Source organism: Rhipicephalus microplus, unplaced genomic scaffold (genome assembly GCF_043290135.1).
Source record: "Rhipicephalus microplus isolate Deutch F79 unplaced genomic scaffold, USDA_Rmic scaffold_18, whole genome shotgun sequence".
Taxonomy (NCBI): domain Eukaryota; kingdom Metazoa; phylum Arthropoda; class Arachnida; order Ixodida; family Ixodidae; genus Rhipicephalus; species Rhipicephalus microplus.
In genome coordinates, this window is record NW_027464591.1 from 3278519 (window position 1) to 3350607 (window position 72089).

Consider the following 72089-nt stretch of genomic DNA (forward strand, 5'->3'; position numbering starts at 1 on the left):
CAAGGCTTGTGTGCATCCACCTGAGAAAAAAAAATTGCCGTGGTCCGTATCCGACTGCTGCTTCGTACGTCTTCACCTTCACACATCCCGCCTTCACTTCGTGGCCCAATGCTTCACTGTAGATGAGTGCAATCAACGAGATTATCATTAGGATCATCATCATCATCCCCGGGTGTTTTCCGCGCGCGATTAAGAACAAGGACGATTAAGAAGAAGGAGAAGCGATTCCTCCCGGCTCGGTTGTATGCGGCGGTCTCGTCTCCTGTTGAGTCATGGGGCTGGACAAGCTGGAGGCGCTGTTTATCTCCGTGTACTTCTTCGTCATTCTCGCCGTCGGTGTGTGGGCGGGACGCAGACTGCACATCGATGTGCACCGGATGTTTTCGCTTCCCGTTCAGGCGGACGGCGCACATCCAGCAAACGATGGCGAGTACTTCCTGCTGCGATACTTCGTCTACAACCGGCTCATGCCCGTGCTACTGGGAGTATCTTCTATGACCGGTAAGTATAAGTGTGAAAATGTTTATTGGTGGTTTAACGATGATACCCTGGTCAGTGGCGATTGTGGTGACGATGCAGCGTGAGCACAGTCCAGTGAGACAGCAGGGATCAGAAGCACGTGCCGAGCAAGCCGATCGTTGACTGATTGCTCAATTGATTGATTGATTGATTGATTTATTGACATTGATTGATTGATATGGTGAGTCTAACGACTCAAAACCACCATATGATTATAAGAAACGCCGCATTGGAGGACTCCGGAAATTCTGACCACCGGGGATTCTTTAACGTGCACCCAAATTTGGGAACATGGGCGAACACCGTTTTCGCCTCCATCGAAAATGCAGCCGCCGCAGCCGCACGCCGAGCGTTGGCAATGCTGCTGCATAGTTGGAAGTACATCTTCAACACTATAACAATAAATCCTGTCCACTGAATTAGGGAGTACCCTTGCATTCCATTTTGTAACTTCACAATAAACACCGTGATGTTGTATAAATGTAACCCGTATTGAGGTATCAGTCAAACCAGTGTATTAATTGCCACAACGCAGTGTTAAGGCATTCGTTTTGTCGCTAGTGAAGTCTCCGTGAAAGGGAAACTTAAAAGCAACACAATTTTTTGCGTATTAGTAAAGTGCAGTTTCACAATCTCTAATACACCACTCTTAGCGCGACACGGCGCTTACTGATTGCGTATTCGGATGGGGTATTTCGAGCGCTCCAGAGCGCTCTGAAAAGCAACCGCGCCTTCGGTTGGTGAAATTGGAGCGCTCGGACTGCCTTCGGTTGGTTTTTTCGGAGCGTCAAACTTCGACTCAGAGCGCTCCCGACCGCTCTGACTTCGAAGTGAGAGCGTGGCGCGATCTGGCCGAGAGGACGGATCACGTGACACAAGCTCTTGGTTGCCGGCAGGTGACGGCGCGAGCACACATTCTGGAAGGGGCCATCGCCAGTGTTGTTCGCGGCGTGTATTTGCCTGGCGAGTTCGCGTCTACGAAGCCGTAAGGACACCATGTCAAAAATAAGGCGGCTAACGAAGGCAGAGGAAACGACAATGCTGTTGTTACAGCAGCTCGCAGACGAATGCCTTGACGTTAGCAGTTCGAACGACGATGACGACGATCGCCAGATTTATGCTAGCAAGTTTGCCGAGTTGTTCGCCAAGCCTATTGTTGTTCCAAAAGTCCAAGGATACGTTCGGAACGTTGTCAGCAATTATTCCGATAAACAGGTAAGGTAGGGCCGCATCCAGACTGCGTCCAGACATGTCGGTGATCGCCACTCAACTGACCGGCGCCATTTGTCGATGCAGCGCAGAAATGTTTACTTGGCGGCTTCCCGCGCTTGCTGCACGGTGGCGCTACAGGCGTGCTGCTCCGACATCGCCGATGTATTCGGTTGGTACGCTGCCTCTCGCACTCGGATTGCGAGTGGCCTCTGCATCTGGCAACTCTGAGCCAGAGGACCAGAGCGGCCAACAGAATACGCCATAAGTGAAAAAACACGCCAAAAGAAAAATTCAGGGAGTGACGCCATTTAGAGATTCCCACACCAAATCTCATGATCTCATAGATTTTGAAAGCCTCTGATGGGCCCTACGTAGCTTCTAATCTATAACAAGGAAATCATTTGACATATGTGGGCGCCGTAGACCTAGCATACGTTTCAAAGAATTTTGTTCAGCCAATATCATGAAAATACAAATTATACATTTTGAAATTTTCGACGTCACGTGCGCAAGCTTGTCTCGGTGACAAATTTAACAACGAAACTACAACCTTCCTTTTCTCCACTAGTGATGAACTTACTGTAGTGAAACATATGGATAGAGTTCTCATTGTTTCTCAATAGTTACCCATCAATTTTAACCTAAAGCTTGCTGGTTATAAAGGTGTCTTATGCGGGCAAGCTTTGCATCAGAGTTCGTCGCAAGGATGATAACCGCAGTATGTAGATTGAATTGCTACTAAGGCTAAAAGCTCGGATGCTCCTTCAGACATGTGAATTGACCGGCGGCGCCAGCGGCTAAACGAACGATGCTAATAAAATTATCTGATGATATCATTATAGGATTACCATCAGTTAATTTTAGTTACGCTATTTTTTATTTATTAATCACATAAACGCCACTGCCATCTCCCCCATCCACCACTCTTAGCGTTCAACCCCACTTGCGTCTGCAACGTGTACAATCCGCCATCTTCAGGCAGCCCAGTATACCATATTTTCTAGCTGGCAGCCCCAGTGACATCGCAGTGTCATCAAAGACTGTATTCTAATGTATTCTAAAGCCAGGCACGGCCTGACCACAATTCTTCTGTGAATTTGTTTTCGCTTGAATAAAGTTGTTCTTCTCTTTGTCAACTCGTCTGTAATTGTACTATAGGTTGTGATCGTGTGCTATACTACATTCTGGTGCTTTGAAGTTTTCCTTGTTTTGCTGTCGAAACACAGCGACCTGGGTTGGTGGTGGATTCCTGATCGGCGCGGCAGAAGCAGTCTACAAGTACGGCATTATCCGATGCCAAGCTCCTTTCGGCTACGCTCTAAGCCTTGTTCTTGGTGAGTACGGCATGGCAGCGTCTCATGTGTTCTCGCACCCTTGTTTAGTGGGCGAAACGAACAGTTAGGCCTGGCATTGAGCGGGCACTGACAAACATCTGTCATCCGCGTTAGGTATATGCATCGAAATTTTCAAGTTATGCGAGCAAATATTCACGCGTATTTCAGCTCGTTTTCAAGAACATTGCAGGACAGGGTTAACCCTGTCATACGTACCATATATTGTGCTCTACGCCGAGTTTGATACATCACTTTTGAAACTTAAGTACGAGTAAGTATAGACTAAAGTAACATTTGTTATGCAATTCAGAATATTTTTATATATGAGAGCCTCGAAAACACATTATTACCGTACTTGTGCGATGGCACTCAAATTGCAATTGATTCTTCGGTTTCGTACATATGGGCCTTACGCGAGTGCAGATCGCTGCTGGGAACTTTGAATACAAACCGCTATATATGTTCACTGCCTGAAACGTTTCTGCTCCAATTGCGGTGTTACGATTATATACATTGTGGCTTAGTACTACTTATTCAACCGTCCAGCCTTCAAACCTTATATCTCTATGAGACAGCTGTGTTATCAGTGTTACGTCAGAGCACGGGAGCTTCCGTACGGGTAATTGGTGCAAATTAGTGTTTAATCTTTCGGCCAATCAACCAATTTTGATGATGATTACACGTAAAATTTAGTATTAGGAGCTCTTTGAACCTTAAGAACAAAACAAACAGGAATCGCCCACTAGCTAGAAGAGCCATGTACGGCATTTGAAGGTAGTTGCATAGTCGACATCTCCAGCGCGGTACAAACACGAAGAACAAACAACTGTGACAGTTCTTAGCTAGCGCTCGTCGTGGGTATACACGTGTGTTCTTTTCGTGCGTGCTTCTTTGTGTTTGAGCAGAGCCCTGCAAGTGTGAGCTGTGACATTTTTTAGTTCGCGCTTGTCCTGTGCGTATTCTTTTCATGCGTACTTTGCGATTGTGCCGCGCAATGCGAGTTTCTAACTGCTTTCCATTCTTGCAGCATTGCAACCTGTTGCTATCGCATTCATTGTTTCGCGTTTGCGGCGATACTGGCTTTATCACTTTCAATCTCGTTTTGTCCGTAAAATGTTTCTACACCATGTGTCCATGTGTTTGCCCAGGTGGCAGCTTGTTCGCATCCAAGATTCGCTCCACGAACGCGATGACCATGATGGACCCGTTCCAGCGCCGATACGGCCACCTGGTTTGCTTCTTGCTCATGTTGCCGGCGATTTGCGCCGAAATCGCCTGGTCGGCAGCCGTCCTGGCAGCACTTGGTCAGTAGCATTGGGTGGTGCAGTCGTGTCCATCGTGATGTATTTGTATACACCACTACTTGTTTCACGCCAGATGCCAATAGCTTCGCCTAAAGAACAGCCTAAAGCAGCGCATTGCTGTAAAACTATGAGCGTTTTCAGTAAACTAATGCGTTCGGTACTCCGTAACTGCGTCATTCTCTACCTAACTTAACCCTTAGGTGGCTCCAAAAGACTATGAAATTAAGGCTTTGAAGAATTCCCGTCTGGTTGGGAAGAATTATTGTATAAAAAGACGAAAGCGCCGACTACAACAGAATAAAAAATGTAGCATGACGTTTCAGCACCCAGAACAGGAGCCTTGTTCACAATCATTTGTGAAAGATTGTTAACAAGGGTCCCGTTCTGGGTGATGGAATGGGTTATTATATTTTGTATTCTGTTGTAGCCGGCACACTTTCGTCTTTTTATTCTATAGGCGTACAAAGGCCACATAAGAGAACTAGGAATAACACACTTCATCTACCGTCATTTAACAATAAGAGATGTGCACATACACAAGCACAAGAATGTCACAATACCTTAGCTTGTTATGCCTCCGCATGTCCATAAATCTGTCGCTGTGATACCGCAAATGAGTGACATCAGCATGCAACCTAATTAAATATCGTCTGCCCACCACGATCAAACTACGTCAGATCTTCACAGCGTGGTGCTGGCTAATGATTCTTCAAAACAGTGGTCGCAGAAACAGGATGGCCTCTCTGCATCTACCTTATAAAATCACTGACAGAAATGCTTCAACGGAACCTCATGTCCTCGTACCTTTAAAAGAGGGAATCCGGCAAAAAAAGAAAATGAGTATTCGCCCGGCTTTAAACGCTTTTCTGTTGCCGATAGCCCTTGAGGACTAGGCTATAGCGGGTGTCCGTCAATACTGAATTAAACTACCCCTCCTTCACCCCTCGATTTCTCTACAGTTAGGACACAATTAATGGCTACAGCCACTAAGCCAATGGATTTGGTGCTGCGAAGAAAAATTCGATAAAATGCTCCCTGTCCTTTCTGTATACTGCTTCAACGACCGATTACAGTATAGAAATCCATTCTGGCTATCAAAAAAAGCTTGTGTTCAAGATAACATGCTTTCCCTTCTAAACTAATAGTGAAAAAGAACACTTGTCACTTTTTTCTTGTGAGTCACGGCTTGCCACATATACCAGATAGCTCTCTTGAAAGATGAACATTGACTATCTTTTCAGCGTGAAATGCTTTTAGCTTCGCTTTCCAGTGGCCTCCAAGTGACGAGGTAAAAATCGGAGCCATCCTACGGGTGCATCCGGGCAATGAGCGGGAAGTAAAGGAAAGGTATTATTTGGCCCCAGAGCCATTGCACAAGACCACTTTATATAGTCGGGTAGCAGAGTGAAAAAAATTTAAAAATATCACTTTTGATTTTTTTTATGTTTGTTCAGAATTTAACCGAAGCAGTAATTACTAGACTGCTTAAGTTTCATGACGCTCATCACTAGCGCTACAAATAAGCGTCACCAGAATGACCACCACAAGTCGTGAATAAAGGCAGGTAATTTCTCCACAATCGTAATAGTAATTAGACCAAGGAATGTATAGGCACGGCCGTTGGATAAAAAAGAAGGTTCTGTTTATCCAGCGGCCTCGGTCTAGGGGTCGTTAATTGTACTTTATTACGCTCGTGGCCTTCTTCGGCAGCTAGATGGCGTGTAAACTTCTCAGGGTACTTCAGAAATTCTCTCATCGCTCGGCTGCATGAACACTTCAGAAGCCAAGGCAGCAGCACGGCAGGATCACTACGCAGCAGCAGCTAGCGTTCACCGCCCAGACCCTGCAATAACATTCGGGGAGGCCGAAGTAAAGAGGGCTCTTCCTCGAGCAAAGCAGGACGTTGGGGCCAGCGAAGCCCTGCAAAAGGGCTACCAGGTACAACAGTCCTGCATACCAGTCAAACCTCGCACGGTCCCGCTCACCCTCGACCACAAGGCGGGTGTTTCCTGCAGACGCAGGTAGTCACCCCTCGTGCAAGCCAGTGCCATAACGGTACACGAGTCTCAAGGGGAACGTACTCTTCGGTAGTATACGAGTACATGCAGCAATGCGCACCAGCAGACACTCGTTTACGCTGCACTCAGTCGATGTACCAACACCGACAACTTGTACGGGGACCACCGCAGGCTTCTGCCACAAGACCTCCGGCGAACACAAAAACATGCTCGGCTAGTTTCCAGCCGCACAGGTTGTGTACCCTAACGAAACGGTACCATCATGCTCTGCGAGAAGACGCCGACCGCTCGACCAAGTTTTCACGCTTGCTCTTCTCAACGTGCGGTCCCTCAACGCACAGGTCGATGACATCGAACATCATCCCGCCCTGACCGCAGTCCACGTACTCTGCCTCACGGAGACGTAAAACGCTAGAAACATGCACGTCAATGCATTCGTTCCGGCCGTCGGCACCAAAAAAGGCGAAGCATCCTGTGGGTGGTGTACTTTGTAAAATATCTCTTGTGTACATACAATATATATGGTTCGTGCGTCATAAACCAATCATCCTTAAAGAGTAATGAGGGCCTGAGCTCTTCGAAGGATACCCTTCTACTTAGCAAAAGAACACCTCGTAGGTATATATAACGTAAATAGTTCACTTAAATTTATATATAAGGCGTCCGAATGCAAATTGATGAACATTTTGTATGTAATGTATACATAACAACGTTGTCACGTCTGTATATAATGATACCAGATGTTTACGGAGAATTTTCGGGTTACCCGATCATCTCCGAGTAAGCTCCTCTGGCATCATTCACTTTGTGGACATGACGGTGATTTTGAGCGTATTGTAGTAATTGCGATATAGACTTTAAGAAAGTATATGTGGATGGAAAGACAACTGGAAAGACAATTCGCCATAGGCAGAGACCAAACCTGCGACTTTCTCTAGCGGTCGTATTTAACTATATCAGAAAAACCTTACAGTCAATTACGTTGGTCTTGCTTGACCAACGTAATCGTGATAGGCTGGGCTGCACTTGCTCTGTTCCATGCTCTCGTAAGCAACTTTCCTGTAAACATCAGTTATAAATTAGGCGTATTTCATGTCAACTGCTTTCCGTTCCTGCCACCACTAATACATTTACGATAACTTGATCTGCAGGTACGTCGGTGCGTGTTATTGTGGAGGTGAACGCGTCGATGTCCATCATCTTTTCGGCGATTCTCACTTTCATGTACACCGCCCTGGGAGGAATCTACTCAGTCGCCGCTACGGACATCCTGCATATTGCCGTCATGGTGGTTGGGCTGGTATGAGAAGTCGTATTTCTCATGCACACAAGTTCCACGAGAGCTCTGTAATTAAAAAAGAACTCTGAACATTTTGAACAAATATGTCGTATGTGCACAACTGCAGCTGAGAAAACAGGGTAGAAGTTTCAGCTAGTCTTTTTTTTTTTGCAACAACAACGGCATCTCTCATAATCATATGACGGTTTTGGAACATTAAACCCCAACAATTATAATTAGAATGTAAACATTTTGGTTGCTGAAGTAGGCGCACTTCTTCAAATCAGTGTTTTGTTGAATTACACGATACCATGTTCGACCATTAATGTTAGTTGGTAGACTTCGAAAAAGATTACATAATATTGCTGTCGCATATATTGCTTCAAGTTTAAGCGAAGCTTGGATGTATATTTTCATACTGGGACCCACCATTTGAAATTCATGTGAAGAATAAATAAAATACTATTCTTGAAAAATTGAATCTCGCAAAAAAGGATAGTGTTTTTCTGCGGACATTTGGCAGATATCAGTCCTGGGAAGCGGAATCTCTGCAGATTTTGTGATTATCTCCGGATATCATTTTCTCACCTGCCTGCACAGGAGCACATTTTTCTACTAAGACTATGCTCGCCTTTACTATCAAAATTAACATCTTTCTTTGTAATAATAGTAGTTTTAGGAATGGTTGGAGTTTTGCGTCCGAAAACTACGCTATATCTCACGCAGTTGTGGAGGGCTCCTATACGGTTACGACCGCCTTGCTGCTCTCTGACGTGCGCCAAAATGTAAGCGCAGGGAGCTCTAGAATTTCGCCTGTATAGAAATGGAACCACCGTGGCCGTGATTTGATCCCGTGACCGTCGTTTTACTGCAGTTCCTCACACTTTGTGCTTTACAAAATATCTAGAATATAATACGGAAACATCTTGAAGTCCTTAAACGGAAAAATGCGTCAGCTTGTGTTCTACAGACAGTCCACCAATATAATTTCTAGCATCAAAACTGCGGGTCGTGGAAAGAAAACAAAACTTCTGTGATTTTTTTAAATATTATAACGACAGAAAGCCAAGCAGGAAAAAAATAGTCACAATTTCGGTATACTGCCGAATCTTAGCGCACCTCTTTAGGTCAGAACGAATTGGCTGCGGCGTCTGCATTTGGTATGTGGTTTCTCTATTTGGTAAACAATTCTGTATATTGGTCTGTATATTGGTACACAGACGGCGTGACCGTAGGATGATTTCGGGCAGCGTATTTCACAACCACCGCCGCAGACGAAATAAGCACGACTGCCTCGCTAACCGGCAGACCGCGGAAGGTAGCGCGTGTGCGCGTTTCAGGACAGGTGCCACCGCGGACAATCTTCCGCTCATGCAGCACTTTGTTTGCGTAGATGGGTCATTCTACGCGAAACTTCCCAGCGATTCTGGCGACAACCTTAAATGTTTTCTAGAGAAATCGTGATTTTTTTGCATCGGAAACAGCGAAATGCTGGAATATTTCGGAGATTTAAAAAATTGTGGTCACGTGAGTGCTTTCCGAACTTTCCAGAATGTCATCTGGGAGTTTTTTTTTTCTGAAAACAATTTATTTTAAATGTCCCGCTCCACCTTCATATACCCCTTTTGATCTATATATTAAGATCAATGTGCTTGTGTAGGGTGCTTGAAGCTAAGTAATATTAGCGCATTTTTTCTGCCACATACGCCTCCAGGAGTTTGGCCAAAATGCGTTATCTTTGCGTTTTTTTTTCTCTGGCGATACGGCATTTTGTATGAATTTTTGAGCAATGAATGCTTACTTCGCTGAAAGCATACTTTGTGGAGAAAATGTTTTTAGACCCTTCAAGTAACTACACCATAAGTAAACTCGCCTTCAAGCACCCTGCACAAGCACATTTTCTTTATATATAAACCAAATTTACTATAAAAAATGACAATTACTTATTAATTTATATTTTTTGGAAGCTATACCCAGTCGACACTCTGGGATGTTCAGAAAGCACCCCCGTGACTAAAGATTTTTTTCTCTCTGAAATATTCTAGCAACTCACTTTGTCCAATGCGAAAAATTGCACGATTTTTTTTTCGTCGCGTACATCTGAGATGGTCGCCAGAATGGCTGGCACGTTTGGTGTGTAACGACCCATATGTTAGCGCTAGACACCTTCACTGCATACCTTATCGACGTCATGGGCTACCGCCGAACGAGGCGCACAACTCCGGCACCACGGGTCACTGCCACGCTACCTGTCATCTCGCCACCGTCATTCCCTCTTCCTTGCGTTCTCCCTTGCTAACGCCGTCTTTCAGAAAGCTCCTGCATTCGGGGGCTTAACCACCGTATTCAAAAACACTCCACGACTCGACTTTCACCATTCACTTGACAGAGTTGAGCACTGCGCCGCTGCTTGGCTGAAAATTATGCTGCGTTACTCAAGAATCGCAGCAGATTATCGCTGATATGCAGTGACTTGCCGTGTCTAGAGACGGCGCTCTCGTCGGCGTTCTCAGGTGAAGCTGAAGCGTTGAGTGAAGGGACGTTCTAAAATACGGGGGTCAGTCAGTCTTTCATCCTCCGCTGCGCTCTGGCGGTTACGAATATATGTCAACGTCGCTCAACGCACCAACGGGCGCCTGAAAGGTGCGCGCGCTCTCAAACAACAGGTTGAGGCGCGCTTTTTGCCGTGATATCGAAAATACGAAATTTCAACTGAACTCGCACTCGAGTAGAATCAGCACAAAATCCAGATACTGATTGAGTTGTGTTGTAACAGGCTATAGGAAAGCGTATGTCATGACAAGAGGCATAAAGTCATGACAAGGTGCTTGTCATTTTTGTTGTGGTATAAGGCCCGGTCCTGCATATCAGCACACCGCCGTAATCGAAAATGTTACGAAAGCTGAATGAAACAGTATGTTGATCACTTGATCACTTATGTATTTGCGCGTGCAAGTTGAGGCTTGCATATTTTTTGCATTATGTGCATAAATTCATTACATTCTCTTAGTTAAAATTGAGCTCTAAGTATCTTACGCTTTTTATGCGCAAAAGAAAACTAGCAAGAAAATGTCTGACACGTGATTCTCTCTTCTTGCTTGGTTTTTTGTGCCCCGCACATTTGCATCACCTGTGCAATTGAACTTCTTGCAGTGGTTGTGCGTTTCATACTGCGTGACAAACAAGGCTATCGACACCATTCCTTGGCCCGAGGGCAACTGGATCGGCACATTGACCATCGAATATGGGAACTCGATCATCGATGAATTTGCCACTACTGCGCTGGGAGGCATACCCTGGCAGGTTAATACACAATGATCCTGTTGCTCCCAAACGAGCTCTAAAATGAGTGTTTTCAATTCGTGACAATCCAACTTGCCCCTTTTTAGCATTCGTTTGGCTAAGAACTTAAGAACACCACATAACAAGGTATTGCAGTCACTATATGCTTGCAATCTTGCAAATCCTCATTGAACTTATTCGCCCCCTATCGTTCTTCACGTTAGTTTTTAAACTATGGAAGTGCTCATATTCTTAAAGATGTGCATACGAAAACATAAACAGATTAATATGAGAGAGTTTTTCATTAGTGGCCTCCAAAGTTTCGAGCCTCAAATAACTTTGCGGGTGTTAGCAATAGGGCATGCAGAGCGTAGACTTTTCGAAAAGGGTGTTGCGATGGCGCTCTGCCCAAAGACATCTTTTGCATAAAAAAATGTGCGTTCTTGCCTAGCTGAAGCATTTCCCCGCGGCTTCCATACGTATAAAAAGAAAATCGTGACCAACGGCGTCTAGTGAACCAGTATTCATTACACGCGTTAGTTGAGAAAAAGTGGCAGCTGCAGTCCTTATATCTTGCGAGCTTCACCTGTTACATTTCGAGCCCGATTCTGTGCACGCCAAGCGCCATTACAAGAGTGGTTGCAGCCATGTTTATTGGACGCAAAGGTTTTGAGGCTGGCTCTGGATTTTTCGCTAAAGTGCAAACGAAATAAAACATGATCGATCTGTCATAGGAATCAGTAAGTACGGATATGGAACGTGTCTTTGCAGAGGTAGTTGAGCGTTTATTGTGCATTCCTATGCGAGTTTGAAGGAATGAATGTTATAGCAACAAGTTGGAATGTCACGCGAAGAACGGCAAGCCACTCGGAACTTGCATCAGGTTTCTCAAGCAGCAAAAACACACAAAAAGAACATACACAGGATGAGCGCGAACCAACAACTGTGACAGGTCGACACTTAAAGCACTTTGCCTAAACGCAAAGATGGACGTGCTGAACGAACGCGCGTAAACAGGATGAGTGCGAACAACTTCCACAATTGTTACTTTGCGAGCAGCGTGCTATTTTCGCAAGCGCTGCCGCTGCAGCTCGCAAAGTGGCCTTGGCACTCTAACTTCAACGCTCACTTGCGGTGAAAGCCCAACACGTACATCACAAGTTAAGCGCGAGCGCACGAGCTTCAGTAAAAAGAGAAGAAAATGTCTGCTTCAGTCAAAGACCAGAAAGTTCAGAAGAAAATTATGTATGGAATATGAGAATATTCTTTTTAGACACTGTGAAAACGGCACCCCGAAATGACCAACAATTAATGGGGTGTACGGGGCCTACCTAGTACCCTGCAACACTTTTTGAGCAGTCATAACCGACTGCCGATCGCTATTTTAGAATCCCGAAAACACACGAGCAAAATATTATAGCGCAGCACGCGCCCTAACATTCACAATAAATGATTAATATTGCTAAAGATTGCTTTCTTTTCTCTCGACAAAGGACGATACAAGCTCACGAATTACTCGTCACAGTCATTGTATCAGCCATTGGCTGATTTCAGCGCACTCGGTCGTTACAGGGGCTGACGCGGGAGGCCGCAACTTTACACGCGTCCGCACGTGTTCACAATGAAAAGCCGTGTGTTCGAATAGAAAAATATCAAAAGTGGTCAAGGCCACGAGATGCGCGTGACGTATCTTCATTCCCCGTGTCATTCCTCTCTGCTTCCAGCCCTTTCGTCGGCAGGAGAAAAGAGAGATTGAAATTGCAGGGTGCGACAAATCTTTGTACCTCCGCTCGTACTGGACGGATTCTAAAAACTTTTGCGGCGCTGAAGTCGGGAGGCGTTTAGCTCCTTTAGCAAATCTATTCTATATGGCGAATTGAAGAAGTATTACATGGCCTTTTTAAGGCACGCGCGCAAAGACACGCGCGGGGCGACAAGTTTTGAAGCACACCCGGTGGACCCTTGGCTCCATCTCGCCAGTGATAACAAGAGTACGCTGTTCGCAACCTGAAGAACGTGCGCTTTGTGGTTGAGTTCGTTTGCGCCGCGCGCTTCAGAGCATGAGGTCGAACGTTGGATTCCCGGCGACAAAACTCTTAATTTTTTTTATCATATCTTAAAATATGTTTCACATCATCATATTCGTGACCGGAATACGTCAGTGCAGACATAGTGGACCTCAGTATAAAACAAAAATAACGTCCCCAACGAAATACCAAAAGCGGTTTCGGTTTCGTGCATGCTCAGTGTACTCGCCGCTATTTCTTTGGGGCCCCTACTCTAAGACTGCATATTAGCAGTGAAGAACATTTCCTCAGCTGCTTTGCACCACTTCGACCAAATGAGCGGGTTCCTTCACACCTGCAGGGCCGGGTGGGCACAACAATGTGCCACACGCGCACGGACGCAAACAAAGTTGGCGCCTTGAAGTATGTGCTTGCTGATTGCCTACACAAAACCGTAAGACAAAGACTCACGTCCCGTGCGACCTACATATACCCGTACGCCATAGGTGCATCAATCATACCGCAGAATGTTCCTTAGCAGAATGTTCATAAGGTAGAATGTGTAGGGTGCGCCAAAAGTTACCAAGCCCCACTGCTGCAGGTGACCAGGAAACTTTTGACTAACTCTGTACCTTTAGAAATGTACGTAAGAAGCTTATTAAGAGGCACGTTTTTATGACGCCTAAATAGCGTCACTGAGACGCTACTTAAAGAGACGTGGGTGCAAAGTATCACATAGAAACACTTTATTAAAAACAAAATGCGTCACTCTGACAAAAACCTACCAATTGTTCCGTAGTTTTGCTGTAACTTTCTTAGAAGGTAAACTCAACGCCTTCCAGCACTGTTTAGAAACATGCTCAAATGTAGGCTGCAGGTCGCATTACTCAGTCTGTATGCTCAAAAATGGAAAGCAATCACTCTCTGATCCACAGCGAGAGTTAAACAAATTATTAGAATATAGTCACGAATGCTTACTGCAATAAGATCATTTAAGCCCGAAGCTGTACTTTCTTGCGGTCGGTCAACATTACGCCATGCATTTATGAACCAGTCATCAAATGGGAAACTATGCTTTCATTTTTTTTGTTCACTAATCCAAGGTGTTCTTCAAGTTCATGCTGGCGTGCCGGAGCAATTTTGAGGCGCAAATGCTGTGCTTTCTGTCCGCCCTTGGCTGCCTCTTCTTAGCCTGCCCCTCCATGATCATCGGTGCGGTGGCCAAGACTACAAGTACGCACTCGTTCAGAGACATTTTGTGGCAGCGTTGTGTCAACCTAGCCTATGCACATAATGAGCCAACCGTCAATTATCCCATAGCCACGTGTAAAAGACACTTTTCTTTGTGCTGTCTGATGTAGGTAACTCTAGTAAGATCTTGGTCTTATATTTTTCTCATGAAGACTTATACAAGTTGGCCGCGGTGCAACTTTTGGTGAAATTCAATCGTATAGTTATGTTTTCTCATGCATGCGCGCATGTCCCTCTATGAACGTCTCTTGTGAGGTAACTAATAGATGATCAAGGATAGGGTCAGTTGTTTAGTTTAACAAAGAACCATGGCTTAACTTATAGCGTGCTACTGGGACACAAAATCAATGTAGAGAGACCGACATGGAACAATACAATCGTGAACTAACAACTATTTATTCTTTACAATTTCGCCCCGCCGCGGTGGTCTAGTGGCTAAGGTACTGGGCTGCTGACCCGCAGGGCGCGGGTTCAAATCCCGACTGCGGCGGCTGCATTTCCGATGGAGGCGGAAATGTTGTAGGCCCGTGTGCTCAGATTTGGGTGCACGTTAAATAACCCCATGTGGGGTTTAACGTCCCAAAGTTTACACGAGGCAACTGAAGGAGCTATGAGATGCGCATTCAACAGAAGCATGCATGGAGTAGCGACTTGTGTAATGGTAGCTTAGTACCTGTCAGTAAGTTTTAAGTTCGAAGTTTGATTGATATGTCGGGTTTAACGTCCCAAAACCACCATATGATTATGAGAGACGCCGTAGTGGAGGGCTCCGGAAATTTCGACCACCTGGTGTTCTTTTAACGTGCGCTCAAATCTGAGCACATGGGCCTACAACATTTCCGCCTCCATCGGAAATGCAGCCGCCGCAGCCGGGGAAGTTCGAAGTTTATTCAGTGTTTAAAACATATACAAAATATAAACATAATATTACAGAAAAAGGTCCCATAGTGTAAACACTGTAGGGGAACCTTATTATAATGATAAAACAAGGAAATACTACTAAAACGGATGAAGCATAATGTTCATAGTAAAGAGTATAAAAATCTAAACAATGACGATTCCAAGATTAATGCAATTTAAAGCACAAAAATATCGGGAGAAGGAACCATACTATAATAAAAGCAGATACTAATCACAACGATGTAATTATAGATGTGTTTGAAGAACATTTAACAAAGGATGCTATTCGTTAACGATTACTTCTATAAGCTGATGTTTGAATGACAAAACAGAAAATGCATGCTTAATGATATTTAGCAAAGAATTCTAGAGTGTTATTAAAATAAACGCTAACCATAAATGGTTCGTACCTTTGGAAGTAAAAAGTTGTTGTTTGAGGAAAGATGGGTAATGTTCGGATTAGAAAGGTCTCAATTGAGAAGAATTTTAGAAGGCTGGAGTTCTTAAATACTTGTTAAGTGAATGTGTTGGCAATAAATCTTTTTATGTTGTAAATATTTGTTATTATTAGTTCCCGATACAAATCAGTAACATGAGAGCGTCCGCAGCTGCAGGTGATGATGTGAATAGCTTGATTTTGTACGTGTTGGAAAGAAGAAAGATGATAATGACATGTTTGGCCCCATGAAGCAATGCAACAGTTAGGATGACTGTGAATCAATGCATACTATACAGTGATCAAACTTGTGAAAAGTTGTGTTACTCACTGTGGTTCTCTATGATTCACCTTCGTTTCCAACAGAACAATTATTAACATTAACTTGTCATACTTGTGTTGAGTGGTTATATTATTCATTCATATTTACTATTCATTGTTGTTTTCTGTGATTCGCCTTCGTTTCTTTTGAGCACAATTAATTATTAACATTAAAATGCCATACTTGTTGTTGAGTGGTTTTCTATTCGGCTCGGTCTTTCAACTTCATATGGAGAGGAAGGGACGAGCTCGTCCGTAACGAGTGGTAAAGTACACGGCGTGATATATATAATGCTAAAGTGTACCACAGATGGTCAAGTGATTGCTAAGATTTCCCAGTGGTTGTTACCGTTCGATACCACTTGATACCACGCTCTCTATTGCTATCTAACCGTTGGTTAACAATGGCTGTACGCGTGTAGTGTTTGATGCACTTTGTGCCTGAGCTTCTGAGTGTATTCGTGGATACTAGGAGCCATCCTGAACGTCTTCCTACTTGCGGATAGCAATAGACATCTGTCTGGGTTCTTAAATACGCGTCGGCTGTTATGTTTAGCAGACGGTGCAATAGCAGACGGTACCAAGTCTGCTGGTGTGGGCTATGTAGTGCTATAGTGCGGACGATCTACTTATTCACTCTTGATTGAAAAGTTCCCGGTTCTAAAATTTATCTAATGCTAAAAAGTATATGCTCTCAAGAGACTCCGACTAAAAAGTCCCAGTGCGATTGATCACCCGGGGACTTCTTAGCTTTCGGTCACGTATACTTTAACGCTGCTTCTACAATGCTTGGTCACCGATTTATTAATTCTCCGTTTCATTTGTCATTATTGTACTTTAATGAACAATTTAATAGCCTTTAAACAACCTTAATCCGCAATGCCTCAAATTGTGCATTTTTCAGGTTCACCTTAATTTTCGTTTGCTTCACATGCACTAATTATTGCTTCTGATCACTCGGTATATAAGTATGCTAAGTCACTCTCTTTCCTCACCCCTTCGATGTTTTCTCCGCTCCACCTGGTCCTTTCCTATCTACGCAACGGGCCTGCCCGATCTTTGTCTTCTTCTACCACATGTATCCTCGGCATAGGGCGCTAGATTCCTTCGCTAACGAGCCATAACAAACTTAGTTGTCAAACAGCATTTTTGTCGTCAAAAAAAAACTTACTTTTCAAAAAGCTCTGAACCACGCCTAGTACAGGAAGCAGAAATTGCCAACTATTTTTCTCGGATAACAACTTGCCTTGGTCAATAAAACAATCATTTTTCCTCTGATTCCTTAAGCGAATATTTGTTTACATTTAGATATTCGTCATTATATCTCTAAATGTAAGAAACGCTTTGGAAAGGCATCTTCCACTCTTGTCCAGCGTCGGCTAACTTTCCTCGATGGCGCAGACTTCACGGCTTTCGGCTACACCGGTGGACACGTGCTGCGAGACACGGACATGCACGACGTCCTGCCGTACAGCTTCCGCTACCTGGTGCCATCCTATGCGTCGTTCATAGGTCTAGGCGCCATCGCGTCCGCCGTCATGTCTTCGGCTGGGGCGTCGGCGCTTAGCGCAGCCTCGCTCTTCACCAGGAACGTCTACTTCAACGTCATGAGGCCGACCGTGAGTGAATCCACGCCAGTCGGCACTCTTAGTCCAGGACAGTAGGTGGCGTAGGTGTACTACAAGACAGGTGGTAATCTCCGCGATGCATAGCACCATTCGCTCTAGGTGAAATCAAGCTAATCAATGAGCATCTATTCCTAGTGCCCCGGGTTCGTCCAAAAGACGAGTGATTTATCGGAACACATCTAACACCGATAGGATAGATGGTTCTCGGTGAGTTTTTCTAAGATTACTCTTTAGTCAAGGTGTCTTCACCGGTAGTGGCGAACAGTATGAGAGTTTCATGACTGAGATAAAAAAAAGACACGTCCATGTCAGGTGAACGTGCATATATTGACACCATACGCAACCTTTCTTTCATGTCCACACTTCGTTCTCTTCTTCCTGCTATAGAGATTTCAACAAATACTCGGGGGTGAAATTTACTTCTTTTTCGCGAACTGCTTTAAATCCCCCCCTAATTGATTAGTTTACTGCATGCAACGTACTTGCACAATGACTAAAAAAAGTTGAGATCACTTGCGTATTCGAGTCGTCTTAGGTGGTTTCACGAGGGACCCCGCAAGTATTTCGGTGACAACCGATCAAAAACACACTCCCGCAGGCTAGTTCGGATGAGATGGCTGCGGCTGTTCGCATGAGCGTGTGCCTTTTCGGTGCCACGACCACTGCCATGGCGCTAGACGTGCGCTCCATCTACACCGTGTGGAACCTGAGCGCCGACATCGTCTACGTCCTCCTCTTCCCGCAACTCGTCTGCCTCTTTTACCTGGCGGAACTCACGAATACCTACGGTGTTCTTGCCGGTACGCTCGTTTTTCTGGCCTGCATAATGTCCATTACTTTTTTGCGGACTAGTTGTTTCATTCTCAAATGCAGATTTGCTGCGTCAGCAGAAAGCAGAAGGGAGACAGAGTGTAGTTCTAACCAGTCTGCGCTAAAGCCTGCCTTCTGTCGTCTTTCTTTCTGCTTGGACAGCAAGTCTAGATTTCTGCATAACATAATTTTGGGACCTTCGACCGTATCATCAAGCAAACACTTTCAGGAACACAAGACTTCGCGAAAGTGGTGCTTCACGTGTTGCCCGTCTGCCGACCACATTAATCTGGAAAGGTATTGATCTCCGTTACGACAGTGGGTCGAAACGTTATTGCTTATGTATACACGCCAACGGTTCGGTTGGTTATGGGGGGAGCTTAACACACTAAGGTGGCTCACCTTATGAGACACGCCATTGTTGAGTGCTCCGGTTAATTTCCACCATCTGTGGTTCCCTATTATGCAGTGATATTGCACTGTACAAGAGCTCTCACTATTTCGCCTCCATAAAAATGTGACCACCACAGGCTCAGTCTAACATGTGTCTTCCGGGTCAACAAGCGAGTGCCAACTGAGACAAGTTGGTATCATCGTATCGATGACACTGATCGCATGACAGCATCACTACTGGATACAGTCCGTGATCGTGATAGTTCGTGATAACCTAAATTTACGGCCAGCTTGAAAACAACGAAATGACGAGATCGAAGTACTGTCCCTGTCCTTAGAGGGACTCAGGATGGCGCGGTCTCTTATACATGCCTTATTTAATGGAGTAACGGTGACGTGCACAAGCGCGTGAGTACAGACATTCGGTTTATTTTTTTTTGCTGACTTATGACTACTTATGTTATTGTTATGGGTTAAAAGAACTACTGGACCAACATTATTGAACGGGACCATGGTATAGCATGCCTCAATACTATAGCGGTTTGGGCTTGACTAAACCCACCATTTACTTTTAAATGCGACCAGTAAGATCACCACAGGCTCCTGCAGGATTACCTCAGGCTTCTCACAACATTTCTTTTTTGTTTGTTCCCTTTTTGCTCCGGCAGGGTTTCTTGTCGGTCTTCTGTTGCGTACGTTCTGTGGTGAGCCACTTATCAACGCACCCACGCTTGTGAGGCTGCCGCTGTGCCGCACAATGTGCATGATCGCCAGCTTCAGCTGCACCGTGGGAGTGTCGTACGCTTCCAAAAACCTGTTCGCGCGCCGAGTGCTCCCCGACTTCTTGGGCTGTTTCGTCGTGGTCGGCGAGGACGATCAAGGCCGATATTTGGTGCGTAGTGGCCTCGGCTCAATCTCGGAGCCACTTGCGCATAAAGACGCAGCAGTCGCCGCCATGGCTGGCACGCCCGTTCCAACAACCAGCGCCGGATCCGACGACCCGGAGCTCAAACCCGTAAGATGCAATGAATTTGCAGACCTGGCGCGAATCACGTACAATGTAGTGTATGTACACATAGTGTGCTCAAAAACTATAGCCACCTCATGCTGTCAAAGGTGCTAAAACAGCAAAGCGCTTTTGTGACAACTCCCGCTTTTCCTGAAGCATGCGAGAAATCTTTCGCAACTTCAGAAATAAGGTACGCATGAACTTCCCCTCTCATAGCCGGTCACCGCGTCTCCATCGCACCTTTCCTCCTCGCGGCTTCGCATAGGCTACTGCCTCTCCGGTAAAAGCAACTTGAAAACACTGCTTCGTCCGCGGCCGATGCAACCTAGAAGTGTGGTAGCTTGGGCTAGTTGGTATGGCATGACGATAGTTATAGCGCGAGAACAAAACGACGACACAGAGACAAGAAGGACTTTTGTGTCCCTCTTGTCTCTGTGTCGTCGTTTTGTTCTCGCGCTATAACTATCGTCGACTGATGCAGTCGCACTATTTATGGTTGTATCTGGGAACCAGAGTTTCATAGCCACAGATATTGATCTGCCTTGACGCTCAGACCTGGAATAGCTCCGGTATTAAAAAATATCCAACCTTATTCGCTACCATGTGAGCCAACGTAACTTGGCAATTTTCCTTCCATAAAGACATTTGAAAGACAGTCATGCGCCTTCGTAAGTATTCTCCTCTCAGCAGCATGAGTCATTCACTGGAAAACGGTCTAGCAGGTATGACGTCTACTGAGCGTTTCTCCGACTCCAGCAAATTCTAATCAATGAAACAACATGAGTAGGGATATTGTACAAAATGTCGTCGAAAGCTAGGTGACACTCAAGCAGAAGCCACTTGCAAAACTTAACAGACTATTACGTGGTTGTGCTATGGTCAATTTTAGAATAAAGTTGTGATATAACGACTTCACTGATGACTGCTTATCAATGAACTACGAACCGCTTTCAGCCAGAACATCACTGAGCATGCATAGACTTCGGTCATGTCCCACAGTCACATCGCAGTCCTGGGAACTTGAGGGTAAGAAGTGGTTAATTTTTAGATTATTGCATTAAATCATGAATAAATCTTAATTCAATGTCACTTTCAATGTTTCTGCATGAAGAGTTTCCATGAACTTTGTACTAGAATAGCTAACAATTAGTGTAACGAACTGCGTCAGTAAAACAATCGTGTTATTCATCAGGCTCCCTACATCAGGCTGCATGCGACTTATAAATGTTTTTAAAGCGGAAACTTCTGCTGACGGGAACCTGACTTGAGTCGAAAGAAGATATTTGCAACGCGATGACGTGGCTTATCACCAGGTACCAATGGTAGTGCTTCCTACAATGGTGGGAGCGCCAGCAGTAAATGATTATGAGCTCCGACTTCAGCAAAGTGCATTTCAAGTCGCCTTATTATGACGTACTTGGCGATTGTATTGATTACTGCTTTTAGTCATGCATGGCACTTTTGGAACTACGTGTCGGCCAATGGTAATGTCGTCCGCGTGGATTTCATGGTCAACACCGAGGATCTGGACCAGCAGCCGAAAAGCCACGCAAGCACGAGGTTAAACAATGTTAAGGAACAGCTTGGCCATGTGATGTCCGAAGTAATATGAGATGCATCGCACAAGACCTTTGTGGTCCCAATATTGCAGTGCATTAGTGATCAAGTTATAGTTTCAAGTTACGCAGTAATATTCTGCACAATGGCGAGGGATAAGATTGTCCACAAAATTTACGATCGCCCAATGCAGACTTAGTCTTATGTGTGTTCCAGTTTAGAAGTTAGACGAAGGTTCCGACACGTCCTCTGGAGAGCTTTCTTTAGGTTGCGTTGAATGATGTTAAAATCGTTCGACGTATTGCGCACCGTTGTACGAAACCATTCTTCCTCTGGAGCAAAACCTGCCATTCTCCCAACTTTCGCAGCAGAAGTGTCGTTCATTTGTCTTACCACACGCACACAGTAATAAGGCGCACTGCACGACGCAAACCCGTTATCCCGCTAGCGGAAGCCTTTTGAGACGTCCAAAGCGTTGTTTGCCTGTTTTAGCCGTCATAGCGGCAGTTTGCCTTATTAGCGAGTAGGCAATAGTGCACTGTTTCAAACATATGTTCCGTATTCTATTTTGATCATACATGTGAACACATACGAAAATGCGTTACGTTAGCGAAACGAAGCAAAGAGAATCGGGTGGAGCGTGCCTCCTCCTGAGGCACACGCTCGGATCGTGGAACGCGACCAAGTCTTCTTTTTTTTTTTAGCTTACTCGTTCACTACAAGGCCTCGAGTGATGTGTATAAGCGAGACATCGTTTTCGTGCTTTCATCAGGATGCCGAGACGCCAGCGACGCCTGCAGCCAGCTCGACCATGCGCTCCGGCTCTAGGCCGCCTGCAAACAACCCCGCGTTGGCACAGGTTTGCACTACGAGCCTCTGGTCCCGGGACTCCATGGTGCCGTGGAAGCTGCCGGCGCAACAGCCATGCACCGCCCTCGAAGAATTCGCGGAGAACGCCATGCCGACCAGTAGCAGCGTCCCGACCACTGCCGAGGCATTGGCGGTGACAGGCGGTGGCCACCCGGCGAACGTCACCGCAGTGGCAGTTAGTCCCAAATCCAGCCAACCGAGATGCCTGCCGCTGGTCGAGGAAAAACCCGACGAGAGCAAGGGTGTGCCACTGACGCCGAAGAAGTCCAAAGCCCCCAAACGAGACGGCGCGTCGAAGAAGGGCGCGCAAATGCGAGCACCTTCGAGCGCGTCCACGCCATCGAGCGTGCCCAAACGCAGCGGCAGGAAACGCGGCGGCCAACCTCGGGAAACCGAATGATGGAACGTGATTGACAGAGACTCATTAAGGAAAGCATGTGCTTGTGTATGTGCGTCTGTCGTCGACTTTGACATCGCGTTGTAAACTGTCTTTATCTGTGATTTCGTATAGAGTTTTATTTATTTATTTATTTATTTATTTATTTATTAGAATACCCTCAGGGCCCGTAGGGCATTACAGAGGGGGTGGGTACAACATATATAACACACAAGAAAAAAAGACAAAATAAAGAAACAAGTATCAGATGCGCAAATCAGGAAGGCAACATAAGTCAACTAAAAATGTATAAGAATTCAAGCACATACAAGTCAAAGATAGATAATGGAAACTGCGTATAGTTACAAGATTGCTGAGAAATTGCAGTCTTGAATAACAAAGGGTCTGTTATTGATACAACGGAAGAGGGAAGGTGGTTCCAATCGGCGGCTGTTTTCGGTAAGAAGGCTGCTGAAAAGAATTTGGTGCGGCAAAACGGAATGGCAACCTTATGCTGATGATCAATGCGCGATGAGTGGTATGACGGTTGTGAAATGAGGTCTCGCTTCATTGATGGATTGTGAAAAAATATCTTATGAAAAAAATGCAGTCGCGCCAGTTTCCTCCGGACAGTTAAATTGGGTAGGTCAAGGTTAGATTTCATTTCTGATATGCTAGCAGTACGGGAATAATTAGAACAAATGAACCGAACTGAGCGGTTCTGAACAGATTCTAACGCGTTAATTAAATTTTGCTGCACGGGATCCCATATAGCGGACGCGTACTCAAGCTTTGGGCGAATTAGTGATCGGTATAATAGAATTTTGAGGGACAGCGGAGTGCGAGAAAAGTTGCGGCGTAAGTATCCTAGCGTTCGGTTAGCGTTATTACAGATGTAGGTAACATGCGTGTGCCAAGATAGATTGTTGGTAATGTAAACGCCGAGGTACTTATATGAAGAGACATGCTGGAGGGGAACGGCGTTAATTCTGTAGGTACAGGGGGGAGAAATAGATCGCCGGGTTATTGACATGCATTTAGATTTGTTAGAGTTGAGAGTCATAAGCCATTTATTGCACCAGGTTGAGACAGTGTCAAGGTCTGACTGTAGAAATTGGTTATCATATTCATTGTTTATTTCGCGGTAAATTACACAATCATCTGCAAATAAGCTTATAGCGGAGTTAATGCTGTCTGGGAGATCATTAATATATATAAGAAAGAGTAAAGGGCCTAATACGGAACCTTGGGGTACGCCGGATGTTACTTTAGAAAGAGGTGAGTTATAGCCATTAGTTGTTACAAACTGAGTGCGATTAGTCAGAAAGCATTCAATCCATTTAAGAATGTTCGGGTCAATGTTTAAGGCACTAATTTTAAGGAGGAGTAATTGGTGAGGTACTTTATCGAAAGCTTTTTGAAAGTCAAGAAAAATGCAATGCACAAGTGAGCCGCGATCTAAAGCCGATCCTATGTCATTAGTAAAATAAAGAAGTTGGGTTTCACATGAGTAACTTTTTCGGAATCCGTGCTGGTATGGAGTAAAAAAAGAATTTGATTCTAGGAATGAGACAAGGTTGGAGTAAATTATATGTTCTAACATTTTACAAGGAACACTGGTTAGGGAAATTGGTCTGTAATTGAGAGGAGACTGTGTGTTACCAGATTTGTGCAGAGGGACCACCTTCCAGTCAAGCGGCAAAGTGGAGGTCTGAATAGATTGCGAAAAGATTAAGGACAGGTAAATTGATGAATACAATGCAGTGTTTTTTAGAAACTTTGAGTTGATTTCATCTACGCCACAAGAAGAGGATAACTTAAGCTTGTGAATTAAATTTTGCACTCCAACGGCTTCAACGGTAACAGGATACATGGGTAAAAAATCACGACTACATTTGCGGCAACGCAGAAGCAGAACAACTTGAAAAAGAAGTAACAAAAAAAATCATTTAATGCAATGCAACACTCTTCACAGCGAACTGGCTGCCCATCTGAGTTCGTAAGCGAAATGTTTATCTTTTCCCTAGGTTTAACAGTTTTCCAAAACTTAGAAGGGTTGGTTACAAGAATTGAAGGAAGGGTATCATTAAGAAAAACGCGCTTGGCTTCCTTGATAGCTGCTCTGTATTCGGAAAGGATAGATTTGTACACGTGCCAACGGGCTAACGAATTAGTCTGCTTTGCCTGACGGAACAACCGTTTCTTTTTATTCCGCAATTTTTTTAAGTCAGTTGAGAACCAAGGGGGTGTTGGCGACCCTTGATAACGTATGTGGGAATGTATCGCGTGATTAAAGATTCAACTTTCATTTTGAACAAGTTCCAGTTTTGTTGAACGCTGCGATCAAAGAAGCCATCAGCAAAGCTCTCAAAATTCGATTCGAGTTCACTGTTGATTGAGTCATAATCGCCGCGTGAGTAGTCTCTTATTGTTTTGCAATTGTTTGACCGACGCCTTAAAGAACTTGTTAGATTGAAGTGCACGAAACAATGGTCACTTATGCCTGGGATATATGAAATAGAATGGACAAGGTCAGGTACAGTGGTGAGAATCAGATCAAGAACATTTGATGAATTGGGGCCCATTCTTGTTGGTTGCGTTACGAGTTGGGTAAGGTTAAAGTCTTCGCACAGTTTCACGAAATGTAAACTGTCGGCTGAAAGTGAGCTTAATGAACAGGAAGGAAGTGACCAGTTTATTTTCGGGTAGTTAAAATCGCCTAGAATAAAAACAGGTGTATGCGGGTGCCTTTTGACAATATCATTCAAAGCATCATGCAGTTGCTCGCAAAACTCTGGCGTCGCACTCGGAGGGCGGTAACAGCCACAAAATATGACATTTTAATAGTTGACATGGAGGGAAACACAGACAAATTCTAAAGGTGATGCTATTACTATATGGCTAGAAACTATATAATCAGCTACGGCTATAAGTACACCACCTCCTGGCGATTCTTCTCTATCACATCTGTAAATGGTATAATTATTTTCACAATCGAACAGCTCTACACTTGCAATGTTAGGGGTAAGCCAGGTTTCCGTTAACACTACAACATCGGCGGCGCAGTCATCAAAAATTGAAGATAATGCATCCCGTTTGTTAAGAACACTTCGTACGTTAGAATATAAAACTGAGTAATTACGATAAGTAGCCGAGGGGTGAACTTTGTTAGGATAAGAGCGTATCTTCGTCGGCATGCGTAGCGGAGGACGAAGCTTCTGATGAGTTCTGCGCATTTGTATGCAGCTCACAAACGCTGTCGGTCACCGGAGAGTACACAAAGCACTTTTTGTTGATGTAAAGCTTATTGTATTTGACGGTATACTTCTCGCCACTCGCCCTGCCGAATTCAAAAAGCTTCTTGCGCACGTTTCTTGTTGCGCGGCAGAAATCCTCGCTGATTGACACATGAGACTCGCGAAAACTACTTCTAGACTGCAGTATGCTTTCTCGGAACTTAAAAGAAGCAAATTTTACGATCACTGGTCGAGATTTGCCAACTACGAATCTGCCTAGCCTGTGCGCGCGGGATATGCGGTCGTCGCTACTTCCCAAGTTTAGCTTCAGAGTTTCATTGAGGATTTGGCAAATTTTTTCTTCTGATTGCGCCCACGTTTCCGAATCGCAATCTTCTACTCCATAAAAAATCAAGTTTTCTCGGCGAGAACGATCTTCAAGTTCGTCAAGACGCTTGTTAACCGAAAGTACATCCGGTACCCGTTGACGATTCGGCTCGCTGTCTGAGACCCGGACACATTCCTCAACTGCGCATAATCGGTTGTCTAATTCTGCCACTTTTTGTTCAAGAGACACTTGCGCTTCTCTAACTTCGTTAATGGATTTCATAAGTTCTTCGTGTTTTGCGTCTATCTTAGAGTGAGCCCCTTAATCAACGAGATTAACTCGTTGTATTGCTTCCCCGTATCTTCTTTTGGCGGGCCCGGGTTTTCCTCAACATCGCCGGACATAGCCAGAAGCCTAACGACATGAACGCACTCACAAATGGACATAAGCAAAACTTGTGGGCATGGAAGCATCAGCAAACAAATGTTGTTTGTTTTTTTCGCATAGAGGGAAACCGGTGAACTAACCTGCACAATATAACAGAAGGGTGTCAGATGCGTGTACATCTTTGCCGAAGTTCCATGCCCACTAAAGGGGCGGCCGAAGATCCAGCTCCTTATATAGCTGCCAGTTGATGCATCCGTCGATGCTGATAACTGTGGGCGGTCGAGCACCGGCATGCATTCACGAACGCGCAAACCGGAAGGCTGGCAAGCGGGAAAGTCAGGTGATCGCATGGTTTGATTGAAGCGCGTGTCCAAGAACGCTACCGGGTGCGCAGACGCGGCTCCGGGAAAAAGACTGGTAGATGAGGCAATGACGGTCGAAATCAGCACAACATAACAGAAGGGTGCCAGATGCGTGCACATCTTTGCCGAAGTCCCATGCCTACCAAAGGGGCGGCCGAAGATCCAGCTCCTTATACAGCTGCCAGTTGATGCGTCCGTCGAAGCTGACCGCTGTGGGGGGTCGAGCACCGGCAGGCATTCACGAACGCGCAATCCGCAGGGCCGGCAAGCGGGAAAGTCAGGTGATCGCATGGCTTGGCTGAAGCGCGCGTCCAGGAACGCCACCGGGTGCGCAGACGCGGCTCCGGGAAAAGGACCGGTAGATGAGGCTGTGACGGTCGAGATCTGCACAATATAACAGAAGGGTGTCAGATGCGTGTACATCTTTGCCGAAGTTCCATGCCCACTAAAGGGGCGGCCGAAGATCCAGCTCCTTATATAGCTGCCAGTTGATGCATCCGTCGATGCTGATAACTGTGGGGGGTCGAGCACCGGCATGCATTCACGAACGCGCAAACCGGAAGGCTGGCAAGCGGGAAAGTCAGGTGATCGCATGGTTTGATTGAAGCGCGTGTCCAAGAACGCTACCGGGTGCGCAGACGCGGCTCCGGGAAAAAGACTGGTAGATGAGGCAATGACGGTCGAAATCAGCACAGCATAACAGAAGGGTGCCAGATGCGTGCACATCTTTGCCGAAGTCCCATGCCTACCAAAGGGGCGGCCGAAGATCCAGCTCCTTATACAGCTGCCAGTTGATGCGTCCGTCGAAGCTGACCGCTGTGGGGGGTCGAGCACCGGCAGGCATTCACGAACGCGCAATCCGCAGGGCCGGCAAGCGAGAAAGTCAGGTGATCGCATGGCTTAGCTGAAGCGCGCGTCCAGGAACGCCACTGGGTGCGCAGACGCGGCTCCGGGAAAAGGACCGGTAGATGAGGCTGTGACGGTCGAAATCTGCACAATATAACAGAAGGGTGTCAGATGCGTGCACATCTTTGCCGAAGTTCCATGCCCACTAAAGGGGCGGCCGAAGATCCAGTTCCTTATATAGCTGCCAGTTGATGCATCCGTCGATGCTGATAACTGTGGGGGGTCGAGCACCGGCATGCATCCACGAACGCGCAAACCGGAAGGCTGGCAAGCGGGAAAGTCAGGTGATCGCATGTTTTGATTGAAGCGCGTGTCCAAGAACGCTACCGGGTGCGCAGACGCGGCTCCGGGAAAAAGACTGGTAGATGAGGCAATGACGGTCGAAATCAGCACAACATAACAGAAGGGTGCCAGATGCGTGCACATCTTTGCCGAAGTCCCATGCCTACCAAAGGGGCGGCCGAAGATCCAGCTCCTTATACAGCTGCCAGTTGATGCGTCCGTCGAAGCTGACCGCTGTGGGGGGTCGAGCACCGGCAGGCATTCACGAACGCGCAATCCGCAGGGCCGGCAAGCGGGAAAGTCAGGTGATCGCATGGCTTGGCTGAAGCGCGCGTCCAGGAACGCCACCGGGTGCGCAGACGCGGCTCCGGGAAAAGGACCGGTAGATGAGGCTGTGACGGTCGAGATCTGCACAATATAACAGAAGGGTGTCAGATGCGTGTACATCTTTGCCGAAGTTCCATGCCCACTAAAGGGGCGGCCGAAGATCCAGCTCCTTATATAGCTGCCAGTTGATGCATCCGTCGATGCTGATAACTGTGGGGGGTCGAGCACCGGAATGCATTCACGAACGCGCAAACCGGAAGGCTGGCAAGCGGGAAAGTCAGGTGATCGCATGGTTTGATTGAAGCGCGTGTCCAAGAACGCTACCGGGTGCGCAGACGCGGCTCCGGGAAAAAGACTGGTAGATGAGGCAATGACGGTCGAAATCAGCACAGCATAACAGAAGGGTGCCAGATGCGTGCACATCTTTGCCGAAGTCCCATGCCTACCAAAGGGGCGGCCGAAGATCCAGCTCCTTATACAGCTGCCAGTTGATGCGTCCGTCGAAGCTGACCGCTGTGGGGGGTCGAGCACCGGCAGGCATTCACGAACGCGCAATCCGCAGGGCCGGCAAGCGGGAAAGTCAGGTGATCGCATGGCTTGGCTGAAGCGCGCGTCCAGGAACGCCACCGGGTGCGCAGACGCGGCTCCGGGAAAAGGACCGGTAGATGAGGCTGTGACGGTCGAGATTTGCACAATATAACAGAAGGGTGTCAGATGCGTGTACATCTTTGCCGAAGTTCCATGCCCACTCTGTTTTCCCGCCTTGTACGAAACTGCGGGCACTTTCGCGAGGTTGAGCTTGTTTTAGCGTAGTGAACTGAAAGACACAAGCGTGACTGCCACGTTGTGCCATAAATTTCAATTTCTTTAATGTTAACGTGCTCAGTCTGCGCGGCTTAAAATAAAACTTATAAGGACAACCTATCGCTCTGCCTGAGTACATGCGCTACTGTGTATCGTTAATTATTTGTTCAGAGTCGAGCTGTGTTCATTACTTCTCGTCACAGTGTGCGCACGTTCCGTAGAAATTAGGACACTGTTTCAGCACTCGTGCTACACCATGCGCAGGATGAGAAGATAAAACTTTCACGGTGCGCTCGAAATCGAATTTTCGTGAAGGTGCCTACACACGCTTGTACGCACACGCACACACAATTCTATGAGAGTGACACACTGAGCACTTGATTTTTTTCCAATGTCTTTGCAAAGGGTAGCTGCTTTGCAATGATATCGTCGTTATGTGAATGCATTTGGTCTTTTATAAATGCTATGTTGGCATATTAAAAGAGCACGGAGCTAGAAATATTCAACCCAGAAAACGCTCTCAGCGGGCCCAAAAATATTTGAAGGTGATGGTGGCCCGTTGGTGCTTATTTCCATATTTCTCGATGTCACCGACAATCTTGACCGAAACTGTTAACGTTGGATCGGAAACTTTTGACGCGGAAGATTTTACGCCGGAGTTCAAGATTTTATTAACGTGTACGTGTCACGTAAATAACACCCAAACAATTGCATAGATCGGATATGAAAGTCAAAGGTCAGTCAACGGGCGTCAAACCCACGATCTCTCGGTCCATCACAACTTATCCCGTGGTCAGTTTGAACGGTTTGAAAAATACTCAAATGAGTTTTTTATGTGACAATTACCTACATGTTTAACCCAGACTTGATATAAATAATCAACATTGGATTGCTAAATAGATAGCAATGGATTTTCAGGTACTTGAAAAGGCAGTACATCTAGCACGACGCTTAGAAGACGCGTACAACATACAGGGGCAAGCAATTCACTTATATATACATAAAAAAGGAATGAGAACATCGTGATGCCTTTCCTACTTTTTTATTACTACAACACATCCACATCAAGCTCGTGTGACATCAGGCGGAAAAAACGCGTTAGTGCAAACGAGACCTTTGCGCATTCTATTCATAAATGTTATAGCACGGCTTCCATTTAGGTCGGATGCCGCAGTCACGCCGCAACGAAACGAACGTCTGTGCCTGGAACGTGGATCATTTCGAACTAGAGTAGAGGAGGACCTGAAAACTGTGGCTCACTCTATACGCCGGGGAAAACTGCCCTATAATGCCCACTGCGAGTGCCACTACTAGCTGCCCAATACGGCAGGATTATTTTTACCTACTAGCCAGAGAAGGGTGCAGCACTACGTGGCCGAAAAAGCAACGACATGCGCAGCTACTCAATTAGTTCATGCTTTTGCTGGTGATGGTGATCGCTTTGCCTAAGTGCGTTCCAACGTATGTGTTCTAAGAACACTCACTTGCGCAATTTATAAGTTGTGACGCCTGGCGCAATTCCATGCATCTGACACGTAATACTACACGTGTTGTAGAGACTTTTTATAAAGTGTTTATTTTGCAAAGGAGTATGAAGCAGTGGTGTGGCTCTGCGGTAGCACGCGTGCTCACCACGGGGATAGCCATCGACTTGAAATTTCGGCGAAACTAGTTATTAATCATTATTACGTTTAAACTGTGACCAACTGATACAGAATGAACTCTACATGAAAAATAAGTAAAGCTAACGAGTGCTTTTGCTAGTGCAACATGGCCCAAGCCCCTTTTAAGGTTAATCTTTTGCGTAGTCTTTTTATAGGTATCCCGCCGTTGAGGCTTGTCTGTACACTGATGGACAGTGGATCCGAGCTAGGTGCTCCAACGGGCTGCCAGATCCGATGATAGCTTTCGTGCCCTTGCTGAACCTGTTCCAAAGGTGGACACCGTAGCTGCCATTCACGTCCTCGAGCACCTTTTCGGTCATCGTTGGATCAAAGAACATCTTCCACTCGCCAAAAGAAACCTTGAAGAATGTTGACGAGCTAAGAAAGTTCACGAGCCGGGCATAAAATGGGGCATGGCGCAATTGAGTCAGCAACAATGGGCCGCACGATTGAAAGCTCCGTGGATCGTACTGGCGTGCACACGCCTTCATGAGCGCTCTCACAGCCGGATGCATCTTGCGGAAGAAAAGCACGCTGTTGGTCACATGCACTTCATCTTCCTCGAAAGCAACGGAGTTTTCTATTGGCTTAAGCGACTTCAGAACAATTATGTCTAAATCCAAGTAAACGCCACCACGCTTCCAGATAATCGCGTAGCGAAGAAAGTCGCTCAGATGTTCTACGAGAGAAGAGCTTTCACGTAGTGCACGGCGATTTGAATACAGCCGCGACAATGGAGTGCCTGCGAGTTCGGTGCGCGGCCTTAGCCGTGTGGACGAAAAATTCGGCAGCTTTGAGAGTATGCGACGGTAAGCGCAAGAGCGAAGGTGTCGTCCGGTGTGAAGTAGGTGCACGGTGAAGTCGCCGTTGTGCCGGCTGGCTGACTCGATGCTGCAGGCTTGTCGGGCTGTTAGCTTTCGCCGGCCAGATGTTTCGAGGAACCATATATCGTGAGCTTCCCTGGCCGCCGGTTCTGCGGAGAGAAGGAAGAGGGACTTGGTGACTACGATGCAACTAACCTCAGTGGCGGTAAAATAAAAACATTAATCTACCTCTGAATCCAAGACTTTCTTCTTTATGGCTTATCTTTGTTACTTTGCGGCACTATGCCATTTGGCATAAACTTTAAAAAAATAATTCGCACGAGCTTCACACCGCAAATATGTACAAACTATGCAGTACAGCTGAGCGTTCGCATGGCCTAAGAGTCATAGAGAAATAAACTATATAAGAGGGACCACTGGAGCCTTATTGTGGCCCAGCAAGAAACAGTCTGAACAAACACTAGATGGCGTACCCATCCTCGCTTTTACTCTTTTGTTAAGACATGTTTCCTCAGGAGGACATTGAATACCGAAGTTTGGCATAGATTTTATGCAAAGAAGAAAGTTTATTAATTTGTGCAATTTTCCATACCCGCTTTACATCATGTCTCACTGAGGACATTCAGTGAATTGCAACAAAAAACAGTAAAGTATGACAAGAAAGTGTTGTCTTTCTGCATTTATTTTGCACGAAGAGACACATTCATGTGGTTGAGATGTACTGTACATTTTCTCCCTTCGGGGAAGCATGGGTGTGAGGCCTAGTGTAAAAGACACTCGTTTTCGGAGCATGAGGGTGCGGGTTCCAGTCCCAGCGTCAGAAAGAAGAAAGTTATTTATTTATGCTGAAGACAATACCGGGTCTGACCAACCACTCGTGACGCTGAAAGCAGCGCGGTAGCTGGACCAGAGGGCCCTTCGGGAGTGTCCGCTCTTTATGTAAACATGTTTCTCTGTGTATAAGTTAGCTTCGGTGACGCGGGCGTTCTCGGACAAGCTGTAATATGATCTAGAGCTTCATGTCCCTAAACTACGATATAATCACAGACGCCTTGTGGAAGGCCCCGAAAATTGTGACCTGGTGTTCGTTAAAGTGCAGTGACATCGCACACAACGCAGGCCACTACATTTTGCCTCCATCGAAATGCAACCGCCACGGCCGGGATCGAACCTGCAACCTTCGAATCAGGGCCGAGCAGCGTAGCCACTACTCCACCGACGCGGACTTTTCGAACAAGCAAGCGTCGGTGTTCCAAACTTGCAGTCCGCACTACTGCCCTGCTGGGAACACCAACTCTTATTTGTAAGAAAGTGTGCCTTTACGTTGCCTGTTTTGGTACTGAGTTTACCTGTAGTGTCATTGCTCCAAGTGTAGCAGCCTCTTCTAACGCGACAGCTTTAAAGAGCTCGTTTCACAGAAAATCCGGCGTTGGCGTCGTTGGTTGAGCGAAAAATCATCGTCTTTGCATGACCGAATAATTAGCCATCTTTGCGTGACTGCAAATAATAATTAAAAAGTTCCGGGTCTGTGGTGTTGGAACGCGGATTGTTTGCTGGGCAAGCGGGTGTCCTGCCACGCAGCCATACCTCTGCTTGTGAATACCGTGAAAATTGCTTCCTCTGCTTGGAAATGCAGTGAAAGTAATTTTCGTGCTTTACCAAACACAATGTCCTGTATACATGCTTCACAATTCACAACATGCAATATTGTCATAATAATGCGTGATACAATTGTGCATTGCAATCGGCCGCCAGAAAAAGGGGTAACCGGAATGACTTCATCGGTTAAAGGCAGTCACCCACTAAAAAAGCACAGATGCTGCTGCTTGCTTAAGACCACGTAGTGGGTGCATAGCACGTTCGAAAAGATTTAATACACTAAGTGTTTGAAGTACGCACTAGGAACAGAGTATCGCTATCACGTACAACTTTCAAAGGCGATCGAAGCTTAAGGTCCCCCCCCCCCTTTTTTTTAGATGCGGAGCATCTAATACTCGAGGCTTGTAGTGCGGCGCCGTCCGCAAGCTTCCTCCTCCTTCTTCCACCATCTGTGCATCCCTTCCCCCTCTACACACCGCGCGCGCTTCACTCCTCCACCATCTGTGCACCCTTCCTCCTCTACACACCGCGTGCGCTTCTCCTCTTCACGAACATTCGCTAGCTGTATAATGTAGCGCGCATGCGCCGTCACGCTTCGAGAACATCGGCAGCTGACGCGCGCGCATGCGCCGTTGCACTTCTCCCCCTTCTCGAACATTCGACAGCTGGCAGTGCATGCGCCGTCGCGCTGTATATATACTCAAGGTCAGTGCTCGCTCGCTCAGTTGCCGCTCGTCGGTTGGTTTGTACGGCGCGTCGACGTCCGAGGTCGCAATGATCGACGTCCCTTCGACCAGCGCCGGCCAAAGTGTTGGCGGAACCGCAACCAAGTCGTCGTCCGAAGACAAGGCAGCGCGGAGAAGAGCTCGCGACGCCGAACGTAAACGTCGGCGTCGAGCGGAAGATTCTCAACTTAGAGAACGTGAAGCCGCTGAGAGACGTCAGCGTCGAGCAGCAGCACCGGATTCGGCCGCTTTGAAACGTAAGCGTCGACAAGAGGACCCGGACTTTCGAAAACGGGAAGCCGAGTGCAAGCGTCGTTTAACACCCCGTTAACCAATTATATGCTCCGCATCCTCCTCAGTGTTCCCCCGAGGGAAGCTGCGGCCAATTTTTTTACATAGTTTGCGATTTACTTGGCCTATATCACTCTACTTTTGACTATTTCGATCAGTATGTACTTGACGTGTAGCACTCTTTTTCTCCCATCTTAGACAAAGAGGACGCACAGCCTGTGTGTGTGCCTATAGTACGCAGGTATGCTGCCAGCGCGCGGCGTCTGCAAGTGTCACCGGCAGTGCTTATCGCCGACGCTATAAAGTCAGTGATTTTTCGCGTTCACGGAGCCCAACTGTTCTGTGTGCGCACACTGAGAGCCAGGATACATTTTCATGTGCAAGAAAGCGTGCTTTACAAAACAACGCATAATTTCGATCATTCACTCGATGTCAGTGTTAAGGTGTTTTACACACACACACACACACACACACACACACGCACACGCACACACACACACACGCACACGCACACACACACACACGTACACACTTCCTGTTTTCACATCGCACGCAAGACAACATGTATTGGCGGGACCAAAGATATTTTAAAACCAGTTCGCCCAAACACTCCCGTCAATCACCTGTTTTTCAGTTTGCTAAAATGGGAATCTACCGTGCATAGTCAGTTATCCTGCTTTCTGTAGGCATGTCATGTCATTTAATATTATTTTAACGATCATCGCAATAGTTCTGCTCATCGTGCCATGAGACCGACAACTCCACAACATCTTACTGTAAATTCTAGAACTATTTTTTGTAAGAACTTAAACGGATGCAGCCACAGGGCTTACGCAGGATTGGCTATTTCATACGAGGACTTGGAATGTTTTTTTTTTTCATGTTACCAATGACCCTCAGTAATTCTCTATGATTTGAGCCAATGAGGAAAAACAAACCAGTTTGTGTCTTTTAATGACAGGTAGAGTTACTGACTATAATGTTACATGATCTTGGTCACATCTGCTGAAATGACTGATACTCTTCGATACAATTGGCTAAATTGTGGCCAGTACAGGCTACAGCGCTAACTAATGCAAGTTCCAATGTACACTGCGAAAAGTGTTAGCACCAGCATGGTCTCCATGGAATGTCAATCTATTTATGCGCTTGCTTCTTTCACGCTTGAAGTACGTCCTTATGTCAATATGGGGCTTTTAAACACAGGTACCTTTTAGGTAAAAATAATTTATGAAAATAACTGTCACTTCAAGTTAAAAGCATACATCTCTTGCGTACTGTCAGTTTGAACATATGGGGCTGAAACAATGCAGCGTTACAAAGCAAAAAGTTGGATTACACAGAGCACATTGCATTGTAAACTCGTAGGAATAACATTAACAGATTAGAGGATGGCAGAATGAGTCAAAGAACCAAAGGGGTTGCCGATTTTTTAGTTGACAGCAAGTAAAAGCAATGGACCCAAGTTGGCCACGTAATACGTACAACATACATCCAGTGTACGAGAACAGACTGGTCACTAATTGATTTATTACACCTACCATTACACCTACCAAGCGCAGGTTAGTGAGGTATTCTTCTTTAACTCTTATCCCCAACTGTTCCCATTCTAAGCTTCTGAATACCTCCTGTCAGCACGCGGTAAATAGCATTGGGGAGATTGTGTCCCCCTGCCTTACACCCTTATTGATTGGTATTCTGTTGCTTTCTTTATGAAGCACTATGGTAGCAATTGATCCCCTGTAGATTTCTTCCAGAATGTTTATATATACTTCATCTACGCCCTGATTCGCAGTGTCTGCATGACGGCTGATATTTCTACTGAATCAAACGCCTTCTTGTAATCTATGAAGTCTATGTATAGTGGTTGGTTATACTCTGAGCATTTCTCTATTACCTGATAGATAGTATGAATGTGGTCAATTGTTGAGTAACCTGTTCAAAATCCTGCTTGTTCCTTTGGTTGATTGAATTCTAATGTTTTCTTTACTCTGTTAGCAATTACCTTTGTAAATAGCTTGTATACTACAGAGAGCAAGCTGATCGGCCTGTAATTCTTCAAGTCCTTGTCATCTCCTTTCTTATGTATTAAGATGACGTTAGCGTTCTTCCAAGACTCTGGTACTCTTCCCGTCAGGAGACACCTCGTAAACAGGGTGGCTAGTTTTTCTAACACAATCTGTCCTCCATCTTTCAGCAGATCTGATGTTACCTGATCCTCACCAGCAGTTTTGCCTCTTTGCATGCTCTCCAAAGCTTTTCTGACTACTTCTATCATTACTGATGGGGTGTCATCTGGGTTACTGCTAGTTCTTATAGTATTAAGGTCGTGGGTGTCTCGGCTACTGTACTGATCTCTGTAAACCTCCTCCGCTATTTTAACTATCCCATCCATATTGGTAGTTATTTTGCCTTCTTTGCCCTTAGTGCGTACATGTGATTTTTGCCTAAAGTTTGCTCTTGACTCCTTTGGTGCTTCCTCCGTTTTTCAGAGCGTGTTCAATTCTCTCCATGTTATACCTTCTTACATCGCATACCTTACGCCTATTAATCAACTTCGAAAGCTCTGCCAGTTCTATTTGGTCTGCTGTACTTGAGACTTTCATGATTTGACGCCTCTGAGATTCTTCGTTTCCTGGGAAAGCTTGCCAGTGTCCTGAGTGATACGCGGGGTTTAACGTCCCAAAACCACCGTATGATTATGAGAGACGCCATAGTGGACGGCTCCAGAAATTTTGACCACCTGTCGTTCTTTAACCTGCACCCAAATCTTAGCATCCGGGCCTACAGCGTTTCCGCCTCTATCGGAAATGCAGCCGCCACAGCCAGGATTCGATCCCGCGACCTGCGGGTCAGCAGCTGAGTACTTTAGCCACTAGACCACCGCGGCGGGGATAGTAAAAGGTCTTCGTCCAGCAGCTCGCTAAAACAGGCTGACGATGGTGTTGAGCTTTACAGACGTTTTACAAAAATACTATGAAGGTAGAGCTGCTGTCTCTGCACTGCACTTCTTCGTCGAGGCGTCCGTACTTTGCCTCAAATGAAACGACCTGTTGCGACTAATTAATATATTCTGTGATTTACCATTTCAGTTATTGACCTGAGGGCAGCTAGTGATTGAAAGTAGTAGCGCATGAAAATAAAAGATATGTGCATTTTTTCTTGAAATCACAAATGGTGCCCGTGGTTCGAGATATTCATCATTGATCAATAAGGGCTATATCAAAACTCATCGCGCCCAGCGCGCACGATATACACAGGGTCTGTTACATCAGACCTGAGTTACGCGAGGCAAGAAATTGATGAAATGGAAGGGGCGTCATCAGCCGAGCTGTGAAACAAGAGGGAAAAAAATAGGCAGCATATCCACGCAGTGAATGATGGAGAGTGGGGCGCAGCATTCGTCCGTCCATTCGTACTTGCTTCCGTCTTTATTTATTTTTTATTTATTTATTTATACATGTACCTACATCGCCCTTACGGGCATTATTGTAGGGGGGAGAACAAGCAAAAGAATACAGTACAGTCGATATACCGAAAAAGATGGTTGCGGATAAAAGGCTGTATCGTTTGAAAGAACATAGTCATAACAAAGTGAAACAACACTGTCATAAATAAGGCATCAAATTGCAAATACAAAGCAAAACGTTGAAAGAGAAGAGTGCTATTGGTAACATAGGGCAATAAAAACAAAAAAAATAACTAGTACGGAACGTATCAGAAATACAGTAATGATTAGTTCAACAAAAAATTGTGCAAATTTTTAACAAAAGATAAGGGAGGCGCAGAGACAATTTCCTCTGGCAAGCCGTTCCACTCATGCGTGGTTCTTGGAAAAAAAGCGTATTTGAATGCGTTGATCCTGGAAGTGTATTCACGCAGTTTTAAAGAATGGTCAGTACGGGGTGACACATAGGTAGGTGGCTTTATATACTGATCCTTGTCGATGCCTGTTTTGTTCATGAATATGCTGTAAAATAGGGACAGTCGTAGGTATTTTCGCCGGTCAGCTAACAGAGGCCATTGCAATCCTGAACGAATGTCAGCTGATCTTATGGTAAAGTTATAATTGCTTGCCACAAAGCGTGCTGCGCGTGCCTGTACACGCTCCAGGGCTTCTATATTTGATTTTGTTGAGGGGTCCCAGTCACTGCAGGCATATTCTAATATGGGACGCACATTGGATATGTATAGTGTTTCTTTCAACTTAGTTGGTGCCTGTCTGAAATTGCGCCTCAAAAAATTTAGCACTCGACTAGCCTTTAATGTTAAGTAATTAATATGAGCGTTCCAAGATAGGTTGGCATAAAAAATGACCCCTAGATATTTATATTCTGTTTCAACCGGCAAGGTAGCCCCGGCCATGACGTAATTTGAAATCCGAGGCTGTTTTTTGTTCGTAAACCTCACCAATTTACACTTCGACAGATTTAGTGTCATTCTCCATGAATCACACCAAGAAACTATGGAGTTCAAGTCATTCTGCAATTGAACGGTGTCCGCTTCAGAGGTAATGTTACTGTAAATGCAGCAATCGTCAGCATACAATCGAACACGGCTAGAGAGATTGTCGGAGATATCATTTATAAAAATAAGAAAAAGCAGGGGCCCCAAAACTGACCCTTGTGGCACTCCTGACAATACACCGACGCTTGATGAGCACACACCGTCAAGAATCACGCACTGCTGTCTTTCTGAAAGATACGCCTCAATCCACATGAGAAGGGCATTAGGTATGCCTAGACAATGAAGCTTTTGCAACAACAACACATGTGACACGGAATCGAATGCCTTCTGGAAATCCAGAAATATACAGTCAACCTGAAGGCCTGAGTTAATAGAAGCTGCAATGTCGTGCGTGAACTCGACCAGTTGTGTATCGCACGAGAAACCCGCCCTGAAACCGTGTTGCAATGGGGAAAAGAAGTTATTACTTTGAAGATGATTCATTAAGTTTGTGTAAATGATATGTTCGAGTGTCTTGCAGCATACGCTTGTCAGAGAAATGGGCCTGTAGTTACACTTTTTTGTTTTATCTCCGCTTTTATATACTGGGGTTACGTTGGCATTTTTCCAATCAGCCGGTAAAACGCATTGTTCAAGCGACGTTTTGTACATGAGAGTTAAAAAAGGGGCGATAGACACTGCGCAGTTTTTCAAGACGAAGTTGGATATACAGTCAGGACCAGGAGCAGAGTGAACATTTATTTTTTCCAACAAGAGCACGAAACCGCGTTCGGCAATTTCTATGTCGTTCATTTGCGGGAGCGAGCCATCATTCTGGCATAGACTACATGTGTTAACTGGATGCGAGAACACAGACTGAAAGTATGTATTGAAACCCTGAGCTTTGGCTTCCGTGTTAGATTCGTAATTTATCCCGTCCATGATGTCAGGAATAGTGGGTCTAGAATTACTTTTATTTTTCACGTATTTCCACACTTCCTTGGGGTTGGTTTTAAGTTTCTCGCCTAGATCACAAAGGTACATTTCTTGTGCTCTGCGCATAGCTTTTGTCACCACTTTGCCTATCTCTTTCATTTTTGAAAGCAACGCAGGATCAGGCACTTGGCAATACTTTCGATACAATCGATTCTTTCTATTTATCTTTGATCGGAGTTCCCTACTGAGCCATGGTTTATCATTGCGTCGCCTGGCCGAAATGATACACGAAGGAATGAAAGTTTGGGTCAAGGACATTATCTTTGTTTTGAAGAAATTCCACTGCGCATTCATGTCTAACGATGAACTATGCGATTGGAACTCAGGAAAAAATGCATCCAGTTCACGCGACAGTGATGGGTAGTCACCTTTTTCATATGAGAACACTTTGCGGGGTGCCTGAGCGCGGCGGTTTTTAGCACTACAAGACATTTTAGTGACAACAACTTCATGGTCGCTGATACCAGGGACTGTGACAACAGAGGATACAAGAGCCGGTTCACTGCACAAAAATAAATCAAGAATGTTTGCACTGTCACCACCAATTCTTGTTGGCGTTTCGACAAATTGAAATAATGAGTGGGCATTAATCATCTCCCTAAAGGTAGTATACAGGAAAGACGTTGTGTTTAACACGGGTTTAAAGGACTTCCATTCTACATCCGGGAAGTTGAAATCGCCTCCGAGAATTACGTGCGTTGTTTGCAAACTTAATAAAACGTTGCTCAACTGAAAGAGAGGATGGGCAGTTTTTATACCGGGCGGCCTATAAAATGAGCCAATGGCAACAGAAGAACCGTTTTGTAGCAAAATTTTACACCAGACAGTTTCGCATGAGTCGGCTTCGATGCTTATAAAATTGCTAGCTATGCTATCTTGAATGAGAACGAATACACCACCACCATGGCAATTACGGTCTTTCCTATATACGGTATAGCCAGACGGAAACATTTCGCTGTCGCTAATTGTGTTGTCGAGCCATGATTCCGTACCAATGACTAAGTGCGGATTTGTTGATTCTATCAAGGAACTGAACTCTATAGTTTTATTTTTGAGGCTTCTGCAATTTACTACAATACATACGAGATCGTGTTTGCCGGATGGCTTCTTTTTACGGTAAGCTGCATTCGTTAGTGGCTATCGAGTATCCCTGGTCACGGTGTCGGTTTCAGCATTATATACGAAGGTTTGGTTGCCTATTTTCATTTTATTAAAATGCAACTTGTATTCTGCTTTACGGTCTTTGGCGAACTGAATCAGTTTCTTTCTTGCCTGTCGAATTTTACTGGAATAGTCCTCACTCAACGCGAACTCAGTTCCTTTCAGCTTTGAGGCAACAGCAAGCACACGTTCTTTGTCTTTAAATGACAAAAACCTCAGAATTATGGGCCTTGCCTTTACCGCTGTGTAGCGTCCTAGCCTGTGAGCTCTTTCAATGGCAGCAGTGCTGATTGCCACGTTCAGTTTTTCGGAGCAAAAGGCAATCACTCGAGCCTCTGACTGAGCCCACGTTTCATTTACAGTATCTGGAAGGCCATAAACTATCAAATTGTTTCTTCTAGATCTGCCATCTAGGTCCTCATACGAGTCCCGTAATTTGGCGCAGGTATCAGCAAGATCTTCATTTTGAGCGAGTAGTTGCGTTACGTCATCCCGTAAAGGGGACACGTTATCTTCCACGAGCTTGACCTTTTCTGCCAGTTGCGATAGTTTTTGTTCGAGTGCTTGTTGGTCGGCTCGAATGGAACGAATTTCCGAAAGAATTTCAGTCTGTTGCTGTTGCATTGACGGTAGTGTCATGATGACATCAAACATTTCTTTTTCTTGTTGGGATGTCAGAGGGCCCGGGTTTTGTTCTACATCCCCAGACAGAAGCAGCAACATTCGAGCAACACGCATGCATGACAAAAATTTTGCACCCAGCAGGAAAACATTTTGAACAATCGTAGTCGACAGTGAGTTGGGATCTGGCACCAATTTTTTAAACGGCTTTCCGTTAACAAGGCGATAAGAATAACCAACCTGAAGAAAGACGAGCCGTGAGTGACTGACAGCCATGCCGGTGCCAGATCCCAAAGTGGGTGGTTGCAGTAGTCGCTTAAGTAGCCCTGCGCCGTCTTGTAGTGTCCCGGGTTGCCAGACGAAGTAACGGTAGCCGGACGGTGCCGACAGCGCTAGCACATCCAGCGGTGAGGAGCAATCCGACAGCAGTTGAAAAGCCGGGCAGATATCCGGGTTTGTGCCGTCATCGAAGATAGGACACGTTGTTGCTCCAGAACCAAGGAAAATTGCCAGCATCTGCGCAACCTGAAGAAAGACGAGCCGTGAGTGACTGACAGCCATGCCGGTGCCAGATCCCCTGTTGGGATGTCAGAGGGCCCGGGTTTTGTTCTACATCTCCAGACAGAAGCAGCAACATTCGAGCAACACGCATGCATGACAAAAATTTTGCACCCAGCAGGATGCAAAAATTTTGCATCCGTCCGTCCATGCGTCCATCTGTGTGACCATCTATGCGTCCACCCGCCCGTCCGTGCGTGCGTCTGTTCGTGCGTCCGTCCCTGCGTTCGTCCATGCATTCGCCCCTGCGTCCGTTCATGCGTCCATCCATGCATCTGTCTGTGTATCCGTTCGTCCATCTATTCAACACTCCTAGTACCACCATCTCGCATCTTTTCATCATATATTCCCCATATAGAAGCACCGCCATCCAGCGGACATTCCAAAGACTGAACGAGAGGTGGCACGCGCACACTTTCTTACGGCTTGAGCTTCGGGTCTACTTCCCACCTTTAACCACCTCGAGTTATGGTATGTACTAGTTCGCTGTATTCATGGCACTGTGGCCCAACGCTCGCTAAACCTTTCTAAAACCAAGGAGGTTTTGCCCAGCAAGTATAACGTAGCAATCCTTTTTTGCCAGATAGTACTCAATGTACATGCCTATGGCTGCTGATGGGGATCGCAGCGTCCGCGCTCACTAAAAGCCGAACGCCCCTGTTTCTAATTCCCCCTTAGCAGCCATTGGCATGTACATTGAGCACTATTTTTTATTGTTCAACAACGCACCGAAGAAATCTCTCACCGGCACCACCTTGGAAGTCAAAATGTTATACTCGTTACACACTACTACAACAGCTGCGAGGGACGAACAGTTGCCGCTGTAAGGAGCTTCGTCTCTAAAAGTAATTGCTGTATCGAGCGTCGGACGCGACGCACGGAGAACCAAGAGGCCCAGCGGCCGAAGCTCCTGCCGAGAAGTGACAGCCGAGACGCAGACGGGAATCGCCCCTTTACTATTTACAGCATGCTATAAACATTGGAAGAGCACCCGCTGGGTGGCCAGGGAACTCTTTCCGAAACTGGTGCAGAAACCTATATACCACTGTAATGATAGGACTTAGCACAATGTTAGTGTGCGTAAGTTTTCCTGAATCCTTCCCCCTGTGTTGACTGGGAACCCGTTCGCCAGCATCATCTGTACATCCCGCAAAACGTACCATGGTGAGCCTGAAACAAGAGACAAGAGTTGCATTGGCACTCACCGCTTTGTTGAATGGGAGCGTGTTTCTCGGCATCAACCATCACTAGCCACAGAACAACCGTGGTGAACAAACTGGCGAGTATCACGCGGGTAAATAGACGGCGCCTCGGAATAGTCATTTCACTCTTGAAATAATGAATCGTAGAGGCCATGGCGCTGACTTTCTGAACAGCGACAACGTTTTCTGTCTTACACAAATGTTAGAAACTTGAGATAATAGCAGCGCAGAACCTGTCAGGAATGTCCTCGTCTTCTTCTGCACTCTCCGAACGTGCCAGCTTGTCCATATTTGCTGCTGTAGAATTGGACTATCGTACATCAGCCGTATTACCTGTCCCTGATGCTGCTTTTAAATTGAGCCAAGTGGCAAACAATATTTTGAAGAACAGAATATTTTGAATATTTTGAATAGAATATTTTGAACAGAATAGAAATTTTGAACAGAATATTTTGAAGAAATTCGAGAACCCCGTTGGTTTGGACTGTTCCAGAGCGTTCCAGAAGCGTCTTCGTTCTGAACCAGGCTCGTCCCTTCGGACTCATTCGGACGGTGGTTTGGCTGAGTTTTGGGTGAATTTGACCTGTTGAAACTAGCTGACGTTGCATATTACTTCTTTAAGCAATCGAATTAGTGCTAATGTCTAATTCATCTTCTGGCCAAGGGCATAGCCCTTGGTCAGCCTCCTTGCCTAATGATGAGTCGCCATTGGAATATTTTTTCCGCAGTGGTGTTGGAAGCATCCCTGTTGCACTGGTGCCCTCGAGTGGTGGATTTATTAGGCTCAACAACCCGAAGGCGATTCAGGTGGGGTTGCAGGCCATGACGCCGCACTTTCAGCTGATAAGTGATGTTCGTCAGTTCGGAAGAGGTGGTTTGGTATGCAGATCGTCAGATCCTTCGTGCGTTTTTGACATCCTAAAATGCAAGACATTTGCTTCGGTCCCGGTAAGTGCATTTATCCCGCCTCATTTAGCGTGCACTAAGGGAATTAATTGTACGAGGAGTCGACTCTACATTAACGCCCGCTGAGACTCTGGAAAAGCTGTCTGATGCTGGGGTCATAGCTGTGTACCGATGCAACCGATTAGTTAACGGTGAGAAAGTCCCCACTGAGTCGGTTATTGCTACCTTTGCCGGCACTTCCTGTCCATCCGAGTTGAAAATATGGCCGCTCATTTTCAAAGTCGAACGTCTCGCTTCTCGTCCTCTCCAATGTCAAAACTGTTGGCGTTTTGGTCACAGTGCAGGGGGCTGTAAATCAAATTCACGTTGCCGCATCTGTGGCGATACCCACCCATCGAAGGAGTGCATCGCCGAAACCGAAAAGTGCTGCCTCTGTGCAGGAAATCACGCGGCCGATTATCTGAACTGCACCGCAAGGTCTAATGAAACGCAACTTCTAGAAATCATGGACAGACGTAGTTGCTCGCGGCGAGAAGCAATAACAGTTGTGAAGGATAGAGCCTTTGGATATGCCGGAGTCGCGTCGAGGCACGAACAACTAAGTGAGACGAATATTCTTAATCTTATTGAGGCTGCAGTAGAAAAGGCGATGTCGAAAGCGCTGGAACACATAGTTAAGAGCGTGAGTGAGTGCATCTCTCAAGTGTTTTGCTCACAGATGACACAGCTGGCTTCTGCAATAGCAGTACCGATGGCCAAGTCGGCACCTTGTGCAGTGGAAGTTATACCGAATTTAGCCCCACAGCGACCATACAGCGAGGAGAAAACCCCAATTTTGTCCGTACCTTCTACGTCGACCCACGTGGAGGATCAGAATGAAATGGACGTATGCCAAGATTTCAGGCGTCAGAAGCGCACTGGATCTCCATTAAAATCTCCTTGCCCAAACACAAAACCCAAAAAGGGCAGCGAAAATGCCAGTGCACTTTTTAAGGAGAGTATTTTAGAAGCTGCCGTTGCTGAAGTGTTTCGCTCGTCAACATAGATACCTTGAAAGTACTACAGTGGAATTGTAGGTCTTTGATTTCTGCTTCTACTGACTTACTTTGCTTAATTAATCAGTTATATCCGGATATAATCTTATTACAAGAAACTTGGCTTAACCCTGTTAAGAATTATCATTTAAACAATTTTAGAGCATTTCGGTTAGACCGTCCATCACTAGGAGGTGGTGTAATTATACTAGTCTCGAATAAATTTTGCCGCACAGCGAGCATAGCTTTTCAGCTTATGTCCACAAACTGTGAAATTTTGGCAATAGACCTCTGTCTGCCCGGGCACCACCCTTTTTCACTTATAAACGCATATTTTCCAACGGGTTTGCATAATACTCAACAATTAGATACTGCCTTAGCTAATTGCAAGAATGATTTCCTTCTGACTGGTGATTTCAACTCACATCATGTTTCATGGGGATTTCGAACAGACCATTCTGGTACTCTTCTGTGGGATTGGATGAATAATAAAAATCTTACCTGCCTAAATGATAGACAGCCTACATTTATTCGCGGACGGACACGATCGGTATTAGATCTCACGTTTTGCAGCCCAAGTGTTTCAATAAAGTCTTGGAAAACAATTGATTTCTCTTCAAACAGTGACCATCTTCCTGTATACTTTGAAATCTCATGTGCTGTGAAATCTATTGAAAGGACAGAGAAAACATTGATCAATTACAAAAAATTTAAAGACTGCTTGCGTTCCAACATTAGGGCAGTGTCCAGTGGTCAAAATGAAGACCTCGGCAGAAATCTCTGTTCTGTTTTAAAAATCTCCAAGAACACTTAAGAATTTGTAATTGCCTCGTCGTCATCCAAAAGTGCCCAACCTAGTAGATGGTGGAATGATGAGTGCACACGAGATTATAGAAGAAGAAAAGCTGCATGGAAAAGACTTATATGTAATCAGAGTCCAAAAAATTGGAAGGATTATCAGTTCATTGCGGCAACATTTAAACGCACTGTATCGCGAGTGAAAGAGCAATATGACCAAGAACATTTCGAGTACCTGTCTAAATCAAATAACAAACGTGCTTTATTCAACTTCCTTCGTGGTAGAAAGAAGACCCCTATACCAGGAAACGTTGACTCAGTAGTTTACACCTCACAGGAACTACAGGAATCATTGAATCAGTTGGCTAAAGAATTAGAAAACAGGTTCTCAACACATCTTCCTAATTCGGCTTACACAACAACCATCTATGACTACACAGAAATATCGACTTCCGAATTAAATCAGGCTATGGAAAGATTGCCAAATGCAGCACCAGGCCCCGATGGAATAACAAATACAATGCTAAAAATACTTCACAGGGAATATCCGAATGATCTGTTAGGTCTCGTCAATTATTCCCTTAGAAGAGCATGGATCCCTTCTGAATGGAAGATTGCGAAAATTATACCATTGCTTAAGAAACAGGGGGCAGGCTATAATTTAGACAACATACGACCGATAGCCTTAACATCTAATGCAGCAAAACTTATTGAAAGGGTACTTCATGGTCGTATAATTAGGTTTATTAACGAGAAACAACTGTTGAGTCCTTCCCAAATGGGCTTTAGATCTGGATATTCCATATGGCATGCACATGTAGATCTGGAAAGTCGTATTCATATTGCCCGTCACAAAAAGCACTTTGCGGCTTTAGTAACGTTAGACATATGTAGAGCATATGATAGTGTAGAGTATTCTATCTTGACTAATCAGTTATGGAGTCATGGACTTCCACCTTATATAGTAGCATGGGTGACGGAATTTTTAAGTAGAAGAGAATTCTATTGTTATCAAGGCGGTTTCTCTTCCTGTAAGCACAAGCAAACCCGAGGTGTACCTCAGGGGTCAGTACTTTCCCCGGTTTTATTCAACATATTGCTTAGTACCATCCCTGTTCATCCAGAAGTGAAAACCTATGTTTATGCCGATGACATTGCTTTCTTTGCTATGGCACATGACTTCCACTGTCTCTACACTATCTTGCAAACATATCTTAATAAAATAGAACATTGGTTGGATGGATTGATGTTGAACCTGAATACCGGTAAATGTGCTATTCTCGTTTTTCCAATCAAAGATCCCGTGCACATATCTATTAATTACAAGCTTCAAGATATCCCACAAGTACAATCATTGAAATATCTTGGAGTTATGTATAATGAGCATCTAAATTGGCGCCCTCACATTGAATACATCGCGACAAAAGCAGTACGCGCGATGGGCGTATTGTGGAGGTTGAGCAATTGTAGATCAGGTATGAAAAGAAAGGCACTTTTGATTATATATAAAATGTTTGTCCGACCTGTGTTGGAGTTTGACTGCATTCTTTTTTCTGGTGCGCCAGCCTACAAACTTCGGCCGCTCGTTCTGTTGGAAAGAGAGGCTTTACGGCTTTGCTTAAGACTTCCAAAGTATACTGCAAATGCAGTGTTATACCTTGAAGCACGAATACCAACCTTATTATGTCGCTTTAACATTCTTACTGTGCAGACCTTTTTACGACTATATGAAGCACCGTTTAACCCTGAACAAATTATTTTTATTTCCAATCCTGACCTATTCTTCTCCGTGCATTGGCCCAGATTTACCAAACCACAAATAGTGTTTGTTCAATCGTTACTTGAGCCCCTAAATGTACACGTTCGTGATCTGATTCCTTTAACTGAGCAACAAAATTCTCCAGAAATTGTTTACCATGATATCTTCCCAACTCACGCAAAGCTATTACCTACAGGCATTTTAAATGGTTTATTGCAGGACCATTTAAGTACTCTGCCAACAAATGTCATTATAGCAACGGACGCATCTCAATCACATGAAAAATCAGGCGTTGGAATATATTGCCCCGTACTTGATTGGTCATTTTCACTTCGCTTACCGGACTTTCTTCCTGTCTTTCTGGCTGAATTCATGGCAATAATGTTAGCTTTGCGAAAGGTAAATATTTCCATTCCAGTTGTAGCAGTCATAACTGATTCATTATCAGTGTGCTCTTCTCTGTCCGCATCTGGTCACTCACCTATAGTGAAACTTTTTAAATCGTTGATCCCCTGTCATCTCCGAAGTATTCATTTAATCTGGACACCAGGGCACAAAGGTTTGTTGTTAAACGAAATAGCTGATTCTCTTGCGAAGGCATCCCTTTCGACACCAATTATTCCTATTTTCCCTCATACAGTATACATTACGGTGGCGCGATTTCGCACACTTAAAATCAGGCAAAATTTATCTGACCCTGCACTGACGGCTTCTCCAGAGTACAAACACTTGTTATTTCCCTGGCGCAGTGAACTGACTAAATCAAGGATGATGGAAGTTGTCATCACGAAATTTCGTTGCCGCGTTACCTCCCTCAATTTTTACTTGCATAAATCAGGCATATTGAATTCCCCTATGTGCATTTACTGTAATCAAGAGGAAACGATCAGTCATTTTTTATTACATTGTCGCCGTTTCGATTTATTCAGGCAAAGCATACTAGCACCACCTCTTCAAAGACTGGGCTTGCAACTATCACAACCTGATCTTCTTTCATTTGGAGCCTCTACACTGGGTTTCAGCCACAGGGATGTTTTATTCGCCGTTCAAGAATACATCACTGCGACTAAACGATTTTCTTGCTAAATTGCTGTCTCACTATTTTTCTTATTTTTTTTCTGCAAACTTGATATCGGTATTTCAAATCAAAATTAAGTTACGAAAAAAATTGTAGGAATGACGCAATGCTGAAAGTTTAGGGCAAATTCACCTTATAATTGGCCAATCCCCTTCTTTGGGTACGAGCCATTTGCACAGGAAAACAACAACAACAACAAAAGCTGAACGCATTTTAAAGTGAGTGCCCCAAATGTTTTATGGGACGGGTGAAATCGTAAAGAGCTTGCTTGCGATGTAGAAAAAAAAAGCCCTAGAATCGTTGAAAAAATGTTGCAGGCATTTCTGACGAGGGAGGAAAAAGGCGAGCTGAGCTTAGGCGAAAGCGGGGGAAAGGTGAGCTGTAGAATAGGACTATCGTACATCAGCCGTATTACCTGTCCTTGATGCTGCTTTTAAATTGAGCCAAGTGGCAAACAATGCCACTTGAACGGTCTTCGAAGGTTTTCGATCCTTCGAAAGCACTGCACAGAGAAGAAGTAAGTTTCACTGCTGAGAAGAAGGCGATCGTTCCTGCAGTAGTTGGCGCTTTCGATTGCACGGCTGTGAGAGGGGATTGGCCACACTTATCACCTTTGGTTCTTTATTAGCGGTAGAATTTCTTTTTGCTGATTTTTCAGGAGCCATCAATGCCGGGCTCCGGCCCCGGCCAGGGCTCGCCCTGGTCGGCCAGTCGCCCTGCTGAATCGGTACCACTGGAGTGTTTCCTCAAGAACGGCGTAAGCAGTTTGCCTGTCGCGCTTGTGCCCACTGATGGTGGAGCCATTCGGTTGAGTGAAACGGAGGTGTTTCAAGAAGAACTTCGCAACATAAGCGGTCACTTTCTGGACATCTCAGAGGTGAGGCGTTTCGGCAAGACTGGCATACTATGCAGGTCTTCAAATATTCAATGCTTAACAGACTTACTGGCCGCCACGAGATTTGCGTGCATTGCTGTTCGCGGTTTTATCCCCCCTCATCTAGCTTGCTTGAAGGGCATTGTTCGTGGTGTTCCAACTAACATTAGTCCTGAGGCATTCTTAAAGATGGTCTCTCCGGCTGGCGTGACATCTGTCTACAGATGCACCAGACCTGTAGGTGATACGCGAGTCCCTACTGAAAGCGTCATCGTTACCTTTGCTGGTCTCACACGCCCCTCTGAACTGAAGGCCTGGCCTTATCTATTTCGTGTAGAGGCATTGACACCTCGCCCACTGCAATGCCGTAACTGCTGGCGATTTGGACATAGCGCTAATGCTTGCAGGTCCTCATTGAGATGTGCGAATTGCGGTGGGGCACATGCCGCATCAAATTGTCAGGTATACAACTGCAGGTGTTGCCTATGTGATGGAGCACACACAGCCACGGACAATAGCTGCCCTGCTCGAGAACGTGAAACACAAATTCTAGATATAATGGAGAAACGCCGTTGTTCTCGGTTTGAGAGAACTTCCTTCATTAAAGAGCGCGAAGTGGGGTACGCTGCTACTACGTCACGCCAATGTGGGTCAATTGAAGCGACGGTCGCTTCCGCAGTGTCGGCAGCGATAGATAAGGCCATGCCGATGATTATAGAACGGCTTTTCAACACCTTTGCTGAAGGTCTGACCGAGATGCTCGCCGCCAGGTTAAACAGCCTTATTCCCTCCTTCGCTGCACACACTGTCACGGTCCAGGGTGAAGCTGAGCACCTCGACAATGAACAAAATAATCAGCGTCAAGAAGATGTTACCCCTGAAACGCTCGTCAGCACTCAGTCGCCGACCCATGTGGGGCCCAGTGGGTCGTTTGGTGACATGAGGCTTGGTAATATCACTCATAAACGACGCAATGCTCCATTGTATCCAACCAGTTTGTCAATGTCAAAATCAAAAAAAAGTTGTTACTGATACCAACAATGAGCAGGACGTTTTGCGTTCTGCAGTAGAGTCCACTATATTAAGTCCATCATAGCGCCTGTAAAAGTTCTTCAGTGGAATTGTCGTTCCGTATCTTCCGCTTACACAGATCTTATTTATCTCATACAGCAAACAAATCTTAATATAATTTTACTTCAAGAGTCTTGGCTTTCAGTAAACCAAACATTTACTCTGAAATATTTTCGAACTTTTAGACTGGATCGGCCAGGTAGAGGAGGTGGATTATTGGCTCTAATATCTTCAAAAATGTGTCATCGTGTTACTGTAACTTTTGAACATATTTGTCCGGATTGTGAATTGTTAGGAATAGATTGTTTGTTACCTGACTCCAACAGGATTACAGTGATTAATGCGTACTTTCCGAATGGAGTAAGACGCACGGATCACCTAGATTGTGTTATCGAAAATTCTTCGTCAAATTCAATTTTATTGGCTGGGGATTTTAACTCGCATCACACTTCTTGGGGGCTTAAAACAGATGGCTGTGGCAAAAGATTGTGGAATTGGTTGCAGGATAATAATTTTCGCTGTCATAATTCTGGACAAGTTACCTTTCTACGTGGGATAAGCTCGTCAACATTAGACCTAACATTTTCGTGTGGCCAGTTTATGATTTTATCATGGGAAACGTTTGATAATGGGACGAGTAGTGATCATGTACCAATTACCTATGAAATCATGCTACCACAACTTACCTCTGCTATCCGGCAACAACGGTTCACCAACTATAAAATTTATAAAACTGTTTTAAACTCCGCGCTCTCGTCATTGGGAGGACGCGTCGGACAGCAAAGAGCTGCTGCAGTCGTAGAGTGTCTAAGTGACTCTGTCCAGCCGGCAGAGTTTACTGTTAAGTACGGCAGCACACCGTCAAATTCAGCTTGGTGGAATGAAGATTGTACGCTTGCGTATAGGCGTCGTAAGGCTGCTTGGAAACGTTTACGCTACAACCATACTCCGAAAAATTGGGTTGACTGTAAATTCCACGCAGCGCTGTTTAAACGTACAGTTGCAATAGCTAAAGATAAACACAATTCTGACTTACATTCGCGTTTATCAAAACCTGATAAAAGATCTGCCCTGTACAGGTTTCTCCGGAACAAAAAATCGACGCCGGTACCAGCATATTCGCATTCAGTAGTGCTGTCTTCTAAAGAGACAACAGATTTGTTAAAGGGCTACGCGAAAGGACTTCAAGCGCGTTTCGCTTCGTCATGCTTGAGACCTGTGACATTAAAAAGCGCAACCTCGGACTTTCGGGAGGTCACTATGGCTGAACTGGAAGATGTCATACTAACTGTAAAGCAAGCGGCTCCCGGTCCAGATCCGATTACAAACTCTATGATTAAATTGATATTTAATTCCCATCCCGAGGAGCTTTTGAATATTGTTAACTGCTCCTTACAGCACGCCTGGATCCCAAGCGCATGGAAAATTGCTAAAGTTGTGTTGCTGCGAAAAAATCCAAGCCTCGGATATGTCCTGGCTAACATTCGGCCAATTTCGCTTACTTCAAACCTAGTTAAAATAATTGAAAGAATTCTTCATAGAAGGCTCAGTGAATTCATCGCTCGTCAGGACATCCTTTCACCAAGGCAAGTAGGATTTAGACAGGGGTGCTCTGTATGGTCGGCTCATGTTGATTTGGAAAGCCGAATTCGCCTTGCAAAAGTATCTGGTGGGCTTTCTGCATTAGTCACGTTAGATATCGCAAAAGCCTACGATAGTGTGGAATACAGTACATTAATTTCAAGATTAGTGGACTGTGAGGTTCCCAAGTACATTATATCTTGGATTCAGGAGTTTCTCTTTGAGAGACAATTCTTTTGTTGCCACGAGGGAATTACTTCGGCTTTATATAAGCAAACAAGAGGTGTTCCGGAAGGATCAGTCCTGTCACCTCTTTTATTTAATATATTATTATCATCTATTCCCGTTCATAAAAATGTTCCTCTTTACGTCTACGCCGATGATATTGCTTTTTTCTCGTCATCCCGAGATATCAATAGTTTGTATCAAATCTTACAGTCATATTTGAGTGAGCTTGAGGTATGGCTTGGCGGGCTGTCTTTTTCACTTAATGTTAGCAAATGTGCTCTGCTTGTATTCCCTCTATCCATTCCCGTATTTCTTTCACTGCATTATCGAAATGATCCGATTCCACAAGTAACAGCGCTAAAATATCTTGGTATTGTTTACGTGGACAATTTAAATTGGCAGCAACAAATAGAATCAAACACCCGTAAAGCAGAAAGCGCCGTAGGATTGCTCCGCCGGTTTTGCAATAAGAATTCAGGGATGCGCAGGGATACGTTACTTATGATATACAAACTTTACGTACGCCCAATTCTGGAGTTTGGCTGCGTTCTGTTTTCTGGAAGTGCTGAGTACAAATTAAGACCTCTTTTGTTGCTAGAAAGGCAAGCTCTGCGGCTGTGTCTCGGGCTACCTAGGTGTGTCGCGAATAGCGTGCTTTATTTGGAAGCTAGAATCATTCCACATGATGCTAGATTTCGACAGCTTACTGTGCAAACATTTTTAAAACTTTACGATGCAACCTTCTTCTGGTCACAGACAGTTTTCATCCAACATCCAGTTTCTTTCTTTCAGCGCCCGTGGTTTCATTATCAAAGACCCCAAGTCATTTTCGTCGAGTCTCTGTTATCAAATCTTCACGTTTCCCTACGGCATTTAACCCCCCAAACCCAATGCTCGGTGCCAGTTGACTTAATTTTCGATGATATTTTTCTGAAAAATGCCAAGTTACTTCCAAAGCATGTTCTGGAGGGCCTCCTTCAAGACCATCTCAGTCATTTTCCTAAATACGTAGTAATTTCGACGGACGCAACGCAAAATCTTCAGAAGGCTGGAGTAGGTATTTTCTCTCATCAGCTTAATTGGTCTTTTGTGCTCCGATTGCCTGACTTCACACCAAGTTATCTCGCAGAATTCCTGGCTATTACATTGGCTCTTCGAAAACTAAATTATCAGCAATCAAAAGCTATTATTATTTCGGATGCTTTGTCTGTATGTACACATCTCACGTCCGCAAAGAATTCTCCTTTTCTCAGGATATTTTGGTCTCTCGTACCGCATAGCCTATCGGAAGTTCGGTTTATTTGGGTCCCCGGGCATGCTGGAATTGAACTAAATGAAATTGCTGATTCGCTCGCTTTGGCATCTTTAAATTTCTCGGTGGTACTAGTAGCTCCACAGTTTCCTTTTATTACTGCCGAATGGTTCAAACGCCTGTTAATCTTAAAAATCAACGAAACGTCGCTTCTACAATTTGAATAATTTCGCCACTTGCAATTCACATGGAACACCACAAAATGCCTTTCCCGTCAATGTGAGGTGACCCTCACAAGCTTTCGCTGTAGAGTTCCTCTGTTAAATTTTTATCTCAACAAGTCAGGATTTTTATTAACTAACCTATGTGTAGTTTGCAATGAACCGGAAACAATAGATCACTTTTTTCTCACATGCCGCCGCTTCGCCTCACTGCGCCGAATAATTCTTGAAAGACCGATTGGTATGCTCGGATTGCCAGTCAATACATCCACCCTATTATCGTTTGGAGCCAGTCAGTTGGGTGTGGGCCGCAGTGCTATTCTGTCAGCGCTACATAAATTCATTCAGGCAACCGGAAGGATACGCTGCTAGTGGTACTGCCAGATATATCCAATTCTTTCTCCCCCCTTCCTCATTCTTGTTAATTTCTTTTATATAGTCTGGTTTATCGGATTCTTCTGCAATTTTTCACGTTTTTCAAAGGAACAATAATATTGTTCCTATCTAATTTATCTTTATTTTTTTGCGTTGTAAAAAATGATCTATTATGAGGTACAGTGTGGCCAATCCCCCATGTGGGTATGAGCCAAGATCTCCTAGGAGACAAGACAAGACAAGGCGAGCTGAAGCCACCCCATCCGCTATTCGAGCCCATAGTTCGTTTGAAGCTGCACACAATTTTGAAGAGGCACGCGTTTGCACGGGGTTGGTTTCCTAAATATACACTAGAGGGAACTCTGGTGCTAGTGTCGATGGGAGCTGCAACGCGCGGTGCTTCAGCGAGCAAGGGAATGATGGGCAGTGCACAACTTTGTCTAATCTTCGTCATGTGGCCTACTTTTGGCTCCGTGTGTGTTCGTGTGGATTGGACCTGTTTTCTTACGAAACAAATATTAGCAAATGTTCAGTGGTTGCGCTTCACCATCTTATTCTTTTAGACTTACCTTTCAAATGAGGTCACGAAGCTTAAAGGGTTGAATTTTTCTTTCAAAACAAAGCCGAAACACAGCAATAAACGAAGCTGCAAGTACGATTCGCCGCCCGCAAGTACGAACATAGGCAAATGTGTGAACTACCCATCATTCCCATGGTCGCCGTACGATCGCAGCGCCAGAGTCCCCTCTAGTTAATTTTAGGAAACTCTTTGATATGTCCTATTCATAGGTGGATGGATGGTACACGAGCGTGCCCTCTGTAACTGGAGTGGTGACATGCGTGCCACCATATTTGACAAAAAATTTAGATGATAAAAATAAAAATTCTTCACTTCTCTAATGGAAAAACGTCCTTATCTTTCCCACTATGTTTTTGATTATTCTCGCTGGTTCTCTGCCACTAGACATCTCTTACTTATTTCTTATTCTGTCACGGACGTTTTCAAGCCTTTCAATGAGGTATCTAAAACCGAAGGCTTCGTGTAGACTCCTACCCAAACGTGCACCTGCTTGGATATCTTAACATTCAATCAGCTTCGTCACAGAACACCTACCAGTTTAGAGAACAAAAACTGTACCCTTGGGCTGTTGTATCAAAATAACATGCAAATACGTAGCGGCGGCGTACTGAACTGCAATACCGCGAGGCCAGATGGCGCTGGTAGTACTATCATCATCAATAAACAGACGCATTTTTTTTTTGTTGCAGGTGGGGGGGCCCGCGGCTGGTTCGCGCTGCTCGTTTCCTGTTTTTTTTTTTTCGTTGCCCAATCGCGTTTCGCGTCTGTAATTATCGCCAGGGGACCTAGCTGGCCTCGACTGGCAGAAACAACGTCAATCAAGTAAGGTTTGCATCGTTTATTGCGAGTGTCCAAGCCGGTACAATCAATGTATACACGGTCGGGTCCGAACAAAACAAGTCACTCATACATATCGAAAGCTTTCAACCCATGTGTAAAGACTCTTGAAAGCTAACAAGCATATGCATTTAACTGAACATTGAAATCGCTGAATGAACGTCGCTCTCATTGTGTTGTGGCGCTCGAGTTTAATAGCGTGGCTTCAGGACAAGGGTCCGATTCTGCCGTCAGATGCGGCGCTGGCCCCGTAGTGTTGATATTGAAGCGAATGCATGATGTGGAATCGGGAAGGAAACTTGCACAATGCCAATAGATAGCTCGCGCAGTTAGAGCAATGTAGTTTTGATAAATTTGTTAAATAAGCAATTGCGGATGCGTGCATCTCTGAATCATTCTTGCTCTGCAGTGCTACATTGAGTACGTCACAATTCTGCAATGTCGCGTCGTGTCGAGAGGGTAGGCACTAGTTTTAATACTCAGCCGTGAGCTCATATCATAGGTATTATGTATTTAGGGGATGGGCCTAAAATATTTCTGGCTTGCTACATTTATTGTTTGAGTTAAGGTACACAGTTACCACAGCTAGAATTTCTCGTCGCAGGTAGTGACCAGTCAGCTGAGTATGCAGCGAACATGTATGCTAAAGGGACACTTATGAGGTGTGTGCTTACAGATCGACAAGGCCCAATTTTAAGAAAATAAGCTTCAGGTATGCATTGCACAATATTGTTGCCTGTACATCTTTGTTGGTACTCTTACATAACACTATCTGCTCAGCCCTGAGCACAATATCTTTTTTTGCATAGACATATCTATAGAACTTGAGTACTCTCTTGCAAGCAAGCACTTCTGAAATCAATTGGTGGTACATGTGAATCTGTCCGAATACTGGATCAATAAAGGTCACATTTATTACACACTTGTTATTGTGTTTACTTTTTCAGTATACTTGTGCTTAAAAGCTGAAGTTGTTTTCTCCCTGCTACTTTTAGAGGTTAGGACTTGAGATACGTACTATCTTGCAGGGTGGCTGTGGATTAGTCCAAATCATGAATGTTTCAACTACCTGTGCAATTTCCTAGATTTTATTTCATGACCGTAGTGCACAGAATTTCACATCTTAGTGGTAGACACTATAGTTATGACAACTTAATTTAAACAGAACCTGATGTGCACAAAGAAATCTGGAACGTTTTTCAGCCAAAAAAAAACAGTACCACATGTAATGAACACAGTCTTGCTTTTCATGACAGCATTCACATCTTTGAGGAAGCTGTGCTGCAACTGCTCATCACCTTTATGATTTATTATTTTAGGAGCCCATTGAACATATGTGCAAAGCTAAAGCAATTGAGTGCAGTCTTATGAGCTTTGGTGCATCTTTTTGTAAACTTGTATGAGCTAAACACAGTTAAGACAAAACAGTTCTGGGTGTTGTTGGTAAACTGTCACAAGGCACAACTAAATGTCCGAAAGCCTGTTAACGCCCATCACTGTGGTTGTGTTCATTATGTAGTGCAAATAATAATTTCCGACGATTCACATGCCAACTATGAAGTGATTGTCTGTCGTACAGTAGTGGGCAAATTTAGATTGATTCTGGCTTCCAGGGGTTCAAACAGATGACATTGTAGCCTCACAGGAGACAAGACTGCTTGTCGAAACATTTGCTTTGACCCCTTATGTTAACATGCTTTTCATATTTTCAAGCTTCCATCTTTCAAGGGTCAGTTTAGTTCACCTGTACCAATCCGAACTGGTTGACAGCTGTGCACTAGAAGTTCAGTACCTGTGCGGCAGGAGTTCAGCGGTGCGGCATCACAAGTGAATGACAAGGTGCCGACAAGGTGGAATCCTTATTTTTGTTCACATAATTGAATGACATGCAAACATCTTGGCAAAACACACCGCATATATAGGGTTGGTACAGCACCTACGTCTAATGATGTGTTGTTTGTTAAGCTGTGCGAGCGGCTGCACCAAACCAGTGCCGTCAGAGCCGAAGGTACAGGAAAGTCATGAAATAGTTTTGGTGCTGTACCTCTCCTGCGCTTTTCGAAATGAATGGCAAGATTTAGAAGATGCCATTGCTGCGCCACTGAAACGAATGGCGAGGTGCAGCACTTTGTAAAATGGATGATGTGGTGCAGGCGAATCGAACAAACCCTTAAGCACACAAGTGTCTTAGCGTTTCACCCCCATCGAAATATGGCTACAGTGACTGGGATCAAACAGTGTTTTGTTGAGCTCAGCAGCGCCACACAATCTAACTAATAATGTTACAGTTTCAACATTATTGAAGGGTAGATTCCATGCCATGGTAGGCAGGCTATGCTTGTAGCCAATCTAAAGCCCCTCTCCACGATATGCGCGGTAAAACATTCACAACAACAGCATTACATGTGTGAGGTTAGAGATGACGTGTTGTAGTGGGCATTCAGATGTTTCAACGTGCTTGCAGAGTGGACATTCGGGGGTAGTCATCCTGTCATTGCATGGCAGTCTGGAAAAACAAGTAACATCACCAGATATCAATGCATGAAATCAATGCATAATCAATGCATGAAATTTTCCACAGTAAACAAATAAACTCAGTTAATTAGTAAACAGCAGTATTTTATACATATATCTAGTGGTACCTCATAACACGTATATCACTCAGGGCTGCTTCTTCACAAGGCATGTTATGTAGCAGGTTCCTTGCCCATTGTACACATTTGCTTCCATGTCAGGTGGGCCAGGGGGCTGTGGCAGAAAAAGAAGTATTTCTTGTTTATGTGACGCTTCCCTTGTCACACTACAGCAAAACCAGACCCATAATTATGTGATGTTTCTCAAACGCAACTGCAGTAAACTATTAACTAGTAGGTTTTTTGCACCAATATATGGGCTAGCTAAGAAGACACATGCGAGGCGACAGTGATTTATTTGCCTTCTTTTATCGCAACAGCCTGCTTGGTGTTACCTGGTGATAGAATTTCAGAATTAACTATTGAGTCAGCGACTCGTTCCCACGTGAAGCCATGCACGCTGCAAGTAACGCACGTTTTTCCGGTTACAGATTGATACGTTCAACAATTTTAAAATTTAATACTGCAATGCGCTGCCACCGTGTGACGCCTACGCAGTCATTGGCAAGAAAAACTACATATGTTGAATTGAACCAACAAGCCCCGCAAGCAACCATCCTTAAAAACTGAAGTGGTTTCTACTCACCGGCCCAGGCTTGCAACGGGTGTTCATCCGATGAAAGCTTCAACGGTCGCTTCGTTCCCCGAAAGTCACTCAAATTCCCTTCGCGAAAGCATTTAAACGAGTCAAAATAAACAGAATGAGAAAGAATGTGTCGGTCGGCAGAGGCTCGAAATATTTACAGCGAAACAAAACAGTCCGAGACACCTCCAAACGTACCGCGAGCCGTTACCTTCCATCGCAACCGTTGGCCGCCGCCAACTTTGAAATGAGGATAATGATGTCGATAGGCTGCGACTGACATCAAGTCAGCTGGATCAAAAATTACTACAAAAAGTTGATGACGCAGCACATGTTTAAGAAAAACTACTTGCTAGAAGAACAAAATGTTTTAAAGCGTAGCGGTATGCTAACATGTAGTATTTGATCATTTTAAAGTAAAACTTGGCCCCGACGAAGGCGCCTCTACAAGAAAGTGCAATAGCGCGAGTGGCGAGAGAGGTTAGTAGATCCACTCTGGGTGTTTGAAACAGAAACGCGCCGCGGTTGATTTTTTCGCCCCCTGCAGGTGAGCACTTGAACTTGAGAGTTTCCGGGGCCTGGCGTCGTTCCCTTGTCTTTATCACACGATGTGCATTGTTCTTCTTTACTGAATATCGCTTTAATAGCTACGCATTTTAAGGCAGACTGATATCACATCAAACAGTAAAGTGCTTCCTCTTAAATTATCATAAAATGTCCACCTCCTTATCTAGATTTTGCCCTTTTCTTTAATTACTGTGAGCTGGTCTTGTTTCCATTCCTGCCACCCCGTAAACCCTCTTCGTCTTTCTGACATGACACTGAGCGACTCTTTGTGTCCATATCGCTTACACTGCTAGCCGTATATTTATTGGTGAGCATGCATTCTTGTTCTTTTTTTCCACTATTTGGCAACGCCCTTACTATGCAAACAACACAAGACTTTCTCTGCCATTCTACTACCTTTCGCCTCACCACGGTGGTATAGTGGCTAAGGTACTTGGCTGCTGACCCGCATGTCACGGGATTGAATCCCGACTGCGGTGGCTTCATCTTCGATGGAGGCTAAAATGCTGTAGGCCCGTGTGCTCAGATTCATATGCATGTTAAAGAACCCCAGGAGGTCAAAATTTCCGAAGCCCTCCACTACGACGTCTCTCATAATCATATGGTGGTTTTGGGACGTTAAACACCGCATATCAATCAAGAAATCTACTCTCCTTCATATTTATTTATTAGCCTATATCTGAACCTTACTTTGCTCTGAGCTCGCGTCCCCTAGTAGAGGGACTTTAGCAGAGGTGACGCAAGGGTGCTTAAAGGCGTTGTGGTCATGGCTTCGAGTCGCCAAGAACAAGCAAGGTGGAACAGACTTGACAGACGCATGATATTGCAGTGGGAAAGCACGTCGATTGCATCTCGGTTAGAAGTCATTCAGACACACGTGTCACGTAATCAGTCGTATCAAAGCTTTATTAGGCGTCGCATCTCCACCGTTCACTGAACCAAGGTAGACCGACAACTCCCACTCAGGAGAGAGCGCTTGCAGCGGCATGTTTCACTGCAAATGCCGTCGAAAGCCGATAGTCTTGCGTCTGGACGGAGTGAATAAAACTTTCATTTGATGTTCTGAGCGATAAAATCTGTGAATGGGATTCTGGAGACGCTGCGTGCAACATGATCGCCACCTAACAGTAATCTTGAAAAACGATAGGATGGCCTCTGACGTGGCGAACGCGCGGCGGGTTCGTGTTATCTCGGAGATCATTATTTGTAGAATTCAAGGCGACGGTATAGGTGCCACCACCATATCGTCTAAGCAAAGCGAAAGTAACACCCTCCTTTTCGTGCATAGTGATGCATTGCCAGCGCAGGGTTGAATACTTACGTAGGCCCTTTATAGCTAAAAGAACTACATTTACAGATATTGACGTGTGGGGCTTGTGCCTCAAGTATGCGTATTATTTCTTTATAATCGACAATACGCACCAGTATGAACGCCTAGACACGATCAATATTGGTGGGCGCTGCGGATGTGGTTGAATTTTAGCTGTTTCTGGGGACACACTGACAAGTCAACCAAGAGACAGGCATAAATTTCTACGTTTATGTATCGCAAGAAAGACTATTTTTTAAAAGCAGCAAATACAGGTGCCACGTCGAGCAAACGACCTTGTTATGAATGTAATACGGCGTTGTAGAATATTAAAATAACAAATGGTTGTCACACAAAGCGAATTGCGCAAGAGGGGGGTAGTTCAACAATTGTAACTACTATAGAAGGCGCAGCCATAGCTTTACATTTTCATCAGCCACAAAGCCAACAAAGAGCTCATAATGTATTACATATGCGTTCCAGGTACCTCGACTATCTGCCGTAATAACGAATAATCGCATAGTGTGTTCCCCACTTCATGAAAGTTGCATGGTTTAAGGCCTAGTGGGTACCTTGCATATGTAATTGTTTTCGTTGCTTTAATGCTGTCTACAACTTTATCTGGAAAAAAACACCTTTACAGCTTTCGCTATGACCATGCTGCGTATTCTCACGATTTTACTTCTTATGTAGTTTTTTGTTGTTGTTGTTGTTCAACAGTGGTTACAGACACCGGTGATGGCGGATAACTATGGCGCCAAAGGGGCCCTAAGTACAATCTCTTAACGGCTTTCACTGTAAAACGAACGTGAAAAACGACTGAAGCATTCTCCCCTCTTGACGTAACATAACTGCCTCTGAAATGGCTTCAGACCGACCACTGTGACATGGGTGCTTGGGAAGGCGTTTCAAACAGACTCTACGCAGGCTTTATGTTGTGTAAAAAATCACGTTAGCGGAGTAATTGAGTGTTTCAAGGTAGTGAAATCAAAACCAGGTGTCACACAATGTGAATAGCGGTAACGAGTTGGTCGTTGAGTGCTTCCAACACATTACAAAAGACTCGACCAAATTTCCTGATCGTCATCGGACGCAACGTCAACAAAGTGCACAACTTGTCTTACAGGTGTGCAGCGGGTAACGCACTTTTCCGAAGATCGAATAAAGCATAGTGAACGCTTTCTTACTTCTCAAAAAGTATTCTTTATGTAGTGGGTGACATGCAAGGGTACTTAGTATAATTGCCCCAAGGGTGTCTATAAGAAAGGTTCATCCTGTTATCGTGGCGACTGAGCTGCGGGCTTTTTTTTTCAATTTTAATGAAGTCAGCATATTTGTAAAAATGCCTAATGTTTCTGGCGCATGTGTGAATCTCATTATAACATATTTTTTATTTTGCATTTTTTTTTTATGTATAGACACTTCGTAACTTGGTGCGACGCAATTTTCTGCACCACGCCACAGTCTGCCCTTCTGTCTCTGGAATACGGATTCACATGTTACCCGCACGTTTCTTCTCAATGAATAAATAAGACATATCAGCTTCTTGTGGCACAATAACTTCTTTAGTCTTCACTTGTTTACACAATTTACCGAGGGAGGCCGTAACGAATTTCAAAGTCGGATATCCGAAAGTCTTTTCATCGCCGAGGTCCAGTCGGGTCCTATAGGTACCGACGGGGGAATCGGCAGTAGATTTCTCATTGTGACGACGACTGGGTACAGGATGACGACGGGTATTCCATGCGCTGCGAATGACTGAAGGAGGAGCACAAACACCGCGACGCGTTGACTCCTTCCTCCAGGGCTTGATGCGCCCACGTGCCTTTCATGTTTGGTTTGGGAAGATTCTCAGCAAGCTCACCAACCAAACGTAAGATACCTGAAGGGCATACCTATTCGCTGCACAAAAAGATTGTCAGCAAATCATTACTCGGCGATTTAGAAGCACGACGTCATTGTTTACAAAACACGCATAGGTTCTCGTGTGCCAGTCCTTTATATGATCTATCGGTTTTCTCCGGCTTCACAGAAGGATTGGAACCCTTCCGTCAGCTCTTCTTACACTTACACATATCTCTTACTACAGTGGTGTACTACCGTGAGCAATACAATCTGGAATACCTTCATAATTTTATTCATTTTACTGGCATTACAAGTACCGATATGAATGCCAAGAGCCGTGAACAATGATTATTAGTAGCTGACTATTACGAATCTACCGTAATGAACTACCGAAAAGACTGCCCTCCCTAGTTGTGCTTTTAACCATGAATGATCTGGTGCTTCCCATCATCGGTGAGCTGCTTTGACCATTCAAAGGCAACCAGAGAGATCTAACTCATACTACTCACGACTCTGCATCCACTGTAGACTTCGCACACGCTTCTAATTCATCCTTGACATCTACACCTCATTTAAGTATGTCACGAAAAAACTTCTCTTTCATTCATGCATTCAACCAGTGCATCAGCGATTTACATTCATTATTTGTCGCCTTTTTTCACAAGGACAACAGCGATATTGGAGAGAAAGTTGAATGTTTGTTTCGACAAGTGCTGTGTTTGGTCCCACAGCAGAATCATCATCGATTCATTAGTGTAACAATGTTCGTTCACCTGGTTTAAATTCCGGCACCGCTTTCGGGTGGATTAATAAAACATGCACAAAAATGTCCTCAAATATATTTAGTGTCTTCATTCTGGCAGAGATTTCAGGTTGGCTAAAGCGATATACATGACCGAAACATGTGTTTTGACCATCGAAAGATATGAACAAACGTTACGTGAGACCATTCGCCATAAGACCGTGGAGAAACTGTACTGCTTATAACATATTGGCTTCACATATTTCGCATATCTTCAGAAAAAAGTTCGTTTACGTCAATACCGAGATGACCATAATGTCCCCACTAATTTGAATATTTCCGTTATTCTTATATCAAACAGAAAATACCTCCTCGGCCAAAACAACAAAGCACCGACTGGTCGCAGTTATCTCACGACGGCTCAACCAAAAGAAGTGCGCCATTGGCTGCGCAAAGCCAACCTTTTGTTTCGTTGATTTTCTTTTTTTTTCAATTCTGTCGGTGCCATCGCACACTCTCGTGACCGCAGTACATGTGTTCCGTACAACAAAGTGTGCGGTATCTTTACCGCAAATTCCTATGCCACCATAAAGTCGCTACGGAATTATGTTGAGTGTTTGCGCGTTAGTGAATATGCCGCTATCAATCACTTTATTTCAGCAGATAAGCATAATATGGAAAGTAAATTAAGTCCACTGCTTTCCTATATGCGATGCATCACAAAAAACGCCGCTATCAGTTTTCTTCCTGCTCTTCACTGGTTGGATTATTAGTTATTGCGAAAAGTGTACAGCTGAATCCGCATATACTGAACTTACTAAATGGAACAATTACTTTTATATGTAGAATAGTTCGCTATAATGCTTCGAAAATTCTGCCGTATCGAAGCGAATTTTGGGGCTCACGTTGGCTTCACGGCACTCCTTCGGAATAACGCAATGAAGCCGGCTCCCCGGAAACAAGCGGAAATGTTTTTTCTGGTTATTTTCCCACTCTATTAGTGGTACAGGATATATATGTGGATGGGCCTTATGCGTTGGAAAATTCTATTTGATTAACCAATGCCACGTTGTCGCCTGCAGCTGCGCGTTCTTGTCGCAGGCGGAAGGCTTTAGTGTGCGATGGAATTAGTCTTATTCTGTTCTTTTTTTATTACCGTGCAGGGCTGGTGTTTCTCTTCCTTTTATCCTTAATCTATTCATTATCGAGCTCCCACTCCTCCTTCTCAAAGCTTTACTGCATCTAACGCGGTTTGGCTATGCCCCTGGTTTGGGAGGCATTGCGAGCTTTCTGCACCTGATTGTCGGCCTCGGTGAAACAGTGGCTACGCTGCTAGGCTGCTCACCCAAAGGTAGCGAGTTCGATCCCGGCTGCGGCAGTCACATTTCGATGAAGGCTAAATGGCAGAGGCTGGTTTACTGTGCTGTGTCACAGCACGTTGGAAAGCACCAGATGGACAAAGTTTCTGGAGCCCTTCACTACCGCGTCTCATAGACATATCGTGGTTTTAGGATTTAAAGCCCCAGATATGATTATTACATTTTGCATTCGATCTGTTCTTGCACTGCCTCTAATATTGGCCCCACATCCTTATTCTCGTAAAGGCTTCTTTGAAGGACATGGTATATCCACGAAGTGAATGATGATGATTGGACGAAGAAGAGCGATCGTTCTTTGTTACCTTGAATCACCCGTAACATTGAACACTCACGCATGCAAGTGAGTGACAAAGCGCTGCACAGTTATCTGCAAGGTTTATTGATCATTAAGGGTATGTTGTGTATGGTCGTCAGTTGCGTCTTGCCTTTGTGGTATCGGATCTAGCCTCAAGATGGCAAAGACAAGGTCTCTGCATGTTGTCCTGGTCGTTGTTGGTTGTTTTCAGTCATACAAAATTTAACGCATACAGCATATCGAGATGTCATATACTGCACAGGCCAGTCGTTGTCCGTGATCACTATCGTCGTCAGCGTTATCCCGATCCAAACGGTATAAGCGTGTCGCCATCGCCATCACGGTTACGATGCCCGCCAACGCCGCCAACGGACAAGCCTCCACCTCAAGAAGCTTCACCCCTAAAGTAAGACGTTTTCACTCATTGGCTTCTTAGTGGGTAAGGGGCATGGCGGGAGGGGACCAGGCGCCACCGTACGCACGAGCAGCTCGTGGCCTGGAACGGAGCGCTCGCCCCTGCGCTGCAGAGCGATGGCCGACAACATTCCCAGCAGCGAGGTCCTCGCCGTGCCAGCCGAGCTGTACGCGGCCGCCAGTCCCTTTCCGCCAGCCGACGCGAACAACGCGCAGTTCTGCAGTGGTGGTGGCTGGGCGGCGGCCCTGTGGAGCCTCAGCGTCACCACCACACTGCTGCTGATGGCGTCGGTGTTGGTCACCGCCTTCGTCACCGCAACGCTTTTCATCTCCAGCAGCGGCGCTTTCTCTTCGATGCAACCGCAGCCTACTATCACGGCTAAAGACGCACCGCCGCCATCGTACCACGGCACGCCGCCCAAAATGTCCACTGTGCCTAGGTAAGACATCAGTGCCTGTACGTGACGTGGTTAGGGCTAGCTGCATTCGATGTTACAACGTTTAACAGCGAAGCTTGGCGTAAGAACTTTGGTGTTTACGCCTGTGTAAAAAAAAACGCCAAAGCTTGCGTCAAGATCCGCGAGGCTAAATGACGGCGAAGATGGTTTATCACTAGCTTCGCGTGAATGGCCAAACTCCAGAGCGAGTTCACGCTCAGTAAAGCAGGCTTTGGCACCACCCCCCCCCGCCCCCTGTTGAAGCATATAGGTCCGTCGTCACTCATTATCGGTCTCCCTCATGTCAGGGTCTGAGCGTTGCATTATCGTCGCTCCCCTAGAATTATCTAGTCGAGCGCATTCTGGATCTGCAAGCCTCTTCTCTGCAGCATCTTTAGCTGAGTAGGACGAAACCGTTCGGCACCTTCCAAAAGTCCTCGCGGCGTGCATGGCGTCAGAAACTGATGGCGAGCGATGGCTCCCTCCGGCAAAGTGCGGGTTCTCACACAGTGGCGCACAAAGTAACCTGCGGGGGCCGCCCCCACAGGTATAGAAACCCACTAACAGCTTCTATGACCCCCTCCAGCATCTTTTCTCGTCTTGACAAACACGGAGATATGTCCTGCAGTGATACATTCCTCCTTAGTTTTCATTTGCTTAGTGATATCTCCCTAATTCGCTTTTATTTTGCTTTTTACGAAGAGCGCTGCGGTAATAGCGGCAGCCGGTGTAGTTTGAACCCGGTCATGGTGACGTAGGTTATACAAGCGAGCTTCGAGATATTCTGCGTCGGATTTCCTTTCACGCGCGCTTTGCCTCTCTGGCACCGTCCCACCTGCACGTTCTCCGGGTGCATGCCGCATGGGTGGATCGAGTTGCCCTACATGGCCCTGTTCTCACTGTCCTGTGTGCCTCTCCTAACAGCACGTCGCCTCTGCTTTAGTTCTTGCAAAGGAAATTGCTAATAATAAAAAGCAAGATGAACGAAGTGTGCACATAAAAAGTATCTACCGCGGCTACCGGACTCATTATGGCATTCTCGGCGGCTGACCGCCTGTGGCGTTCAAGAAAGAATAAGCGACGAGTGCCACCGGCTTGGAGGCGTTGAAACCTGACCTGGACATCGAGTCTTCGGGCAACAGAAACTGGGGTGATGGGGCAGCCAGGGGCTTTTCTGCACTGCGTTCAGAACGTTGCGCGTTTCGTCTGAGCCCTGGAATTCTTTGTCGCTCATAATTCACGCGTCATCGGACAGCTTTCCTGTTGCCTTCTACGAATTAATAGCTTCTTCATATTCGGTTGCTCTACCTTGCGGGAGAGAGGGTTTTCTACTGATGTGTGCAGCGAGGGTGGTCGTCGGGCTAACGCACGCTGACTGACAAGAACGAATGTCTCATGGACAGTTACAATTGTTTAGGTACCATGGAGTGGTGGAGTCAGGACCCATGAAAAGCCGCCACGGAACTAAGATGCAAAGAGGAAGGGGAGACCGAGGAATCTGCTGGTAAAGGAGCGTCGTTTTGGCTGCGTGAGAGGGATATCTTGGGGAAGTCTGGTTGCTTGAAGCCCCGTGAAATCAGGGAAGATCATTAGGTGCCTGGAGCAAAATTTTGCCGTGGCTTAGCTCAGCTATGCCAAGATATATGTAGCGTTAGCTAAGGGGCTTTCGCTAAGCTTCACCGTATAGTCAGTCCCTCGGCAAGCCTTGACGCCATTGACGGCGTCTTGTTGTTGCTTTGATGGTCGGGCATGGCGATCAGCCTCCATGGGTGACGCCACTTTCCTAGACGTTCTTCCTTTTGCTCGTGTGTCTCTGCAGCACTTTTAGCCTTGCGTCGTTCATTGGATGTTATACCCCTGTCACACGGGCACCCGCGAAGACCGTTTAACTCCCTCGTCCTTACGACAACGAAGATGCGGTCGGTCCGTGTCACACGGCCACTCTTACCCAAACGAAGGTAAACGGAGCGTTTCGCAAAGGACGTTCAACGATCTCCCTTCGCAGCGAAACGAGGTACTCTCATCCCCAGCAGTCTAGAGGTCAGAGAAAAATTTCGAGCACTAAGTGGCCGCAGTGAAAGAATAATACATTTTGGCAATCTTAAACGTTCTTTCGTTGCAGTACTCATTCACAACGCGTGTTTGTTTACATATATTTACGCCCGCCAGAGTTCACTTACTCTCAACACCGATGCTCTACACTCCGTGCCTCGCACGTGGTGCCTCGCGAGTCGGGCCGGCTGGCGCCATTGAAGAATATTTCGTCCATGCGTGTGGTTGTGGTCGTCGCTATGTCACTTATGGCTGAAAAACACAAAATGTGTGCTCACGAGGCAAGGAAGCACAAGAACTTTCGTACACAAACATGAACACAGGCAACAAAACAACTAAAAGCACAATGTGGCCAGCGTCACTAGCAGCATCGCTACATTTAGCGAATTCGTTTTTCTTTGAAAATATTTTTATGGTTTGTTAGCCTCTTACCTCCTTAATAGTGGTTTTTTGTAAAAACCCTAGAACGAGGATTCACAAAAAAATTAATAGAAATGAAATTAGAATACTTTTCCGAAATTCAAACAGTGCCAGCTGAGACCCCTCGTGCCAACTGTTACAACCTTTTCATTGCCGTGTGACACTGCCACAACTCCTTCTCCGTCGAACCACCTAGGGGAGATTTACGTTGACAGTGTTCAACGGAGTTTAGTGGTGGCCGTGTGACAGGGGTATTAGCCCCTCTCGTTACTAACACTGAATCACTGGCTCAGTTCTAGTCAGATTGAAAAAAATACCTTAGTATGTTATACTGTAAGTAGCATCCTTCATGCAACATGCACATGTACAACATGCCATTTTTATCTACTCGTATTTTGTTTATGTGTTGGGCAGTGTAAGTTGCAGACGTATAATGAGCTAAGTTGATGTTACTCTTTTTTCTTTCTAGTGCTGCTTGGTTAATATGATGAGTATTCATCGTAGCTGTACATATTGACCACTTGCTATAGTCTCAGTAAAGACTGGCACTATTGTGAATAAATAATTGAAATAAATAAATATCAAAATACTCTGCCACACTGAAACCTTCATTTATTTGCAAAAATTGCACTGATATTTGTCAGTGGACATTGGAAAAGGTTGGTGTGAGTGTGCGTGACCAGTTCCATTTCATTTTTTATGCGCTTTTAAAGGAGTAGGCGTGTTGAAAAACTCAAAAGACCTTGCGAAAATCGCACGTGCCTACGAAAATGTGGTCTTTCTGAAATCTGAATGAGGTTGCAGCACGCTGTCTTATGAATATCGCACGATTTTCTTGGACTTGTAGTACGTTTATTAACCCACAATCCGCAGATTTTTCAAACCATGGCTGCCACTTAGCTCAACACAAGCACACACACACACACACACACACACTTGATGAAGGCCACACTCTAGGCCGAAACGTCGAAATAAACCACGTTGATACCGCTCACGGAGGATCTACTTGACTATATATATATATATATATATATATATATATATATATATATATATATATATATATATATATATATATATATGAGATATAACAGACAGTAATGCCAAGGAATGTACAGGGGAAGTTATTAACATTAATGGAATGTAAATAAGAAGAAAGAAAAGTGGATGAAAAAATTACCAACTGTAAGCAGGAATCGAACCTACGACCTTCGAATTACGCGTTCGATGCTCTAACCACTGAGCTATTACAGCGGCACTCCCTCCATCCACTTTTTTGGGTTTATCTGTGAATTTAGAAGTAGGAGCGACAGTCAGCGCCATCTATAAGCCAAACAACGAGTGTGAAAACACTCTTATGCGCATGTTTGGCGTCACGTAGCACGTGAACTTATTATGAGCGGGCAGCTGATTAATTGTCCCTCTTATACAACCTAAACACACCAAGTCTGCCAGTACGAGACCCTCGTTCAATGAAAATAAGGGAAAGAAGTGTATACCTAAGGGCTCGTTTTCCCGTGTTTTTAACACAATAATAATGAGATATAACAGACAGTAATGCCAAGGAATGTACAGGGGAAGTTATTAACATTAATGGAATGTAAATAAGAAGAAAGAAAAGTGGATGAAAAAATTACCAACTGTAAGCAGGAATCGAACCTACGACCTTCGAATTACGCGTTCGATGCTCTAACCACTGAGCTATTACAGCGGCACTCCCTCCATCCACTTTTTTGGGTTTATCTGTGAATTTAGAAGTAGGAGCGACAGTCAGCGCCATCTATAAGCCAAACAACGAGTGTGAAAACACTCTTATGCGCATGTTTGGCGTCACGTAGCACGTGAACTTATTATGAGCGGGCAGCTGATTAATTGTCCCTCTTATACAACCTAAACACACCAAGTCTGCCAGTACGAGACCCTCGTTCAATGAAAATAAGGGAAAGAAGTGTATACCTAAGGGCTCGTTTTCCCGTGTTTTTAACACAATAATAATGAGATATAACAGACAGTAATGCCAAGGAATGTACAGGGGAAGTTATTAACATTAATGGAATGTAAATAAGAAGAAAGAAAAGTGGATGAAAAAATTACCAACTGTAAGCAGGAATCGAACCTACGACCTTCGAATTACGCGTTCGATGCTCTAACCACTGAGCTATTACAGCGGCACTCCCTCCATCCACTTTTTTGGGTTTATCTGTGAATTTAGAAGTAGGAGCGACAGTCAGCGCCATCTATAAGCCAAACAACGAGTGTGAAAACACTCTTATGCGCATGTTTGGCGTCACGTAGCACGTGAACTTATTATGAGCGGGCAGCTGATTAATTGTCCCTCTTATACAACCTAAACACACCAAGTCTGCCAGTACGAGACCCTCGTTCAATGAAAATAAGGGAAAGAAGTGTATACCTAAGGGCTCGTTTTCCCGTGTTTTTAACACAATAATAATGAGATATAACAGACAGTAATGCCAAGGAATGTACAGGGGAAGTTATTAACATTAATGGAATGTAAATAAGAAGAAAGAAAAGTGGATGAAAAAATTACCAACTGTAAGCAGGAATCGAACCTACGACCTTCGAATTACGCGTTCGATGCTCTAACCACTGAGCTATTACAGCGGCACTCCCTCCATCCACTTTTTTGGGTTTATCTGTGAATTTAGAAGTAGGAGCGACAGTCAGCGCCATCTATAAGCCAAACAACGAGTGTGAAAACACTCTTATGCGCATGTTTGGCGTCACGTAGCACGTGAACTTATTATGAGCGGGCAGCTGATTAATTGTCCCTCTTATACAACCTAAACACACCAAGTCTGCCAGTACGAGACCCTCGTTCAATGAAAATAAGGGAAAGAAGTGTATACCTAAGGGCTCGTTTTCCCGTGTTTTTAACACAATAATAATGAGATATAACAGACAGTAATGCCAAGGAATGTACAGGGGAAGTTATTAACATTAATGGAATGTAAATAAGAAGAAAGAAAAGTGGATGAAAAAATTACCAACTGTAAGCAGGAATCGAACCTACGACCTTCGAATTACGCGTTCGATGCTCTAACCACTGAGCTATTACAGCGGCACTCCCTCCATCCACTTTTTTGGGTTTATCTGTGAATTTAGAAGTAGGAGCGACAGTCAGCGCCATCTATAAGTCAAACAACGAGTGTGAAAACACTCTTATGCGCATGTTTGGCGTCACGTAGCACGTGAACTTATTATGAGCGGGCAGCTGATTAATTGTCCCTCTTATACAACCTAAACACACCAAGTCTGCCAGTACGAGACCCTCGTTCAATGAAAATAAGGGAAAGAAGTGTATACCTAAGGGCTCGTTTTCCCGTGTTTTTAACACAATAATAATGAGATATAACAGACAGTAATGCCAAGGAATGTACAGGGGAAGTTATTAACATTAATGGAATGTAAATAAGAAGAAAGAAAAGTGGATGTACACTTCTTTCCCTTATTTTCATTGAACGAGGGTCTCGTACTGGCAGACTTGGTGTGTTTAGGTTGTATAAGAGGGACAATTAATCAGCTGCCCGCTCATAATAAGTTCACGTGCTACGTGACGCCAAACATGCGCATA

The 72089-nt window shown here is 45.0% G+C and overlaps 1 protein-coding gene across 1 annotated transcript; it reads left to right on the forward strand.

The window, feature by feature from the left end:
- Window positions 1-791: 791 nt before the first annotated feature.
- On the forward strand, window positions 792-14426 carry LOC142785090 (high-affinity choline transporter 1-like). Its single transcript, XM_075883498.1, has 5 exons — window positions 792-3065; window positions 4214-4369; window positions 7539-7687; window positions 10820-10969; window positions 14058-14426. Exons 2-5 carry the CDS (start codon window positions 4255-4257, stop codon window positions 14313-14315), a joined length of 672 nt encoding a protein of 223 aa, XP_075739613.1. The 5' UTR covers window positions 792-3065; window positions 4214-4254; the 3' UTR covers window positions 14316-14426.
- The last annotated feature ends 57663 nt before the right edge of the window (window positions 14427-72089 follow it).

What these genes read in the sequence shown, in the direction of transcription:
- LOC142785090 (XM_075883498.1), top strand. Translation starts at nt 4,255, where the DNA reads ATGACCATGATGGACCCGTTCCAGCGCCGATACGGCCACCTGGTTTGC. An exon ending in CCGTCATGGTGGTTGGGCTG is followed by an intron (nt 7,688 to 10,819) that starts GTATGAGAAGTC and finishes AACTTCTTGCAG; the next exon opens with TGGTTGTGCGTTTCATACTG. An exon ending in TGGGAGGCATACCCTGGCAG is followed by an intron (nt 10,970 to 14,057) that starts GTTAATACACAA and finishes CACTAATCCAAG; the next exon opens with GTGTTCTTCAAGTTCATGCT.